The following is a 72,089-nucleotide window of genomic DNA, read 5'->3' on the forward strand; positions in this document are numbered from 1 at the left end:
TACAAAACGTCAAGCTGCCCATTAGGGTGTTGCAGGCACCCTGACCCTCTCCGATTTTGCTTACCTTTTTTGTGGTACAGTACGGTACTGTGTTTAGATCAGTAGACCACAAATATGAAGTTACATAAATTTTCATCGACATTTACCTCCACCGCCGAGGCCAATTTTAAGCCCACTTTTTTTAATTTTTCATGTTTTGCCACTAGATGGCAGTGTATAAGTTTTTCAATTTTGGAGCCTTGGAGGTATAATATTTAAAAGATGCCCTATGATGTTCAGAATTGTTAAAAAAAATTGGAGAAACGAGATAAGTACGTATATCCAAAAATATTCAAGTTTTGTCACTGATTTTTTACACAATACTGCCCCTAGTGGTGAAAAGAAAAATTAAAATATCTTATAAACCACTCATTTTAGTCTATTGTTATAGAACTTGCCTGCACCCCCCATTTTCGTGGGTAAGGAATTTAATTTTTTTGCAAAATATTACCACTAGAGGCAGAGGGTGGTATTTATAATTTTGAACTATTTTTCTGTAAAAAGGAAAAAAGTCAATATTGTTGAATTTCTTAAGCTGTGCTATCTGAAGAATATAATTTCATGACTTATGCACAACAAAATTTATTCAATTGTAAAGAAACTGCATGCATGCATGCACTATACCAATAAATCCAAACAGGTAATGTGAGTTTCCACAAAGGTGCATCTTCATTGTGTTGATAAACGATGTTTTCTAAGATTTGGTATCTTCCTTCAATCCTTCTCCACCACTTTAATATAGTTTTTGCATATTTTTTCCTGTTTTGCTATCTGAAGAAAGTCGGATACCCATTTTACCCCTCTCTCTGCTGAATCATTGCAGACAGCGGCGCAACTAGAAAAAATCAAAGGGGGTCAACAACGAGAGAGAAAACTAACAATTATTATTTTGTAGAACTGGATATATCACAGTTAGATTGTTAGAATATTAGCCTAGTGTAAATTGACAGCGCAATGATCCAATTCTGTGACGTGCGAAGCGACCTTTTTCGCTCTGTCTGCGCTTGCTACTCACTCTCAAAAAAGGTTTCCAACGCTTTCGAAAGTAGGTAGCAAATTGTTTGCTCTCCAGGCCCACATTTTAGAAAGTAGTCCACACAAGCTTAGGGCCTGGATACACGTCAAGTTTGACAAGATTGTAAAGAAAATTTAATTGCCGTCTTTTTGATACTAAAATTATAAAATTGGTTTAAGAATGTGTGAAGTTGCGACCATACGAAGATTACAAATCAGACTAGCCTAAAGCCAGCTGCAGTTTCGTTTTGTGCGTTAATAAGGTTGCATCCTAAGTAGGGATGCCCAAAGAAGAATTTCAGATCCTTAAGATTCGAATCCATTCAGAATCGAATCTAAAAACCCCTTTTTTATCGGGTAATTGGCTTCAGAAATAATACGGAGAAAGGAAAAAAAATACATATATAAAAAAAAATGGAAAAAATGCTCCGCCGATCCGCAAAACGCCTGCAAGTCACGTGTGTCGTCACTGTCGTGCATGCCAATCTGTTTCTGCATGTGATTAAACAGAGGTCCCTTATGTGTGTGTGCGCGCGTGTGTTATTTTGAGAGAACAAAGGCAAGAAGAAGAAAACGATTGAACTTGAGAATGAGAACTTGTTAAAATGATGGCTTTGTAAAGCTTCTTTTTCATGCCGTTTCATGCTTTGTAAAGCTTCTTTTTCATGCCGTTGTAAGCGTAAAGCTGAACCGGTTTCCCGCACTTCAAGTTTTACTACCCTGGAAAGTCAGCCATTTTGTTTTTATGACATCATATTGCGTGAATAAATGACGGTCTGTTAATATTTTGTATTGCGATTTATGCGACTTGAGCGTGAAACAAGTTTGGTATGCATGGAACGTAGCTTGAACTGACACACGTTAAGTAGTACGTAAGTCTCAGTCTAGTTAGTCGTTTCTCTTCTTGAAGTTGCAAATCTTAAAGGGGGCTGTCATGCCGACTAGACAGCCCCCCTAGTTGCGCCCCTGATTGCAGACTCTGAGTGCACTTATGATACCATTAGCAGAAGCATAGCCATCATCAACCATTTCTCACTCTTTCGGGTGTTTGGCAAGAAAAGTTGTTGAAATGTTCAAAAGTTCAAAAATCATTTTGCTGTTGGCATTTGCATAGGAGCACAATGACAATGAGTTATCATTAAAAATGTCTGGCAGCTCTGGCTTTCCGTATCCATTACTAAACCTGTTTGTAAGGTGCCATCGAAACTTGCATTTAATTTTAAACACAGCAGAGTTCTAGCCAAGGCTTCCTTTTCAGGGTCTGCTACTATTCGGTGAGTCCGATTCGGTGAGTCCGATTTGGTGAGTCTGATTCGGTGAGTTCCTTAACCCCTAACCCTAAAACGGCAATGATAATTAGGCTACAGTACCCAATAATATAAAAAAAAATTGAAAAAATCCCCGTTAAGAGATTGGACTCACCAAATCGGACTCACCGAAATGGGCCATTCCGTCCTTTTCATCCATGTAGTGACTTGTTTGTCCCATAGAGCTAAGGGGATCAGCTCCCCAGTTACATACCATGTGTGCTTACCTAAAGCTTTTAAAGTAGCAACACTGATACTTTTGTCCACTGCAGCATAGCTTTTGATGTTACTTACCGGTACCAGTTGCAAATCTCGGTAACTGGCCCTGCGTCAAAAGCCTCTACAAGTATGCAAAACTACCATGAATAATCTATCAAGGCTTTGTCAGTCTGAGGATAAAGCTTCAAGACCAACCGACCAGAAAAAGTTTCACGTACAAGCGCAAGTGGAGAAAAAAGCTTAAAATACAAATACGAGTAGAGAAATGTTGGCTTGTGAAAACTGGCGACTAATCATAGCCTATCGGCACAGTGGTTTTGGAGGCTATTTAATGACTTCTCGGCGGCCATGCTTAGAGGCCTAAACTGTAGCCTTCATAGTTGGGAATTAATTCAAAAGCAAAAAGAACTTTTGTCTTATTTTGATGCAATTTTTGTTACTTTGGTGCCACTACAAAATGTAAAGGATTTTTTTTCGACAAAATGAAGTTTGTTGTGAATTCCCTGTGGCTACTCCTGAACTTCAATATTTTTTACGACAAAGAGGCTTGACCATACTTGCCCTAGGTGTCAATCCATGCCAATAAAATAGAATTTTGAATAACTTAAATTATCAATTGCTGCATCTTGATGATAGAAAAAAATCTTGAAAAGTATAAACTCCAAATTCAGCAAGGAAATGTCATTGTGCCTTTTTTCCTCATTTTCTTTTGTGCCAATATTTCCTGTGTCGTTTTTACATGTGCCATTTTTTCTGTTAACCAAACTTTTGACCTATAGACTTCTGATTCGGCTGAGCAAAGTTGAAACAATTGGTGACTGGTTGCTGGTGTAGTTATTTATAAAACAGGAAGATTTTTATTGTTTGAAATAGACTAGCCTATTTGATTTTTCAGAATATGAAATCACTTGACGTAGACTAGATATTTTGTATCAAAGAGAAATATTTTAATTATATATATATATACATTTTTTAACTGAGACAGTCCTATTTTGCACATATACATAAACTTTTAGTTTTTTAACAGGTTTGATCTAGTTTTGTATATACACTTTAAGCTCTTAATCTTGTTTAAATCATCATCCTACTGTTAGCACCAATGTCTGGTAATGGAAGTCAAGTAGTTTTTCTCGTCCACCCAAATCTTAAAACATCAACAGAAAACACAAAGAATTTTCAAAATGTAGTTTTCAGTTCTGTGGCCAGGGTGCTCACCTATTTTAACAACAATGTCTCAAACAATTTGAAGTGGGATTTAAAGAAAGGAGACTTAGCCAAGTCTGAAAATAATTTAAAATGGGGGCACAAGTTTACAAACAAAACCAACATCAGGATCCACTCAGCTTGCAATTTCAAACATCTTGATATCAGAAACCTTAAAATGTTTCAAGAAGAAATGCACAGAACCGATGAAAATAAAGAAAGTGCTGAATGGAATTCTCATATATTAGTGCAGAGTTTGATGACAATAATGCATGATTTTCAATGGGAGCAGCATGAAATCACTTCTCCTGTTAAACAAAGACGAAAACGAACCATACGCAGTGAAGCATCAATAAAATGCCGGTCTACTTCGGTCAAAGCTTTCTCACAACAAAATTGCAACCAGAATTACGTTTTTGTTGTGGGTCCTTTGCCAAGATCTCAGGAAGAATTGAGTGGATATTTTGAATGGAAAGTTCAGACAACTGATGAAGTGGAAAGCATTTTGATGCCAAAACATTTAGAACAACATTTCAAACATAAACATGGGATTAAATTATTTTGGCTGGACACCGAGAAAGCTTTTGGGGAGGTGATCATAGTTTTTAAAATGAAAAGTATATGCAATGTCTTCCAAATTTTTTAAATTTTCACCACATATTGCACTGAAAATGTTGTAATTGTATGAATAAATGCTGTTGTGTTAACAGCTTCACAAGGACTCCTAATCAAGCTGCTAAATCTTGCAGTAATTCTTTGCTCTGCTTGGCTTATGTGCTTGGCATTGAGCACTTTTTGTGGTATTAATAGTATTTATGATTATTGATTAATTAAAAAATTTAACTATATATAATAACTGCTGTGCTGTGTGTATGTAAATCGTTAAATTTATTTTTATATTCAGAGGGAAAATAACGATGGATTAAAGTTGATGGAGAGTTTCATGAAGTCTAACCATGGCTGTGTCATTCCTGTTTCTTTAATGGGGATTAATCTGAGTGATGACAACAAATCAAATTCATTTATTGAAAGTCACAAAAGTATGTAATTTTACAAAGTTTTTATACTTGTGTTGCTGAATGCTATAAGTTTTTTTTTCAATTTTTGTGTGATTATGAAGAACAATTATGTCATTTTTATGTTTGACATCTCTCTTTATATATATATACATGATGTTTTATGTAGACAATTGAAGACCTCAGTTGGTAAAAATTTTGAGTTCATGCTAAACTTGTATGTTTTTTTTTTGTCACAGCATCTTCCTTTCGAAAAGTTTGTTTTGTATATTATTGTATATATATATATAAATGAAATTGTCATTTTGCTGAATTTCTGGAGTAAGCTTAACGAGGGCTGCGATTTCTGTCTTTTTCGGTGACGAAGTCACTCGACACGCGTCATCACTATTCGACAAACGCCGTGTCTTGCGAAAAAAAAAAGGAAAAAAAACTAAGAGAGGACTAAACGTCGTCAGGTCGAGGAACAATTGCGCCAGGTACTTCAAAGCAAGGTCTAAAAGCGACTGCTTCACACGAGAAACTCCCGAGGCGTCAGCGCCGCCATTTTGAACACTGCGGGAAAATGCTTTGATCGAAGTTCCAACGCCTGGCATCAAACATTTCGCAACACACGTTTCACGCTATTCGACACAACGGGTTTCTTTTATAGATGAAATAACCTAGGCTACGTTGAGTTGTCAACGTCTATGCCAGTTTGTATTTTGCCGTTGGAGCCAATTAACAATATTGCTCTGGTAAAATGACTGTTGGATACTTGCTATGAAGGTTTTTCTCATGTAGAAAACAGCCTAGTTTCCGACCAGATGTTCAGAAATACAGATGAAAAAAGCCGCTATTTTTTTGGAAAGGAGTAGAGATGTAAAAAAACGTTTTTTTTTTGTTTTAAAAAAAAACGAGCTCGTTTTTTTTGTTTTTTATCGTTTTTTTGTTTTTTATTCGTTTTTTTGTTTTTTATTCGTTTTTTTGTTTTTTTTACCTATTTTGACATTAAATGTCACAATATGCAGCAATTAGGGTAAACTCATTGCAATAGCGTCTCTTTCAACAAAGAAACAGTCTAATAACTCGTATATGTATACATATATAACTTATTTCAAATCAGACTATTATGTCTGGTATATATATATTGTTTCATTGCAATTTTGTAATCTCAAGTCTTACCACACGAGCCATAAAAATTTCTCATCGTCTCAAATAGTAGTAACAGTGTCCTATGGTTGGCACATCTAAAGTATTGGCTGTAATTTGGTTCAGCCAGTTGTTAAATGCAGTACCACACTCGTGTACAGCTTCGAAGCCACCTGGCATTTTGGTTAATTGGACTAGGTGGTCAGTGTCCTGTTTCTCTGCTTCACAAAGGCACTTTTGACCAGCACATCACACCTTTTCCAGTACAACGTCAAGAGTTGTTCCAGTTGATGTGCATTTGGTGCAAACTTGATGAAAACCACACAAGCGGTTCTCGAGTTATAAGTGAAATAACCTTAGCCACTAGGTGGCCTCATAGATAAGGAGCAATAGAAAAACGGCAATGTCTCAAGAACCGCTCAACATATTTGGATATTATAATTTTTAGCTCTACCCCCATGTTTTCTGGGTGGGCTATCTGTTTATGAACATTAAAACAAGTTTTGGCTAAGTATACTTGTTGAGATAAAAAGAAATTAACCTTTTGTCGTAACGCACCGATAAAACCATGATGCGTAACTTTAAAAAATAAATTATTGGTTAGAGGAAAGATTGATGAAAAGTTCGACAAAAGCAGTGTAGTGCTAAAGTCCCAAGTTTTAGCCCAAATCACATTTAAATGTAGTGAAAGATGGAAACATTTTGATGTTTTTTATTTTCCCTGAAGAGGTTCAATACTCCTTTGTGATGTCATAGTCATGTTTGTTTTCCCTTATTCACACCATTGTGCTGTCATAGACATGTTTAAAAGAAGTATGGTTGCACTTAATCCATCCAATTCGAACTAGTTTGCAGGACTTTGAGACTTTAGCACTTTCTGTTTTTGCCAAACTTTTCGTCAATCTTTCCTCTATCCCAGGGGTGTGCAACGTGCGGCCCGCGAAGAAAAATTGTGCGGCCCGCGCAACGTGTTTATAATTTAATTTAGTCTAGTACGTGCGAACAATTCATTGTAGAGTGGATTATTGTACATTTCGCACCTTCTATTAACCATTTTAGAAATCTCCCACCGGCCACCGCTAGGCGCTAATCCGATTATATTTAATTATTTGGAACGTCAGTAGATCAGAGGCACAGAATTGCACAGAGAATAGCTCAAACTTTGAAACTGTATTCTGGCGGTAATTTTGTGAAGCAGTGTTTCATCGATGTCGCAGAAGAAATGTGCCCTAAAATGTAGAGTGAGTTCGAGAAAATAAGTCTGTCACGGTGGATGATAGCGAGGCGTATCGATGACCTTGTTTGTGATATTTGTGACACTCTCAGGGATAAGGTAAAGAACTTTGTTCCATGGAGTTTTGCGATCGATGAAAGTATGGACCAGAAGGACACAACACAGTTGGCCATATTTGTAGAACGAGTGGACAAAAACATGAACGAAACGGAAGAGCTTCTGTCACTACAGTCAATGAAGGACACGACAACTGGGGCTGACATCTTTACTGAAGTAACTGATGCTTTTGACAAGTTCGAACTGGACTTGTCCAGCTTATGCGGAATTGCAACTGACGGTGCTCGATCCATGTCCGGAACTGGCATTGGATTCAAAAGTCTCTTGAAGTCTGCCTTGAGGGGAGAGAAAAATCGATGATGACATAGCAATTTTTCATTTTATCATTCACCAGCAAAACCTGTGCACAAAATCTTTGAAGTTCAAATACGTCTTGATCCGGGTTATTAAGGCAGTAAATTTCATTCCAGCACGAGGGCTCAACCATCGTCAGTTTCAAAAGTTTCTGGATGATCTCAATAAGGCACACAGGCTAAAGATCTACTGTAGGCTACTTTTCGAGGTGCGTTGATTAAGCAAGGGCTGCATGTTGCGACGATATTACGAACTGCGGAAAGAAGTCGTGAATTTTGACTTAAAGGACACCCAATAACTGAAATGGAAGACAAAAATTGGATATGCGATCTAGCTTTCTTGGTTGATATAACTACGCACCTGAATGATCTCAATACAGGATTGCAGCGAAAAAATCAGTATGCGAATAAAATGAATGGTCACATTAAAGGCTTTATGAACAAATTACAACTTTAGAAAGCCTACATACAGACAGGACATCTTTTCCACTTTCCAACGTTGAAAGACAATGGATGCATCTTGAGAAGAAAACTGAATTTGCAGACCAACTTGAAAAATTATTATATGGGCTATGATTTTTTGGCTCGTTTCAAGGACTTCAAATCTGATGAACATTTGTTTGATATAATTATTCTCTTCGCCATTTAACACAGACGACATTAACAAAGCACCAGCTGATATCCAACTTGAACTGATTGATCTTTAAGAGAAAATGGGTTTGAAAGCAAAGTATTTAGAAATGAATCTTGGTGATTTTTACCGAAAACATCTCAACCAAGATGACTTTCCGCATTTGAAAAAGTTCATGACTTCAAAAACGGCTCAACGTATTTGTGCGAAGAATTTTTTTTCTAAAATGGGCGTCGCAAAATCTCAACATTGATTGGTTCTGACAGACGAACACTTGGAAAATGGACTTCAAATTGCGAGCACTTCCATTAAAGTAAATTGAAAAAAAGCCAGCTGCAATTTTTCACTGAACTCGTTTAAAGACGGTGTGACAATAAATTTGAATAGCAGTTTTCTTCAGAAATGCATTTATGCGTGTTAACTTATTATTTTTGGAAGGAGATAACCCCTAATAATGCCATAAGAATAACATGAATATATAACAAAAAAAAAAACTTTTGTTCCTGCAACTACTAGAAAACATATGTTAAATAAACATGAGGCCCGCGGTTTCATCCAGATATTTATATCTGGCCCTGCTGTAATAAAGGTTGCACACCCCTGCTCTACCCAATAAAAAAAAATTTAAAGTTATGCATCATGTTTTTTTTGGTGCATAACGACAAGAGGTCAATTTCTTATCTCAAAAAGTAGTTGGCTTAGTTCCCAAATAAAATAAGTTTTCATCTTTGATGTTTGTTTTGTATTTTTATCCTGCATTGCGGGAATATGGGTAAAACTTTATATTTGTCAGGAAAAGTATTATGAAGCATTTATTCACTATGTGCACACTGAGCAGTGCTGAAAAACTCCACTTTAAAGGGAAAATTTCTGCATTCAGGGTTGGTAGTTACTAGCAATAGTCAACATGGGTGGTGGGCATTTGAAAGGAACATTAAACCTTTTCTGACAAATGCACTTACTTTTGACAGCTAAAAATATCAGTGATAAGATCTCTTGCATTATGTCACAAATGATCTGCAAGAAGCATCAATGACAAAGTGTCTATACTGTCTAAGACCTTACAAGTTACAACACACGAAAAGAATACTTCTGTTTCAACATTTATAAAGCATATATATACATCGTTGTTAAGCTATCAGTTAAAAAACATGTTTAAACAAGCAATAGCTTGCATTAGTAAATTACCACAAACAAGGTAATGTGTGTTCTGAATACTGCCATCTTGTTTTTGCTAAAATTTCGTCAACTCATTGAGTGTGTACAAGAATAACCAGTCCTGGTATAGTCCTACTAACATCGTAGGCTAACTTCCATAAAAGCTTTGGTAGAGAGTTTGCTTTGTTGAACCATAGAGAAATAGAAAAAACCATAGAGAACCTTTCTCTTCCATAAAAGAAAAAAGAAATTAACACATCTACATTATGTCATGTATCAAATTGCATTAATTCAATGTTTGTCAGGTCTACTGCCACAAACATGCCTGAGAATGAAGAAGAAAGCGAAACAACATAGGACTATGCAAAAAACATAGGCTATGCTGCTGCCAAGCACAAACACTTAGGAATTTTAGCACAACCAGAAAACCATTTTTACTAGTTTAACGTTTTTCAAGAGCACTGTAATGAAACTAAACTGCAAATTGTAAAAAATTTGCAACTTTTCCAGAAAAATATGAAAAAAAACAAAAAACGGTTCGTTTTTTTGGCATTTACAACTCTAAAAAGGAGTTCTCTTTCAGAACATTTTGAATACTGCGGGAAAATGCTTTGATTGAAGTTCTAACGCCTGTCATCAAACATTTCGCCATACACGTTTTGTGCTATTCGACACAACGGGTTTCTTTTATAGATAAAATAACCGAAGTAGGCTACTTTTAGTTGTCAACGTGTTTGCAAGTTTGTATTTATGTCTGACTTTTGCACTTGTTGTTCCAAGATTGCAGAAATGTTTTGCAATGTGAATAAAGAATAGTAGACAGATAAACACGGTTGCAACTCGACTTTCTTCCACTAAAAGAGTTTCTGTGATTACGTAATGGGCGATTTTGCACATTCACAAAAGCACACAACCCAGCTAGCAAAACTCGTCGTTTTTACATTGATTCAACGTCTACAGACGTTGAATTACAATGCATGACATGTATAAACAAGTTTGCTGGCTGGAAAGTCTGGACATCTGCAGGAAATTTGTCTCGCACCAGGCGAGATGCCATCCTTTGAAAGATTTAACAATGATGGATTTATGTAGCCAGTGCATGATGACGAAAACAAATTTAAGATTTCCTTTCCGTTATATAACTTAAAGCAGGTGATTGATACAAGAGAAAATAATCGCAGAAGCACACAATAAAAGAACACAATAAAGCTTACCGTATTTATTACGCAAGTTTTTTACATCAAGAAAATAGCCTAGTTTCCGACCAGATGTTCAGAATCAGAAACACAGATAAGAAAGGTCGCTATATATAAGAGTTCGCTTCTAGAAGAATAGTAGGTAGTCACTGGGAGTAGACAAGGCAAAGTAATAGGCAAGTTGTAAGAACAGCATAGCTTTGCCCAACTACAGATAGGATAGTCTTCAGTTAGTCAGTATCCTATAATGACTAAAAAACGAAAGAATCCTCCGACAACACGGATGGCAAAAGCTTCGGTCGGTCTTACCGAGAAGCGGTTAAGATTCAGCAAACAGCCAGTGAAGTGCGGGATCTGTTCGAAGGAGCTATCGAGAGAAGCATTGCCACGTCACTTTGGAACTTATCATTCAGGTAAACTTCCGGCTGATAGCGTTTAGTAGCCTAACGTCGCAAAGCACTCTCAATTTTGAACATCTTTAATTTAATAGTGGTAAGCAAAAGCATGCTTAATAAAATGCGCCTACTACGTTTTCACTTTTCTACAATAAAATTTTATAGATAAACCCGTTCAAGTGTATAAGGAACAACACATCGATACATTCTTTTCTCGACGAGACAGTGATAACGTTTCTGAGTTTGCCCAAGCACAACCAATAAGCAGTTCAAGTTCGGTCGGTGAGCTTCCATCTGCAAATATAAGGTCAGGCCCTGGCGATAGCACGGCTTCACTAGATGTTCAAGCTCATCAGGAATCAGGCAGCGAATCAGGAATCAGAAACCACCATATTGCAACTCTGCCTTCGCTGGACAGGACATGTCATGCAAATGGACCCAATGAGGCTTCCTCGAATAATGACTTATGGTGAACAAGAGACAGGGAAAAGACCCTCTGGAAGACCAAAAATGAGATACAAAGATCAGCTGAAAGTCTCCCTCAGCCATGCAAACATTGATCTGGATTCATGGGAACAACTTGCTAGTGGCAGATTACTCTGGAGAAAAATAACTAGGGAAGGCACGGAAATTTTCGAAAAAAAAAAAACAGGATACAAAAAGCCCAACAAAAACGAAACACTAGAAAAGAAAAGCTAAAACTACCACGTCCCCCACCCTCCATACAATATGGCTTTTGCCCACGTCATTTCCATCATAGACTGGGCCTCCAAAGCCACATACCATCCGAAGCCAAATTTGATTTGAAGACGAAACCAATGCTCGGACACGAGCTAAATGCCGACGACGATAGCCAAAGGGCTTTTTATTTTTGCGATCTTCAGTTTTGCGTTTACAACAGTTCTCTTCCCCGAGCAAAACAATAATATACACGTCCGGCAGGTACACAACTTAGCGCTTGATACTCCTTTGCAATCACTCAATCAGCGTGTGATTAAAAACTTAAGTAAGTGACTCTGACGTACATCCACACAACTTGTGCGGTAATTCGCGGCAAACGCTTTATCTGACTCTTGTGACGTCATATTACTATTTGACAAACAAACGCAGAATTTTTGGTCGTTCGACAACAAAGAAAAAATCGCAGCCCTGAGCTTAACTTTTCAAAGCAACTAGCAGGCTGTCTAATTGGAAGGATTTTAGCTTGTCTGGAGTCAGCCAGGTATACATCGAAGAGTCGGATATTTTTTCTGTCGATTCCACAAGACTTTGAGGCGGAAAGATTTCGGTTGGTCAGTTATAAACCGAGCAGTTGGAGTGATATATTTTTCGTCCAACTCCACAGCCCTGGCTAGCAGTTATTTCAAATTATTATGTAAGAATAGTGACATTGTAACTTGTAATGCACTTGCTGGTATTTCATACCTAAAGGAATATAAGACAACTTATATTTTACTGTCCTGAAAAGTTCTGCAATTGCCTTCTATGTTTCCAGCTTTTGTGGAGACTTCAAAAGAAAATGAATCCCACAGTAGTATGAAGGATTCTTGTCCATCTCACACCATTGACATGCGGGAGAGATTAAATGATACTGTTGGTTCTGATGCTGTGTTTGAAGATGATATCAGCATTCCTGAACTGAGTACTACTTGTGATAACGCCTCATGTCCATTTCCAGCCACTATGGTCATGAATTATTTTCGCAATAAAGGTTCGTCACTTGTGAGCAGCAGCAATTTGTTTCCTGGTGAGATAACACTGCCTCAAGCTTTTAGTGCTGGAAACGTCAAAAAAGTTATTTCTGTGAAAATTCAAGAACTGAAAAGTCCAGGTATTCTACACGGACACCTGTCTGCAACAGCAGAAGCACTTTCGAATACTCCTGGTCTCGAAAACACCACTATCCAAAATCTTACAAATTGGTTGAATAATCATGATAAGTGCATTCCAACTGCCGATTCTTCAAAACTGTCTGGAAGTTCATCTCTGTCTAGCAGTGTTAATGCAATAACCGAAGCTACTGATGAACAGGACTCATCTGGCGAGCTACAAAATAACTTAATTCAATTAAAAGTCCTTGGAGAAATTTCACAGTCTGATCTTTCCCATACTCATTTAAATGACCCTAGCTTGTGTATTGCTGAAGAAGACTCTATTGGATTCATGGATTTATTTTCTTACCTTCGCAAAAGTAACAGTGTACTTCTCATGGAAAGAAAGTGTAAATTTTGTGATGATTCAACATCCACATTTTCGTCTTGTGTTTTATTTCATCACTATGGGACTTTTCAGCCACTAAGTGACAAATGTGGATCTCTTTCATGGCAAAGGTATTCGTCTTTTATTTATTTTAAAACACAATAAAGCCGTATAATAAACATAAGTTAAGGTGTTAGTTTTTGTGAGTTTCACTCTGTTTGAGTAAAATCTAGAATGATTTGTAGATTGTTGAGTTTTGACGTAACATTCTAGAAAGTACATTTGTGTGTAGCTACTGATGTGTGAAAAAATATGGGGCTAGTTATTTGGTTCTGCTACTATTCGGTGAGTTCCTAACCTCTAACCCCTAACCCTAAAACGGCAATGATAATTAGGCTACGGTACCCGATAATTTAAAAAAAAAAATTAAAAAAACACCAAATATGGATTGGACTCACCGAATCGGACTCACCGAAACGGGCTATTCCATAGTTATTTAGACTGAAAAACATAAGAATAACACTTGTTATATTACACATTTATTGTCTAAATGTTATATTTATGTTGTTAAAGTGATAAAAACAAGCGAAGCATCATAAGATTACTTGGAGTTTGTCATGATGGGAAAAAGTCTAAAAACAAAGAAATTCGAAGTTTTGTGGAGCACACCGTTTCCAACTATCTCGACGAAGGATTTTGTCAAAATGAGAAAACTAGCGTACCGTCTATCACTACAGGTTTGTTCATGGCGTTTGTTTATTATAGGTTTTGTGGTGTATCACACAAATCCCTCATGTTCCTGAGCTAGACTTACGATGACCATTTATTTTGCTATGACATTTTAAGTTTAATTCTAAATTATTAAAAATTAAAGTCCTCAACCAGTAAAACATTACACAGTGTTGTGTAGTGTTATGCTAGGTCTACTAAGTCGGCTATGTTGTAAAATTGGTACCCGGTCATTTGGTCGACAGGACGTTTGGTCGACAGACATTTGGTCGACAGGACGTTTGGTCGACAGGACGTTAGGTCGACAGAACGATTTATTTTAGGGTTAGGGTTAGTTAACTAACCATAACCCAAATCTAACCCTGACTCTAACCCTAACCCTAAAATAAATCGTTCTGTCGACCTAACGTCCTGTCGACCAAACGTCCTGTCGACCAAACGTCCTGTCGACCAAATGTCTGTCGACCAAACGACCGTGCACCGTAAAATTGTGGCGACGATACAGCATGGCAATTGGCTAGATTGTTGGGTTGTATGTAGTTTATGATACCTACAATCCTACACTTGAGATAGCAGATTTGGTACATCGGTCTTTTGGGGTCCCCGTCTTTTAGGCGCAGACAGTTAGGTGCCCGTCAAATAGGCGCGCACACTGTGGCGTCAGGATATTTAGGTGCTGAGCACTGTGGCGCCTGTTCATTTAGGTGCTATTCCTTGTAAAGTCTGCGAATTGTATCAGCTCAGCTTTGGCAAAACCTAGTCAGGGTTTTGACGGGAAACTAAGTGACTCTTCACTCAAGCCTACCACCTGCTTGAATATAAGCTACGGTATACTTTTTTCTGATGTAGTGTAGTTATTATTTGACTTATACAGTATAACTAAAAGTGAACTCAGTCATGTTCGGAAATAACAGCTGACTAACAGCAAATAAATGCCGAACACGCGCATTAAAAAAACAATATTTTTCTGTTCAATGCCGGTTTAAGCAGATTCACTCACTGAAGCCATGACATATTTTTCTGTTCAATACAACATTTTGTGTAAAAAGCATTGCCGGATAAAGCAGCTTCACTCACTGAAGCCATGACTAACAACAAATAAATGCACGCGCATTAACAAAACAACATATTTTTCTGTTCAATATAACATTTTGTGTGAAAAGCATTGCCCTACCTGCCAAGCTCATACAATCTGCAGACTTTACTAGGAATAGCACCTAAATGAACGGGCGCCACAGTGCTCCGCACCTAAATATGCAGACGCCACAGTGTGCGCGCCTATTTGACCGGCGCCTAAAAGACTTGCTCCCATCTTTTGGCTCATGCCAAAGACTTTCTGTCCTTTGAACTATTTTATTTAAGATAGGTAGGGAAAATACCAAATAGATTTACGTATTATTCTTGTGTTCATACATAAAAAAATTTAATAGCAAAGATATGAATAAAAGTTTATTTCTTTTTTGCATATCTGTTAAAGTACGGTAATAAAAAACTGGTAATTTTTTATCTATTTCTAGATCATCCTAAAAACTTCCAGTCCTGTATGCTTGAACCATGGTACAATGCTGCCTCTCCATCTGCTGAGTTTCAAAAGTTTTGCCATAGAGTTAACAGGTAGGCCTAATAGAGTAAAAGTACCAACCATTGGTTAACGTAAAAATTGTAGCATAGGGCTCTGCTAATTGTACGCAAATGATTGTATTGTGACGCTTATTTTTATGTTAAGTTTGATACATTTGTGCATTGTTCGTTAAAATTTTGTTGGCACTTTTTAGTTAAAAGGTAAAAAGTTGAAATATTCTATTTAAATAAATTGTTGAAAGTAATTTCTTTCTGTTGAAACAACATTTAACAAATCTTACTTTAATACACAAATTAAGGATTTATTTTTGCATGTTGCGCATTAAGACCAGGCCTTAAAACTCGTGTTTTTTTCCGGCAGCCATCGTGGCCTACCGAGAGCTCCTTCTCGGCGGCCAAATCTGCGTGCTTGGAGGCCAAAATACAAATAACGACAGCACAAGTAAATAGAATTAAACTTGCAACAATGCCAAAATGATCACTTAGTGTTGCTGAAGTCTGGGCGACGTCCTGCTATAGAATCGTTGTACCACGCAATAACTGCTTTATCGGGACTGTAATCCGGTATTGCGGAACCAACTAACGACACTAAATTGTTTCAACTGCATACCACTTTTCATAAAACTTGGTCATTTACGAGTATACCGTTATGATGTCACCATTGAGGGTGTGAAGTCACTAACCCACAACGGAAACATTTCTCAACTCTGAAGACACGTGTTTTCCTCTTGGATGTCAACTAACCCACCCAGACAACAAAATCCATCATTTTTACATTGATTTTACGTTTGCAGTTGTTAAATCAGGGTAAAAATGACGAGTCTTGTTGTCTGGGTAGTTCTCCTTTTTAATAACGATTCAATGTCCGACAACATTGAATCGACATAAAAACGACAATATTGGCAGCCGATGTAAATTAGCACTTCGGATTAACACTTTGTTAAAATAAACGTGACTTGGGTGATCACAGCTGGATATTTTCCATCATCATCATCATAATCCATCGTCGGTTTGTTCCCCACTAGTGGGGGTGGCCGATTGTTTCCGCGCAGCAATTGTTTTTATCCCTTTTCTCCATTTCACCCTGTCCCTTGCATCTTCCTCCTTCAGTCCGACTTTTTTAAATTCATCCTTCACTTGTTGTTTTCACGTTCTTCTTGGACTACCGCGTTTCCTCTTCCCATCCACCTTTAGATCTAGTGCCTTTCTAAGAAAACTTCCTTCTTCCCTCCTTATCACATGTCCATACCATCTTACTCCATTTGCTCTTGCCATTTGGTCTATGGTCTCTCTCATCTCTAGCATATCCAACAATTCTTCAGTCCTTTTTTCCCTTCTCGTTTTCACCCCACACATTGCTCTCACCATTGACCTTTCCGTTCTTCTCAGGATTGCCAGTTCACTCTCTCTCAATACCCATGTCTCGCTACCATATAGCATTGCAGGCCGCACACAGCTCCGATATACTTTTCCTTTCATCCTTAGTGAAAATTTTCTGCTATACAACATTTCCCCACATTCCCTGAACTTTGCCCAGCCCAATCTTGCCCTTGTTGTCACCGCTGCTTCACATCCACCACTTCCATCTATCCGATCACCCAGATAACAGAAGTCTGTCACTGTTTCGATGCCATGGCAGAACTCATCATCATGGCCTTCCACTTCATTCCTTCCTTTACTGCATTTCCCACAAACAAAACACTTCGCCAATCTTGTTGCGGCTCTCTTGACATTACCACATCTTGCATGTACCCACTTTCCACATTCCTTGCATTGCATTGAATTTCTCATCACTCTCTTGCCACATATTCCACAGGGATCTACTTTGCTCTCAACAACTGTTCCTTCTGCTCCACTCACCATCACTTTTGTTTTTTCAAGATTCACCTTCATACCCTTGGTTTCAAATGCTTCTTTCCATTTCTCAAACTTTCTCTCCAGTCCCTCCATACTATTACTTGTCAAGACCAGGTCGTCTGCATACAAAATTTCACTCAATAAGCCCTCCCTCACTCCTTCAGTTACAACGTCAACCACAATAGCAAATATTCATGCAATTGCAATTGCAAATGTTTCCGCATAATACAACAGTGGTGATTATGACGCGGTGACCTAATTCTGCGTCACTCTTTGATAATACATATTTTCGACAGTTAATCCACGATCATTCTATTGCGAAATTAAATAATTAGCTAGAAGAAACCGGCGGCCGAATTGGCCGACTGAGGAGGTAGCACCGGCGGTCATTCAAGCACTACTTAACGGCCATGGCCGCCGGCTGCTTTAAGGCTTGAAGGCAATAAACTCTCACATTCACAAACCTTTGTCTCCCACTGTGGTTGCCCAGTAAGGTTGTTAAGATTAATATTGTAAATACACATATATTTCCTTTAGCGGAAGAAACAACCCCACAGAGCAATTAACAAACGAACTGCAATTCAGAGACTCAATAATGTCTGAGTTGCAAAGATTATACAAAACAGAAAGTTCCCCTCTCACATATCATGAGGTATTGTATGTTTTTAGATTTTCTTTTGTATGTACAAATGAAACGTAAAATTTGCATTATTGCATATTAAATTCTCTATAGTTTAACCCTTCAATTGTTGACGTATTTACCAACGATAGAGCATTCGTTGTATGAATACATCATGCTAAAAACAATAATGACATTCGTTTTGATTTGTTTTATAACTTAGTTTATATTTTGTAAAGGATGTTTCACACTTGCCACAATGTCAGAAGGAAAAGCAAATCTCAGGTGAGTTTTGACATTTTATTCAATAATAATTGTGATTTTTTCCACTATTGACTTTTTGCTTCATCGTTAATTTACGTTGTGTTATTGTAAGAGTAATGTATCACAAACAGGTTTTACGAGCTGGGAGGAAGTGGAGAACTTTATTCGTCTTGAAAGAGAAAATTGCCTTGAAGAGTTTCCCGCTGACATAGAACATGCGAAGCAAACAGCTTGCATTATTATCACCACCGTTTTTTCTTATTTTAAAGAAAGAAACGGTCATCTAGGTAAGTACATTTTCTGCCCACTGCATACATGCACATTGGAGTGCATCATTTTCCCCTCACTTTGGAAAATCTACTTGTGCCATTGAGAAATGGTGACAATTCCAGGTCAGATTCAACCAAAAAAAATATGGGAGCCACCGAACTTAACCTGCCAAATTGAATTTCCACATGGAAATGATGCACCCCAGTGTAGATTATGGAAAACCAAGTTGCTAAGATTCAAATTCAAACCACAATTGAGTGACCTAAAGGTAGAGTGGCCCAAGTCAACTTGGACCGAAAATGAGTTTTTGCTTCCATAGAAACAACAAAAGATGCGAAATTTTTTTGGGAAAATTGGGAAATTCTATCGTTAGAAAAAAATATGACCCAAGTAAACTTGGTTCATCACTGAAAAAAATTACAAATCCAACAGCGGCTCAAGTCTACTTGGTTTGTATTTGTTATCAAAATTAACTAATATTATTAGTGGCCCACGTTTACTTGGCGTGAAGAAAATTACAAAAGCAATAACAGCTCAACATCTGTAATAGCAGTATAGGGGAGACCGGGGTATTACGAACCACGGGGTATTATGAACCAGGCCATTTTCTGGAAAACTGTTGGAAATCCTAAGATCTCATTTGCATATTTTAGTCACAAGATCACCATGCTTTTTTTGGTACCATCACTTTTGGTCAGTACTTCTTTGTTCTCAATAGAACTGGAAAAATGTAGTTTTAGAGGTCAAAAGTAAATTCAGTTTTCCATTTTGGTAGGCCTGGCATGCTTAGTACAGGGACTCTAGAAATCTAGATTTTTATTCAGGGATAGGTTATATGTATACTGAGGCAAACTGATTTTAAGCTTTATGTTGATTTCGTTTTGTAAGGCAATAGCTTGAATAAGAACACTCTAACCGGGGTATTATGAACCAGATGGTTTCTACCGCAAACATGAAAATTCACTTTCAAAAAGCCCCCATCTGGTGATGTGAAATATGTAGAAACTAGCCAAATCAAGCAGGTTCTCCCTTATCCCACCTACACAGAGCAGACAACCAGAACATTTGGCTCAATCCGATTTGAATGCCACATCAACACTGAACATGAAGTTAACTGATTAAGTAAACCGAACATTAACCTATGTGGGTAAGTGAACTGTTGTGATTTCATAATCTGCATGTCTTTGAAAAATGTAAAAATAAATTTTGTGTGCTAGCTTTCTTTACCAGTGTTTGGTCATGAGTTTTTTGTCTGAATCCATTGCTAAGTTTTTGCATGCAAACCACACAACCATTGTTGTTAGGAGACCAGTTGTGTAGATTACTATGCAAGTGAAGACTTGCTGACTGCATTGGAACCTCAACTTCAGCTTTTCCTATTCAAATAATGCAAATAGTCAGACCTGAAAGGCAAAACGTTCCTAAAAATCTTCTTAACCCCACTCTACTAATTTCCGGGTTGATAATCACTGCTTTGAAGCATTTTATGGAAAGTTGTTTATATTGGTGCATAATGCCCCGGCAAGGTTCATAATACCCCAGGCCATTTTTTCATGAAAAACTGTAATAATTCAAATTTTGGAGAAGTTAGTGAATTGTGCTTGTGATATGTTATAGATAATGTTAAAGACTGTGCAACCTGAAAATTTCATAACTCTACATCAATTAGGGTGCAAATGAGAGCATCCCGAATTTTTGTGGTTCATATTGCCCCGGTCTCCCCTACTCTTTCACAATTTAGTAAATTTAGTTGGTATGGTAATAATGACACTTGTCGGAAACCCAGGGGTTCCCAACCTGGGGGCCAGGGCCCCCTAGTGGGTCATGAGCCTTTTTTAAGGGGGCTATGATGGAAAAATTTAAAAAATAATAATTTGCTTAATTTATCATCTCTAAATCCATTCCAACACTATATAACAAAAGAAATAAATTAAAAGCAAACTCTTGAAGCTGCAAGAAAAAACGGCAACCCCATTGAGCTTTGAGAAAGATAGTTTAACCACATTTTGGGCAAAACTAAGAAAGTCGTACCCTAAGCTGAATGAAATTGTCATGACATTGCTGTTGCCTTTCCCATCAACATATCGTTGTGAATGTGGGTTTTCAACAATGTTACTTTTGAGACAAAGCAGCGCAGTGTCTTGGATATTCAATATGACACGCGGCTTGCTCTTTTCACCACCAAACCAGCAATTTAGACATTGTCAAAGCAAAAACAAGTTCAACCATCACATTACTGTACGGTATATGTATTAACTAATTAATGTACTATAATGTTTATTGTGTGCTGTATTTATATCATTTTATCGTTCTATCTACCGGTTATTGTATAAACAAGTTTTTTTTAATTAAAATGACGTTTCTTAATTTTTTCAAAAAGTTGAAAAAAATAGGGGGGCCATTGATTTTGCTAAATTTTTAAAGGGGGCCACGGTGTAAAAAAGGCTGGGAACCCCTGCTGTAGACAGTTTCTGCTAATTAGAACCTAAGCATAGTTGTACTGTATATGAAGGAAAGGGAAAGATCTCAACTGGACAACTGCTGAGTGTTATTAAAGACCACGTAGCCTACTCTTGAAGATGATACTACAGTCATTGATGATGCGGTCTGTTCCTCGGCACCACATTCACAGGAGGGAGAAGAAGCCATTCCCCATTAGTGCATGGTTGAGCTGAAAATCCCGACGCCCGTAGAAAGACAGTTCAGGCGCACCCATGCCTGTCTTTGTATTGTCAGGCCAATGGGGCGTGCGTCGGCGTCGGAAATGAACAAATGGAGTCTGGTAGTAGGCCTACTTGACTTCCATTAAGAGTTCCATTCATGGTCCACCCAAGTAGCCGCAGAGATGTTTTCTTCATCAGCTTCGTTGATGAAAAGTTGGGCGGCTGGCACAAATGAGTGTCTTGATTTCAGCTGACTGGGGTGCTCATTTGAGAGAGCAGAGATCTTGTGGTGGAGAAGATGGTTAGGCTCCCGTGCCCGTCGACTGAGTGGCTTCTTCACGACGAAGCTCAGCAGGTTGGATGCTAGCAACAATGGGGAGATTGTCCAATGGTGTGGGGCGCAGGCATCCGGTCACTGTGCGCAGGGCGCTGTTTATGGCAGTGAGCACTGCGGCACCAAACAGGTGCACAGTACTCTGCTGAAGAGTAGACAAGGACTAAGGTTGCTATAGGCAAAGTGTCAGCCCTCGCCCCCCTGCTGGAGCCTGCCAGGCGCTTAGTAGCGCAGCGCGGGATGTGAGTTTCTTGCGCAGTGACACCAAATGGTGGCGGTATGTGAGCGATCTGTCTAGTGTCACCCCAAGGTACTTTGGTTCAGGGCAGAAGGACAGAGATTTTCCATTGTTCTGGACATGTAGCTCACGATCAGCTTCCCGATTGTGTAGGTGGAAAGCTGCTGCCACAGTTTTGCTTTCGCTGAGTTACAGTCGCCAGTTTTAGAGATAAGCTGAGAGGGTTTGCATGTCCTGGCTCAAGGTGTCTTTTAGATTTCCCACGACTTTGTGGAGTGGAGAATTGCCAGGTCGTCCGCATTAGCGTATTTTTGCGGAGACCGTGGTTGGCAGGTCGTGGGTGTGGAATGTGGATGTTGAAAAGACGTGAAGCCAGGACCGATCACTGTGGGACGCCGTTTTTCCGGCGTCTCAGTCTGCTTCTCGTGAGTTGCCGGTGGTGAGGGTGAAGCTTCGATTCATGACAAGTTCCATAATCATACGAACCATATGTCGGTTATGAAGCAGGCGAAGCAGCTTGCAAGTAAGGCTGCGATGCCATACGGTGTCATAGGCAGCTGTGAGATCTAGCAAGACAGCACCGGCCTTCTTTTTTGCCTCAAAGCAGTCATCGATGTCTTGGGTCAAGAGTGTAACCTGATCTACGGCGGAGTTTCCGTGCCGAAACCCAGCTTGCTTTTTTGGAAGGAGCGGGTTGATGATTGAGTTTAAATCATAGATCAGCCAGACTTTTTGAATGGAACACAGAGGAAGGATATCGGACGATAACTCCTTGGGTCCTCTGGTGTCTTGTGAGGCTTAGGGATCGCAACTACTAAACCTCTTCTGCAGATTTTTGGGATTATGAGGTGGTGTGCTAAGAAAACTTTTGCTCAATGAGAATCTGGAACAAGTATTTGGAAGGTGATTCGGGAATGTAACTAGAGACTGATTTATAGTAAAAGTTTTCCAATTTAGCGCAGGATTCGTGTTGAACTTTCAACAAGCTAAGGCAGTGCATGTCGTAGCATACATAAAGCAATATGATTGACAAAATATCATCATCAGTCAACATGCATTAACATAAAATGTTATGAGTGTATAAATTCCATAACATTAACAAAATAAAACTTAATTCCCATCTCTCTGTTGGTTCTTTATTCGCATTATACAATAGCTGATACCAACAGCCCATACTGAAATTTAATGTGGTTATTATCTGGTTACAGGGCAAGGGAAGTTTTTATCGGGTTTATCCTTGAACCGCTGGAATATTGCTTTCCATTTTCACTCCATACCGAGTTTTAAATATTGCCATTTACACTTGCATTGAAAACTTTAGAGTGAATCGTCATTCGTCAATGAGCATATGTCTTTACTTTTAGCACTACTGAGGATACCAATAGAAAAGCGGAAACATGCAAATATTTATAAGCCGATGTACCGGTAGATCAATTTAATATACACCAGCCATATATTTATTTCAGCAATGTACGGAAGCATGTACTTGTTGTATACGCGATTGCAATGAAAGTTACAACATTTTATTTCGGTACACAACATCTGGGCGATATCCTCTCGGGCGAGACCATGTGGGCGACGGTCGAAGTGGGCGACGGGAGCGAAAGTTTAGCCGTTCGGAACAGTATAAGTGTGTCGGCCTATGTGGGCGACCGTAGCGAAAGTTTGGCCGTTCGGAACGGTGGTGACCTATATAATTTATTTAGTTGCTTTGCAGCGTCACGGTTTATCATGAAGCTTAATAGAAAATCCTCAGAAAAGAGCCAAACGAAGACCTCCCAAGAGGAATGGCCAAAAAGTGGTTGACGTCAGTTATGAACGCTCTCAAACCGTTATCGAAACTTGTCAGCCGCAATACCGATGCTGATGGTGCATTCTGTTGAAACATTTTTTGGTATAAGCGACAGGCAGCAGAATCATCCAGCAACCACTGCAAAGTTCTGATTCCGTGTGACTTCAAGTCTTAAAATGTAATGAACGTGGGCACTTAAAATAAAGTCATTTACTGCAGTAATAGCTACTGATTTGCGTGTGGTTAGTACAACAAGCTGTGCTCTGCTACTGAACGTCAACTGATATTTTTTAATCCGAATGCTCTAGACGCTGCGTAGGCGCATCAGCAGTTTACAGAACACATTGTGACTGACAGTCATTACATTTGAAGACTTGAAGTCACACGGAATCAGAACTTCGCAGTGGTTGCCGGAGGATTCTGCTGCCTGTCGCTTATACCAAAAAATGTTTCAACATAATGCACCATCAGCATCGGTATTGCGACTGACAAGTTTCGATAACGGTTAGGGAGCGTTCATAACTGACGTCAACCACTTTTTGGCCATTCCTCTTGGGAGGTCTTCGTTTGGCTCTTTTCTGAGGATTTTCTATTAAGCTTCATGATAAACCGTGACGCTGCAAAGCAACTAAATAAATTATATAGGTCACCACCGTTCCGAACGGCCAAACTTTCGCTACGGTCGCCCACATGGGCCGTCGCCCACTTGAGTCGTCGCCACATGGTCCCGCCCAAGAGGGTTTTGCCCAGATGTCGTGTACCGTTTTATTTATGGTCTGTGGTTGCTTATTGAGTTTTGTTGATGTCATGAGTTAGATTAGAATGCTGAACCTTGAAGTAAAAACGTTTTTACGGAAATTTTTAGTACCAGTTGCTTGCCAAACGATTCATTATATTAAGCATAAGTCAAATTTATCCTGCCCCAATCCAAAAACATGCGTTGCAATTATCCACTAGATAAAATTTCACTAAAACATGCATTCATTTTGGTTTTTTTTTTATTCAATTTTTTTTAGATGGGTCACTTTACTGTTGGGAAATTATGAATTTTTGCAAAACCAAGTAAACTTGGGTCACTTTTTTTCGCTAAAAAAGCAAACAGTAGAGTGACCCAAGTATAAAAAAAGCAAATAAAAAAAACGTGACGTCATATGACCACACGATTTTCCGAAAAAATTTTTGTAGTCATATGAATTATTCCCTGTACTTCACTGGATAGATTCAACTTCACCTTCATAGTAAAAAAAGTGCCTAACTTTGAAGTCGATTTACTCAAAATGAAGATTTTCGACTTGGGCCACTCTACCTTTAGGTCACTCAATTTTGCTTTGATAGAATTGAAACTAAAATCTGAGTCCCTGACATTTAGGCGGAGTTAGTCAGACGCTCTCACTACGGCGCTGAGCGATTAAGGCGTTATTCGGCCCAGGAAAAGTGCATTTTATTTAGTAGTTGTGACAGCATGTTACAGACGGCAACGGTCGCTGGTTGGATATTTTGGGTTTGGTATCGGTGTCTTTATTATGCATCGCATCATCCTTACCATTGATGCAATACTTTTCTGGCCATGCTCAGTAGCGTGTGTTCTATTTTTCAATTCATCAGTAATAGTCAAGTTTATCAACATTGCCTTTGTTGTGTATTGTTGACATATTTGGTTAAATTAGTAAAGTGTTATTACAATTAAAGCCGTGGCTAACGTAGAAGAATTGAAACAGCTATGTTAGCTGGCGTGCAATTACTGCAATGGCAACGTCTTTAATGTTAGATTTCCGTGATTTTTTATCAGATTTTCCCAAGTTGGTAGAAGAAATAGAAGAAAGGTTGAATAAAAGCGTCTTTGTATCAGCCTCTCACTTTCGAACTGAGGACATGAAGCCGCAACGAAAATGTTCAGAGTGAGTAACGCTGTAACGTTAGCTTTGTTATATCTCCAAGTTTGCAAATCAATTCTTATCAGAAGTGGCCACATGTTGATTGAAGTACCACGATCATAAATTGCACTTTTTTTCGTCCAGGTGCATGCTTCAAGTATTCTTGCGTTTGGAGTGGTTCTGCTGTAAAGGGAAGTTTTCCGACGATATTCTTGAGCACACTCACCTAGAAGTGGAAGACATGGTGCAGCTACTTCGCACGATATCACTTTCAAACAGCGTTGAAAAAATGAGAGAGCTTCTACAGAGAGACGTTACAGATGTGTAAGTCACCCACAAGAAAGAACATTTTGAGGTAATTTGAAAAGGCATTTTTACTTAATAAAACTGCTTTTATTTATGCTTTCAAGATATGCATCGAAATGTGGAAAATTTCTCAGTGATGTCCACAATGACATGATGCTGTCTCTTCCCGAAGCTTTACAAGAGTTTTCTGATCCTGGAGCAGATGAGAGCTTTTTATCACCTCTTTCTTCACATTGTGATCAACCTCTAAGCACTGGACCCTTCTCCGTTGTCAGTTCTGCCGGCAGCAAAGGATCAAACGACTCTAGGTCCAATGGCAGGTACAGCAGGACGACTTTTGTTCAATTTTCTTTCTTGCAGAACTATGTAGTGTTCGAAATAGTTTTGATTATTTTCTAATTTAACTAATCGAAAATTGGATGAGTTGACCTCGTCCTCTGATGATAGTTTCAAGCTTTTTTTTAACCACAACGATATTTTTTTTGCATATTCTGGTTTAAAGGTGCACTGCAACGAAAATATATAGCTTTTGTATTCATAGATCTTCATGAGAAAAAGCGATTTGTAACAATAAAAATTTTTTTGGGTTTGTCATTAGCTCAAAAATCTAATAAAAGGGATATTGATTTAAAGGATTCTGATTGGTCAAAATCTTTGATGACGTAGTTGGTTGTTCAGGCAGAATTCAGAACCACTAGTTTACATACAAATAAACTATAAACAAGTGGGCTACATATACAAAGAACAATTTTATACTTGAGTTTTACGCGTTGAGATGGTTTTTTGTATGGCTCCCGGTTGTAGTAACGGAAGAAACGTGAAAGGGGTACAATTTCATCGTTTACCTCTGAATAATCAAGACAAGCTTTAGAAATGGATCTCTGCGATGAAACTCAAAAACCCACCAGTCAACAAGTACTGCCGTATGTGCAGCGACCATTTTCTGGCCGGAAGTGGCTATGCTTACGGTGCCGTAGATATAGCCGTTTCATGCCTTTTTTAATCTTTACGTCACTTTCACTGCGTATGCGCGCTGTTGCTGCGCATTTTTCTTCCACCTTCTCTTCAAAGTAAAAAACAAACAAATGAAAAAAAGTGCATATATAACTTCTAAATTTAACTGTTTTGGCTAAGTGAATCGGTGGCGCGTGCGATCTTTGTCTGGCTCATATTACCAAGGATATGAGTTCGATACCCTAGGACAGGGGTTCTTAAACTGGGGTCCATGGACCTCCAAGGGGTACGCGGACTAGTTTTAGGGGGTCCATGAAGGCCCAATGTAAATCTTAGTGTAGGCTATAATTTCAAAAATGAAATAAATCTTTCAAAAGAAAAAAGATTAAGCTCAAACAACTATCCTACCAGACCTATCAAACACGAAGCCACAATTTCATGTTCTTGTTGAAGACAAACAGCAGCATTCTTCACAATAATAAAATTTGTTCAAAGATATTGAAAAACAATCTGCATTCGCTATTTCCTAAATTTAATAAAACATAAAATAAATTTTGTTACCAATTCATTTTAATTTTATTGCGTTATGTCCAATTCATGCTGATCAAAAAAGTTTCTTGGACTCGGCCACAAAGGGGGTCCACGCAAACCAAAATTTTTTTTAAGGGGTCCGCGTTAAAAAAAGTTTAAGAACCCCTGCCCTAGGAGGTGTTTTTCGTTTAAAGTAAATTCTAACCCGAAGTGACTCAATCGTTAGACTGCGCATTTTTGTGGCCGTATTTAGTTTGCTTTTATTTCTGACCATCACAACGAAAAACCAGTATATGACAAACATAGCAGAGGTCAAGAAAAAGGTAGAAGCGACAAAACGCGGACGTTATAGCGTGCATGATACCAAAGCAGGACAATCGGTTTAAAATATGGCATGGTCGCAACACCTTAATAAATTTTTATAAATTTAGAATTTTTTTAAAGAAAAAAACTCACTAGCCTTTTTTTCTCTTTTTCTAAATTTATAAAATTAAAATTTTTATCTGGCTTCTGGCAACATTCATTTTCCATCATTGTTGGCATGATGGCACAATTTCCACACCTACACCATTTCAAATTCTCCATCCGACTGCTGTCGGAGCTGGCACTGTCGTAGCTCGAATCCGAATCACAGTCATCTCTGTCAAGGCGCTGTTTTTTTGGTTCAAACAAAAATCCTTTTTTGAATTCAAACATCTTTAATGATTACGACTTGTGCAGCGCTTCCAGTGTTATTGTATGAAGCTACCAACTGAGTGAACAACCAACTACGTCATAAGGCACATAGCGCCATCCGGTGGCTTATTTTCATTTTGCTATATTTGCCAAACAAAAAAGTTATTCAAAAAAATTTTTCAAAAAAGATAATACTTAAACACCAAAGAATCAACAAAAAAATTTTCATTTTTCATTTCAGGTCCCCTTTAAAGTCTGGTTTTTAATCAACATGTCCACCACTTGACCAAAACAATGTATGTTTTTTTTGTGGCCTGGTCAGTGCGGGCTGGTTGATACTATTCCTCATTGAGGGTGAGCTAAATAGGAAGTAGTAAGCCAGTTTTAATCCGGCGACGTCCCCATTACCGAGGGTGGCCGGATCCACTTCCACGTGCTGCAATCGTCTTCATACCTTGCCTCCGCATTGACCTGTAGGAAGCAGCTTGTTGAAGTAGACTCTCATCAGTTATAGCATAGGCTGGGCATTGTTGTTTCTGCACACAACTAACTTCAGCTTTCTTTTTGCTTCCTTGAAGACAACGACGTCTTCACAGAGCAGCTCAAATTAAGCCAATCGTTACTCGCCAGATCGTCGTGCATAAAAGTGACAAAGGGCCGGACTCGAATAAACGAAAAAGGTAAATGTAGAGTTGTGTGTGGTCCTTGACTATCAAGTATTTTTTTAAGCGAACAGTATTTGATAATGCATGACCGTCTCTAGTGATTTTAATAGGTCGTCATGGATGTAATAATTGTAAACAAATAAGTCACTTAGAAAATTTCTATGCATTTCACGTTAGGTATGCGATGGTGCTGTTAAATCTTGTGCACACTTCATCGTTTGGGTTGTGCTTTCAGGCGGCATATTGCTGACCCTGTGAAACAACGTCTTTTTGGGTCTGTTGGTTCGAATGACTACGGTTCGAAAACTCTGCATAATCCTTCCTCTGATGGTGGTCACGATGGTGAGAAAAAGACACAGGAACATGGTAACGGCATGCTTGGAAAATGCAGGATTTTATCATTTTAGTATAATAAATCCGTTCTGTTTTTGTTTTACCATCTTGATTTCAATTTTTTCAATCTAGACGATTATATTAGAGTGAGTGAGTCCTTCTTTGCCTAAATTATCGAAAATTCTCAGTGACAGAAGATGTGGTCCGCGTCCGTCGGGACCTGTTCGCCACACCATCAAAACCTCGCAGAAAGTCATTGTCGATCCACTCTAAAAGCACCAGCTCTGAAAAAAAGCGACAAGCGTTGAAGAATGAGAAAGCCAGTGAGTAGATCATTGACTGATTGCGTGTTATGATCAATAAATCATACATTTTAGTGTTAGAATGTCGAAAGCAGCCCCCACTGTTTTCAAATCATTCATGATAAACTGGCCAATTAGTCCAGTCAAAATAGGGTTTGACCCACCACTAATTGCAAATGTTTCGACCCATACATTTTCTGAAAGCTTACATCATACAGAATAATATACTAAAAATCTGCCACGAAAAATTTAGTGGAACCCCCTTTTTAGGGGTAAAAACAAAATGGCCGCCATGTGTCGTAAAAATCTTCATTTTTCCATATTTTTTCACCTAATTCGTATAATTTAGGTCTGTAAAAGAGCTCATTCTATATTTCTGGTACAGGAATCCAAAAACAGACATTGGAAAGTTGCAATATGAGACAAAAACGTGTCTTTAAAATTTATAACAATTTAAAAATAAAATGGCCTCCATAAACAAGTCCCAAAAATCTTTAATTTTTTCATATCTTTTCATCTAATTTAGTTCTGCAAAAGACCTATGTTAATAACTCATTGTAAATCCAACATAAACCCTTAAAAAGTTTGCTAGTTTGATCATATTCATGTTTCTTCAACTTGCAAATCAATATTTCACAAACATTACCGCTTGTGTTAAGACGTAACTATCGTGATAATTTCGCTGCTTTGCCTGAAAAATTTAGTTCTGCAACAGACCTCATTCTCTATATCTGATGATCTGGGAAAGACTGTATATCCTTCTTGCAAGTGTGTTGGATTTTATTGATATCTCTACATTATGAATGAATGTGTTTTTTGCTCGAATTCTATACTGGAATGTGATGCAGCTGTGACTTTGACAGCGAAAGGTGATGGACGACAAGTGGCTCCTCGTGTCCCATCCTGTAAGTAACATCTGCACCCAAGCAGATGCCAAACGTAACTTGTCAACCAAGAGCCTCCATCCGGACGGCGCAGCTGCATGGGGCAATGGACAAGTTCAGACGCCCCACCATTCTGCAGCTCAACATAGAAGGCTACACAACAAGCAAGATCAAAGTTGTGGAGCAGCTTGCCCATACCAACCGGGCACTCGTCATCCTCCTCCAAGAGACCCACTGCACCTCTGCAGATAGGCTAGCTATTCCTAACTACACGCTAGCCGGGTCTACCTTAAGCAGGAAGCACGGCATCGCCACGTTTGTTCATGAGAGCCTGAAGTGGACCTTTGTCGACCAATCTCCAATTTATGCTGAGATTGAGTGGGTGTGCATTTGCACCTCAGACTACAACATCGTCAACATCTACAAGCCCCCACCCTCGCGAATGTTGCCACCATCCCTTCCAAAGTTCCCCTCCCCCAGTCTCTACGCTGGCGATTTCAACTGCCAGCACATCGACTGGGGCTACAGCAACACAAGCAGCGACGGAGAATTGCTGGCTGACTGGGCCTCTGCAAACCATCTTGCCCTCCTATTCAACCCAAAGGAACCAGCCAATTTCCACTCCGGCCGCTGGGGAACAGGGACAAACCCTGACTTGGCCTTCGCGAGTGTCGACAGCTCTCTTCCAGACAGACGTGTGCTTGAGAAGTTCCCGCGGTCCCATCACCGGCCGTCCCTCATCATCGCTCCAAAACTTGTGGCTCCTGTCCCGAGTTCACCGGTAAAGCGATGGAACTTCAAAAAAGTCGATTGGAATCAATACAGCCTCCTGACCAATGAGTCTGCTGCAAAAGTTACCATCACCTGAAACATGCAACACAGACGAGGCATACCAGGACTTCTGCAATGCCATAATAACTGCGGCAAAGGCCACAATACCACGTGGCCATCGAACCAGCTATACACCATGCTGAGACTCTGAGTGTGAAACTCTCTATCGCTCATACCTAGGCGCCACAAGTGGTGCTGCTTCTAACACCGCCGCCACCAGACTACTTGAGCGGCTGGACACAAAGAAGCTTGAGCGATGGAACGAAGCTTTCCAAACCATTGAGTTCTGACACTCAAGCCGCAAAGCATGGAGCATCATCAACAACCTCACTGGGCGCTCAGCAAACTCTCCTCGTCAGTGCCCCGTTTCTGCTAATTCCATCGCTTCCCAGATAGTAATCCCGCAAGGCATCCCGCCTTGTTGCCAAGGAAGTATCTGCCCTTTGGCGAGTGGAAACACCGCAAGAGGAAGCAATCTCTGGAGACTTCACCCCAGTGGAATTCGCCACCGCCCTCCGCCTAGTGAAACCACACAAGTCTCCAGGGCCGGATAAGATCTGCCCTGAGCTTCTGCTCCATGCCGGCCATGCCCTAAAGTCCTGGTTACGTAGATTCCTCTCTTCCTGCCTGCACCACCTCACAATCCCAAAAATCTGGAGAAGAGCTTTACTAGTTGCGATGACTAAGCCTCACAAGCCACCAGAGGACCCAAGGAGTTATCGTCCGATATCCCTCCTCTGTGTTCCTTTCAAGATCCTCGAAAGACTGATCTACGCACGCGTCAACCCAATCATCGACCCGCTCCTTCCAAACGAGCAAGCTGGGTTTCGGCGCGGAAAATCCACCGTAGATCAGGTCACACTCTCAACTCAAGACATCGAGGATTGCTTTGAGGCAAAAAAGAAGGCCGGCGCTGTCTTTCTAGATCTTACAGCTGCCTATGACACCGTATGGCATCGCGGCCTTACTTGCAAGCTGCTTCGGCTGCTTCCTAACCGACATATGGTTCATATGATTATGGAACTTGTCAGGAATCGAAGCTTCACCCTCACTACCGGTAGCTTACGGCGAAGTAGATTGAGACGCCTGAAAAACGGCGTCCCACAGGGATCGGTCCTGGCTCCACTTCTTTTCAACATCTACACCCACGGCCTGCCAACTGCGGTCTCCGCAAAATATGCTTATGCGGACGACCTGGCAATTCTCCACTCCACAAAGTCGTGGAAAAATCTAAAAGACACCTTGAGCCAGGACATGAAAACTCTCTCAGCCTATCTCCAGAACTGGCGACTGAAACTCAGCGAAACCAAAACTGTGGCAGCAGCTTTCCACTTCCATAATCGGGAAGCTGATCGTGAGCTACACGTCCAGAACAACGGAAAATCTCTGTCCTTCTTCCCCGAACCAAGATATCTTGGGGTGACACTGGACAGATCGCTTACATACCGCCACCATTTGGTGTCACTGCGCAAGAAACTCACATCACGCGCTGCGCTACTCAAGCGCCTGGCAGGCTCTAGCTGGGGGGCGAGGGCTGACACTTTGCGTATAGCAGCCTTAGCCCTTGTCTACTCTTCAGCAGAGTACTGTGCACCTGTTTGGTGCCACAGTGCTCACTGCCATAAACAGCGCCCTGCGCACCGTGACCGGATGCCTGCGTTCCACACCATTGGACAATCTCCCCATTCTCGCTGGCATCCAACCCGTTGAGCTTCGTCGCGAAGAAGCCACTCTGTCCCTCGTACCAAGACAGGCATGGGTGCACCTCAATCGTCTCCGTACGGGCGTCGGGCTTTTCCGCTCAACCATGCACCGATGGGGAATGGCCTCTTCCTCCTCCTGTGAATGTGGTGCCGAGGAACAGACCGCAGACCACATCATCAATGACTGCTCCATCTTCAAGCCACCTAACGGAGTAGAAAGTCTGCGTGTCATGGATGATGAAGCCAAAGACTGGCTGCTCTCTAGTAGCCTTCCAGTGTAGTCGGGAACATCGTGAATCTGGGGTGGTAAAAGGATAGACCCTCGGCCCCAGACGCTCACACGACGACGACGAGCGAAAGGTGTTGACGGAATTGTGAAAGCAAGTGCACATAGAGGAGAAAATCTGAACATTGTTGCTGGTCAGTCTGTCATGGGTCATGTTCAAATTCGTCATTAGGCCTAATGGAAGACATTGACTCTGATGATGATGCCTTGGTTTGAACTATTAATTGTTTGATAAAATTAGCCCTTTTACAGAACTAAATTGTGCGAATTAGGTTAAACGATAAGGAAAAACGAAGATTTTTGAGACTCATGGCGGCCATTTTATTTTTTAATTTTGTTATAAAATTTTATTAAGACAAATTTTTATCTCATTATTCAACTTTCCAGTGTCTGTTTATAAATTCCTTGTACCAGAAATATAGAACGAGCTCTTTTACAGAACTAAATTACATGAATTAGGTGAAAAGAAACGTTAAAATGAAGATTTTTGGGACACATGGCGGCCATTTTGTTTTTACCCCCAAAAAGGAGTGTTCCACTAAATTTTTCGCAGCAGATTTTTAGTATGTTATTCTGTATGCTGTAAGCTTTCAGAAAATGTATGGGTCAAAACATTTGCAATTAGTGGTGGGTCAAGCCCTATTTTGAGCCGGATTGACTGGACTAAATATCTGATTTGCTTTGTTCTCTTTTCCCCAAGCTACTGTACTTCAGTCTCTATAACAACTTACTTTATCATTTGTGATTGATTTTCATAGCCTTAGATCGTCTTTGTATTTGATGAAGTAGTTTGTGAGAGTAATCAATTTTGTTCTGCAGACAAGTCAAGCTCTAGAAGAAGCCACTCCGTGATTGACACGCCCTCTGCTAAGCAACGGATGACTGCCTTGGCCCGGCAGAGGCTTAGGCAGAGGAGGAGCTGGGAAGCTTTAAAGGAGGGGAAATTAAGCGCAACTGTTGTAGAGGAATCTCCTATAAAATCAACGGAAGATACCGCCAAAGATGGTGCTCCTGCGAGCGTGGAAGTCGCGGTGAAAAGGCAAGTCTCTCTCGAACCTTAAAAACCATTGGAAATGGTTCAGAAATAGTTCTTTGACTATGTGGTTAAAATTAAGATTATAGCGTGAGATTATATACTTGTAGGCGGTTTTATAACCTGATATACCTTGGAAATAAACTAATAAGCCATTCTTTGGTCATTTTTTATTATGTCTTTTTGACTTTTTATTCTATGAAAAAGTAGATTTTATCGAATAGCATGTTGCATTTGCCCGGTTACAATATTTTTAGCGTATAAAAGTTATATTTCGTCTTACATCTATTGAGGCAACGAAGAAAGAAAACTAAACCACCCTATTATTATTATTATCTGGCTATCACCTGCAATTAGGAAGCTGTTCTTTGATTGTTTAATTGTTGCCACAGGAGTCCCCGCCACGCCATCATGTTGACGCGTCGTCACTCTTTCTATCGCGATGGAGCTGACGGGAAATGTCGCACGGTGACTCGGGCGCAAGTTATCCAGCAACACAAGGAAGCTGTGCCACCGACACCGCGTGTCGCTCAATCCTCGTTCAAATCAGAGGATAAGAACAACCCTGCTTTGTTTTCTCCCAAGAGCTTATTGTTTTCAAACAGAAGCAGCAGCAACGAAAACCTTGCAAAGCCTGAAAAGGCGTCACCTCACGAGTTCCCTGTTAATATCGGTCGTACCAGAAGACGATTAAAACTGGTCAGTGAAGCTTTGCCTTCGTCTAAGTCAATCCCGTTGATGAAAACCAACACACAATCGAGCAATCAAGTTCAAGTTTCAGCAACTCCACATGGCAGTAGTGGGGAGGTAATGTCTTGCCCTCCGAAAGATATTTCCAAACCTGACAAGGCCGATGATATACCGTTTCAATTGTATCGTGATGCTTCACCACAGGTGGCACCTGTCAGCACCGCTCAAAGTTTTCAAACGAAACGCAACAAACCACCCCCTCCACCAAAGCTGACGAAGCATAAAATCCACCCACCAATATTTTCGTCTCTACCATCGTCTCCCCCTCAATTAACCATAAATACCACTGTCGCAGTGAGGCGATCCCCCAGAATAGCTGGTTTGGTATCTGCGACAACCCCTTTAAAATCTCCACCCAGTTTGAAAAAGATAGGACCATTAGACCAGTACGTCATCCGCACTCCAACTTCGGAAAAGCAGCCGAAACATTTCCGAACTTCTCCGATTGCGGCGGTAAAGAGAAAGCCATCTCCTATTGGCGATCACATCCAACGGTGGCCAAGGAAAAAGCGGCTGTCAGACACATCTCCGCGTTTAAAAACAAAAAGACGGAAAACAGTGTCTTTTGAATGCAAAACGCCGTCAGTTTCATCAGAACATGAAAGTCCTGATAACGGTTCTTTTAATGTCTCGGAAAAAGATTCTTTGTTGACGGACGAGCTTTCACCTGGGATCGAGGTTGGCCAGTTGCTTAAAGATATAAAGAAATCTCAAAAGAAGCGAAAAGGAAAACTGACGACTACCTTAAAAAGCTCTTCAAAAGAACTTCTTGATGAAATGGGAGTGTATCCTATTACTGAAAAAAACGGATCTCCCCCTTTCCGCCGATGGACATCTCCGAGAAAAAAGCCGAAGGGAAAACTATTTCACGCTCGAGTTGGTTCGCCGTCCTCTTCACGTCACGTGCCAATGATAATGTTGTTTAAGGATTCAGATTAAAAACCTCATCTTTCTCCACGTACTGCCATATCTTCTATTCTTGCAATGGTCCTTGAGATTCTGTGATAATCTTGTTTTTTGCATCTGCTTAAAATAATATACGAAAATTTTTGATTAATAGTCCAGGCCCTTAGGGGGATATTTAGGCTAATCGTGTTACACGTTGTTTTTTTGCACATTTTTGCAGTTGGCCAACCCAACTTTGATTTTAGTGGGTGCCGTAACTTTTTGGATCACGTGATCACCCCAAATCGGAGATTATAAACGGAATAGCAATATCTGCAAAGTAGTCTGATATTAGTAACTCTTGCATTTCCAAATGCGTATTTTTAGTTTCCGACATAGGCTGCGCCCGACTGATCATGTGCATCTACCCAAGTACCCAACCAGCACATATATTGTGTACCATGCACAGTTGCACACTGCACAGGTGATTAACTGATTATCCTGCAACTACAAAGTCACTTACACCTAAACCAATATCAAAAGTTCTTGTTTCAAGAAACCATTAATTAGAGACATCTTATTCGTGCTTATTGTTTATGCATCCTTGCAGATTTTAAAAGTTTTAATAAATATATTGCTGTGATAAACTTTTTGCTGTAAGATTTGTTCATGCAATGCATGTAACGTTAACTTCATCCCTCTATTCAGATTGGTTTTGCTCGGTTGCTGATTCTGGCAGCGAGGCAATACATGTACTCAAGACAGCAAAAAATGTAGAAGAGTTAAAACTAGAAACGCTAAGTATGTCGTATTCTTGACTGAATATAGGTTACATACACGCAGAGTTAGGCGTCCGCTACTTTGAAAGTAGCGCGCGACCGCTGCTTCTTTCGCTACTTTTGTCTTAACTTGAACTGACACAGGAGAAGCACTTTATGACGTTGAAAACTAATTATATCATTTGTTAACACTGCCATTTCAAAGTCGTTATAGAAAACACGCTCTCGGTGAAATTTTTTGTTACGCATCTTTTGAAAACATGAACGTTTTAAAATGTGAGTCTCTGAGTCCTGCTTGCTTTAGCTTCTGCAGGTGGTTTCTAACGGAGAAAAATGTCTCCACCGCAGCACTGGAAGGAATAGCGAATAGTGTTGTTATATTTAACGTTATAAATTGTCACTAGGAAAGCTCAAGGACTTGCTTCTGTTTAAAAAAAGGCCACAATGGACTTTTTTCCGTACCGACGTTTCATGCGATGGCACCAACACACCAAAACATTCATCCTGGGAGTCGTGACTGGTGTGAGTGTCACCCTTACCGGTATCAACATGGCGTGATAATTCCTGCAATAGTCGAATGACTTATGCCTTGATGTTTTACGCATTAAGTTACCTATTTCCATAAAAAAATCTCCAAAAACGAGTCATCTTTTTCACTTTAAATTGAAAAGTAGCGGAAGTGCGACTGAAAGAAATGTAGCGTTTCTCCGCTACATTGAAAAAAAGTAATGCCGCTACAACAAAAATGTAGCGGTGCTTCTTCTACCAAAAAATTAGCCGGGCTTCTAGAGAAATAGGAAAAATTGATGTGTGGATGAAATCCAATGAACTTTCATTAAATTATAGTAAAACTACTTATATGATCCTCTGCAACAAAAAAAGTGCAGCAGAAAATTTTAGTCTGGCCATCAGTGGCCGATCCATCGAAAGGAAGAAATGTATAAACTATCTAGGTGTAACTTTGGATGAGCGATTGACATGGGGTAGTCATATTATTAATCTTAGAAAGCAGCTTGCAAAGGTCTGCGGCATAGCATTTAAGCTGAGATACATTGCCCCTTTAACAATATTACAAACTTTATATTATGCTTTGTTTCCATCCAAGATCCAATACTCGATTTTAAATTGGGGAAGAGCAAACTTTACATTGCTTGCTCCACTACAAGTGTTACAAAACAAGTTCATTCAATCCTGCTTATTTTTGCCGAGGTCAACAAATACAACTGTTCTTTATCACCAATTTAATGTGCTCAGAATTGTCCATATTATTAAATTAGAAACTGCAAAATTTATGTACAAATATGTGCACAAAATGCTGCCCCGGGCCTTTGCTGGCTGCTTTATTTTTGTAAACGAAATTCACCATCATAAAACCCGTCAGAACCAAAAGAATGATTTATATTTGCCTTCTACAACGTCAAACTCTGGTAAGAAGATGCTATGTTTTAATGGAGTGAAACTATGGAATCAAGTACCAAAAGAAATAAAAGAAAAGTCTTATAATGTTTTTAAATATAAATGCGTAGGGGGAGGGTGGGGTAAGATGAGCACCTTTTTGCTTAAGTCGCTTTTACAAAAGAACGGTTTGTTTTGGAAAATTTTAATTGGGTGAACTTAAAGCACTAGTGAATCAGCTACATTTTAGATTGAGTTTTATCACCTTGCGATTTTTATATTTTTTTATATTGATACTTATTCGCGTGTTGCTCAACTTACCCCGGCATAAATTGTATGGGGTAAATTGAGCAGTGACCTGGGGTAAGTTGAGCAATTCGATTAAGTTGAAGCATTCCTCTGTCAGTTTGTTTGTATAATTGCGAGGCATTATGCTTCACAACACAACACTGTTTTTTTATCCAATACGAACCTTAAAAGACACAAATTCAACAGTTCAAACATTAAATAAGCTAAGGCTATTTCTATTGGGGTAAGTTGAGCAACTGCTCCAACATACAGTACTTCAACTAGCATTGCACACTTTACCCCATCCTGATTTTTGTGACAAAATTACAAATATTTAAAAAACTACAAGACTAACCAACCTGAACGTTTTATTGAATATCCTCACACTTTATGCTTACCAATACAAAAAAACAGATTTGATTTACATAGTGTAACAATAAAGTTATTCAGTTTTTGGCAAAAAAATAAAAGTTTCGAATTTTCGACATAAGCAATATAATCTGATATAATTGCGTGCCGTTGTAAAATGCAATTCTCAGTGGACATAACAAATACATTGAATGAAGTGGCATTATGAGTGATACATCCAGAATAAAAATAAAAAAATTCCGCCGACCCGTTTTTCCAAAAACAGGGGTTGCTCATCTTACCCCATTGCACACTTTACCCCAGTCTCCCCTATTAAAGAATTTGTACAATGATCACTCGGAGTGGCGGCTGGTGAGTCCTAGAAATGGGGGTGCTGTGGCCGCGAAGGCGAATACAACAGTGGGGGGAGGGGGGTGGTCACAGCGGTAAACCATAATCTCTTCTTGGGAAAATTTTAACATAAAGTTCCCGAATCCGTTCGTCTGTATATAATGACCGAAGAAACACACACTTGAACTTCTTTTCAAACAGTGTATTTCTGTAAAATTAGCCCACGGCTACCGAAAACGAGGGGGTGCAACGCGTACACCACTGAAAACTGTCACTACAGAACAGATTACTTGGATAAAAGACGGAACTTTTGTCCAGCTAGCAAGCACTAAGCCAACAGTTAAATGTGCGGCCAACTTTCAAACAATCATTTTACGAATGACCAGAATAGATATCAATATCTCAAATTCACGTAGAAAGTAACTGTGACGCAATAAATGAAAGACAATTATGAAGTCATTCCAACAGGTGTTTAAAGCTGATGTAATATTTCCTGTTTAAACAGGCCCAAACAGGTCCAAACAGGTCTTATGAACGATGGTGCAATTTTGGCACATTTTCTAACAACTTGCATGACGTAATATTCAGTAGACTTGAACGGTTTTATATGACGTTTGATTTGTACAGAGATTGGCCGTAACAGGGGGTCTCCTTCAGAAAATTACATTTGATTTGGTGCATTCTGAGCATATTTTAGCTCCAAATTGTGATAAATGTTTAATATAAAACTTGGCTTATAAGCTTTGCAAATGTGTAATATTTTGAATGGGACGATCAACAAACATATGTGAATATCACGTTCTTAATGATTAAAAGAGAAAACGCTTGTTTATTTTCATTACCTACTCGACAAAAAATTCTCCCGTGGCCTATGTCACTTTACATTTTGGATGTAGATACGTTGCTTGTTGCATGACATATTAAATTTAAGCAGTTTTTGCCAAGGATGGGAAGTAGACCTATCCTAAGTATCAGTTTTTCTAGTGCCTCCGTATTTGCGTTCTTCTTTAACTAAGACTACCGTAATACTAATCAGCGAAAATGTAAACTACTAATTGGTTCATTGCGTAATATTTAACAATGCGTAATTTCACAACGTGAAGGTGGATTCAAACTGGTGTCACTATTGCCTATTGCGTTGTAAACCACTTTTGACGTCACCACGAAGCCAGACACAGTGGATCGACTTTTCACTCTGCCTTTTTTCCTTTTTTCTCGTTCTGCCGTGTGTGCTGCTCCGAAGACAGCACATCGCTTTGCAATTCGCTTGTACAGCCAATTCAAGAAAACAGGCGGCTCTACGACGTCACAGTCGATGCCTCTACGACGTTATGCTGGTGTGCTGTTTCAAAACAGCACATATTTCCTAGCACGCAGAGTTTCCAAATATAATTTACACTTATAACAGTCAGCAATTCTGTGAACAGAGAACAAAAAATACATTTTGGGCAGAAAAAACGCTAAGATATTTGAGAAACTTTTTGTGAAAACTTTTATGGGAGTGCTGCAGCACCGCAGCACACACTAGCGAGCCGCCCCTGATCACTCCTGAAACGTATCATCCGCTTATTTCTCTAGCCTACACAGTTTTTTCTTATGTTGCCCTGTGTTATTCCATTGTTAATGTATTATGTAAAGTGCTGGTAACGGGGACATCACCGGATAAAAACTGGACTACTACACTACTACTACATTATATATGTGTTAATGTTCTTAATTTTGAGTCTTTTGTTTAAATGTTTGGATGGTAGCTGACTTTGGTGACCTTTTGATCTTTCGCTGCCATCCTTGTTGTGCTAATTATTTGTGTTTTTGCTTTTTGTGTCTTTCTTTTTTTGTGTCAACAAAACAAAAAATAAACTGAACTGAACTTCTGCGCACATCTGCATGCATAGGCTACTGATTGCAAAATATTAAAAAAAAAAACGGCCTTCCCAACGTGTGAACCTATAATTATGACTAGGGCAAGTTTTTATTGATCTAAAAGTCAAAAAGAATGACTTTTAAATTTAGTGAAATTGGTTTTATTGACCTAACGAAAAATTAACTAAATGAACGATTGTTTCTTGTATTTTATATTTAAAATAAGGCTGCTTAAACGAAAAAAATGTAAATCAACGAAAAAGCATTGAAGTCCTCAACAAAGTGTAAGCCTATAGACTATAGATAGATTATAACTCTGTGGAAAATCAGCTATCTGGCAACTCTGTGCCTATTATTTTTGCAAAATGTAAACTGTCTTGGAAAATTGGACTGGGTTTTTGGCTGGCCTTGGCAAGATTTAGAAACTGTAAATCTGTTCTGAGAAACTAGACCTTGTTGAATACCTTACCTATCATAGTTTAGGAGATTTTCTTCAAAATTTTTAATTCAGTGATCTAAAACTCAGTCAATGGGCTAAAAATGGCTGGTTCGTTTTTGACTCTTTCTTCTTGGACTGGCGAAGCCTTGATAAGTTATTCCTGGTAGTTTTGCACAGTGGTGCCACTCCTCTAAATCTACTGTTTTTGGGTTGCATCTAGTGTTTTTTTTTGCTATCTAGTGTTTTTTTAGCGATTTAGCGTTATGTTGGTGTGCATAAGTTTGGACAGTGTTCAAAGTAGCCCACCTATTTTTTGTTTGGCTGCATCAATGTGTATGTAGTGCTTTTCAAAGTGGACAGCGAGTTTTTTGTCTGGTTACACACCCAATGATGACCAAATTTGAGATATTTAGCATAAATACTTAAAAAAATACACACAAATAACTGTGAAATGTGTTCAAAGTAGACTAAAGTAGGTAGCGTAACCTACCTCATGGTAGGCTTACATTTTGTTGGCTTACATTAGTCGCTTATATTTCGGCTGTGGATTATAATGGTAGAAGATGAGGCACCAGTTTACACTTGTTTATTACAAATACAATATAGCCTACAGTACCATATAGCCCAGCCATGATATAGCCTTGAATCAAAGAGTGTACTGGTACTCTTAATATCGTACACTGCCAAATGACAAGTTGATGAGTGCGGAGTTCTTAGACTACACTACGGTACCTCAAAGATTGTGAGTAATATTGTGTTTTTGACAATATATTTGCAAAGGCCAAATTTGGAGGAAAATTTGAAAACTTAGGGCAAATTTTGTTTGCCCCCCCAAAATGTTTTACTCTCCTACGGCTATGACTTCAGGGCTCTCACTTTCAAGGAAATTCAGTTATATTTTGAAATTTTAAGGACTTTTAACACTCACTAACGTCATTGGCTGTCATTTTTGTACATTATGCATGTAAATGATCGTATATATATTTATGATACTAGTGTTTTTTTTGTGAATCTAGTGTTTTTTTCAGTCAAATCTAGTACTTTTTCATGACAAGAGAGTGGCAACATTGGTTTCGCATGTCAAGTCAATTTATTTTGTTTTAACAGCGCCATATAGTTCAAATCAGTTTATTTTTTATTTTGTTGGCGAAAAAGAAAGACAAAAAAGCAAAAACACAATAAACACAAATAATTCGCACAACAAGGATGGCAGCGAAAGACCAAAAGGTCACCATTAATATACAGTATTAATAAACAATCAGAGTAAATGTAATTGTCAAAACAATGAATTGTACAACTGTTGATTAGATTATGGCGCAATCAGGATGGCAGCGAAAGACCGTAAGCAGTCATCTAGTCAGCCACCACCCCATCACAGTAAATCTAACTATACACACATTCATACACCGGAATGGCCCGTTTCGGTGAGTCCGATCTTTTAACGGGGGATTTTTTCAATTTTTTTTTTTAATTATTTGGTGCCGTAGCTTAATTATCATTGCCGTTTTAGGGTTAGGGGTTTGGAGTTAGGGTTAGAGGTTAGGAACTCACCGAATCAGACTCACCGAATCGGACTCACCAAATCGGACTCACCGAATAGTAGCAGACCCTTCATACACAGTTACACACTAGTGTGCAGAGGCAGGCACACTACTTTATTGAATAAAAAGGGTTCGCCACTGAGATTGAAAAACACCTGCTGTTGGTTTGAATCTCCATTCTCAGACTGAGTAAGCCGAGGATGAAGATTCAAACCAGCTACCAAGAATTAACCAACGACCAATAAGTGATTGTGTGCTACTGTATAACAGGCTACAGCACTTGCGAAAGTTTTTCTGAAACAACGGAAAAAACGTAAATACCACCAGTCCACCACCGAATTGCAACAATTATTATGTAAAACATACAAAAACAGGACAATTTGATACTAACTGTAGAGAACAAAGATTATGAAGTACGATATGATGATATACTGTAAAGGTAAGTTATCCTTTGTATTCAGCACTTAAGGTACGCAGTACGCATATTAGGGTGGAGTGAAAAAAGCTTTTTGTTCAAATCGAAAAAAACGGGGTTCTTAAATCTCGACAAATGACCTAAAACTTCATTAAAAATTGACTTTAGGGGGTTGCCCCCATTTTCCAGCCAGCAACCCCCCAATTTCTGCGCGCAAGGGGGTAAAATTTTCCATCTCGGCAACCACTGGTCGTAGAGTCATGATATATAGCTCAAAAGCTGCCAAAACATCATGTTTCTATCTGTCCTAAGAAGAAAGTTTTCTCTATTGTGAACACAAAACGAGTTATAGCCAAAAAACAATAAAACTACTAATTTTTTTCAAATTTGGCGTTATACACTACAGCTTGCAACATACAGTGCAGTTATTTACTCTCAATAAGCTAATGTGTTATTAATAAGTTAATGTTTTTATTTTTAACAGATTCGTTTGATCACTTTGCATTTTAACCCTTAGAAGGTTGGGTTCCTGGAATCTTGCTCAGTTTGAGGGGAGGCTGTCGATTCTTCTTATGCTTTGGGAATGATATCTCTGTTATTTTTTAAGGCACGGTTTCAAAATTTGGGATTCACTTTGTAAAATTATTCACGCTGAGCATATATATCCGAAAATTAAAACTATGTGAATTTTAGAACTGCTCATATACGTTGAAATGTTGAGGTGACTTATGACTTTGCGATTAAAGCAATTGTAGCTTGAGTGTACACATGATTTTTTGGTAGAGTAATGAAAACATGCATTGCAATGTTGTGATTAAATTTTTTTTACATACAGCCAATTCCCTTCACGCTGTGAAACAGTTAGGATTAACGAGACATCCTTGGGCCAAATTAATTACTTTATCCAGTTGATGGGAAAATTTTGAACAATAGAATATGAACTATTTCAGAGGATGTGCTGAGAAATGTCTTATATCTCTCAATTTATAACCTTTATTCGCTCAAAATTTCAGCTCAAGAGAGGTGAATAAAAGTTAGGAAAAGTCAAGAAATCTCGTAGTCGCAGCCTCAGTGGTTTTAGAGATACAACTGTTGATACAAAAAAGTTGAATTGACAGCCTCCCCCCAACCTTCACAGGGTTAAATAAGTCGTTTTAATTAAATTGACATACCTATTCAATTTTTTTTGTGATTATTGTGCCATCAGAAGGCCTGAATTGTCATTTTAAAAACAGAGTCTTTTAGGATTAGCAAAGCTCACACTTGAAATATTTCAACTGAAGAATTACAAATCAACAAAATTATGAAAAAACGTAAGTTTGGGAGCGACTGGGAAATGAGTTTACCACTCTTTGAGTCTCCAGCCACCCAAATATATGTCAAACACAATCTGCCTCCAGCCGTAATCAAACTCGTGCTTTGGCGCTGCAGTATTGAAAACCACGAGCAGTTCCGCTCGGCCATGTCGCTAACATGTCACACCAGGCAAAGCAACTTTTTTTTGCAAAATGAATATGAGTTCTTTGAAGTTCATCACCAAACACTTGTGATATTTTTGCACTGCTGCAATTAACATTATGCTTAATGTGAGTGCTTCATTGTGATGTTTTGAACCGATGTTAAAAGGACTGTGTTGTGAATATTTTTGTATTATGGGCCCAATCTTTGGTATTATCAGTGTGTTACTATATCTTGTGCAACATAACAGATTTTCTTATGACAGATCACAATTTGTCAGAAAAAATGCTGAATTTTAACAAAAATGTGTGTATATATATTTTGTTTTTTTGGCTATAACTAGTTTTGTATTGTAAATAGAGCAAACTTTCTTCTTAGGACAGATAGAAACATGATGTTTTGGCAGCTTTTGAGCTATATATCATGACTCTACGACCAGTGGTTGCCGAGATGGGCAATTTTACCCCCTTGCGCGCAGAAATTGGGGAGTTGCTGGCTGGAAAATGGGGGCAACCCCCTAAAGTCAATTTTTAATGAAGTTTTAGGTTATTTGTCTGAATTTAAGAACCCCGTTTTTTTCGATTTAAACAAAACTTTTTTCACTTCACCCTAATGTATATTCATGTAACAGTTGGTTTTTGACATTTTTTTTAAAGCAATGGAACAGTAAATCTTTTATATCGTGTGAAATTTCACTCCACAATTGCACACACAAGAAATGGAGTGTTTTTTTGCCAAAGTTTGTTTCATACCTGGGAAAAAAATCTGGTTTTAGCCTTATGTCTTGTATCATGTTGATGTATGTCGTCTAGTTTAACAAAGTAGCCAGAGAAACATGTTGGCAAAAAATTATTTTCGTACTTGAACATGAACTGTGTATATGCCAGGTTTGCAAGGTCACTCACTTTGGATGCAACCTAGTTCGTACCCTGAAAAGATCAAGAGAAAATTTTTTAAAAAGCCGAAGTCGCTGATTGCAGTTTCCGCAAACATTTAAAAATTTTCCCTCTGAAAAGATTGCAGGATCATCGAAAACTCTCAGGATCATTACCGGAAATTTTAAAATGTTTGCGAAACTCCGATCTCAACCCAAACCCTTTTAAAATGTTTTCGGAAACTGCAATCAGCGACTTCGGCAAACTCTTAAGATCATTACCGGAAATTTTAAAATGTTTGCGGAAACTACGGAAACTGCAATCAGCGACCTATGCTTTGTTCTATTTTTTTCTCTCGATCTTTTCAGTTTGTTTGTGGAAACTCCAATCAGCGACTTCGACTTTTTTGAATTTTTCTCTCCATCTTTTCCTAACCCTAACCCTTTTAAAATGTTTGCAGAAACTACGATCAGCGACTTTGGCTTTTTTATTTTTTTCTCTTGATCTTTTCTTAACCCTAACCCTTTAAAAATGTTTGCGGAAACTGCGATCAGCGACTTCGGCAAACTCTTAAGATCATTACCGGAAATTTTAAACTGTTTGCGGAAACTGCAGAAAAACGAAAACTGCAATCAGCGACTTCGGCTTTGTTCTATTTTTTTCTATCGATTTTTTCAGTTTGTTTGTGTGCGGAAACTCCGAACAGCAATTTCGGCTTTTTGAATTTTTTCTCTCGATCTTTTCAGGGTACGAACTGTTCAGGGTATGAACTAGGTTGCACCCACTCACTTTCAATACCTGAAATTTGCTGTACATGTAGGTCGTCGAGGTTTTCCTGTCACCATAAAAAAATCGCATACGGTACTTGTAGAAGTTTTTATCACAGGGGCCTATAGAGATTGACAAAATGAAGTTTTCCAATTGTTGAAGTGTTCTTGCCAGGGAATTATTCCATCCATGATTGATAGCATTAAGTGTCGCTAAATGAAGAGCAGTCTTTCGAAAGTGTTGCTCAAGCATACACCCTGAGAGCGGTCCCACAAATTAAAAACAAAAAGCCTTAATTATGATTAATAAAAAGCCTTCTTTTGGGCCCTAAATAATCCGTACAACAACGTTGTATTTTCCATGAAAACAGTTATGTGGATTTTATTTTAAAGCTACAGCCCTTTAATCATGTTATATATTGTACATTGTACCGTATCATAAAATTACTTCTATATACCGGTACTGTGAAAAGTTTAATGACAAGATACGTTGTAGGCCTACTATGTCGAATTTATGTTTAATGTTGGAAGTTTTTATATAATTTAACGTGGAAAGTAACCGCTCACACATCTTTGACCTATCTTTAAAATAATGTGTGTTTTATTTTTTCTTACCTTCAACCGCACTGCAGTATATATTATAACTTTGTAAATTTTATTTTGTATGTTATTCATCGCTCTGAGGATGTGCATTGTTTTGGTGCGCGAAACGTCAGTAAAACAGTAAATCAACCTGTTTATTGTTGCTTTTACATTCACTTTCATCAGATGAACAATGCAACTAGTGCTAGAAGTCCTGATGAACAGTTGAACACCCAAGCTTTCCAGTATTCGGTTTTAGTTGTACCATTTTCTTAATGCTACCACCTTCATACGTCATCTACATGTTGGTATATTAAAGCATGCGCGACTTTACGTTTCACACTTGGCGCTATGGTTGCGCAAAAAGATACGGAACCTGAGTACATTATTGAGGTCATTGTCTTGCTTTAGTAAACAAGGCAATATAGCCTCAGAGGCTATATTCACAATGTGACAGTAAATATAGCCTCAGCCAAAAACAAAATAATTCTCATTTTTCAAGAATTGATTTTTAAGTTTGACATAAAATTGAATAAATTATTTTGCTAGTTATGAGTAATTATAGTAAAAATGATGGTACTGCAAAAAAGCGATTTTGGAAACGCAACTCGTCTAAAAGTCCTGGAAGGTATGATGCCATTTTATATGACCCTTCTGATGATCCGTTAAAGGTGAAACAGGCTGTTAAAGATTTAGATAGTAATAACTATATTTGATTTATATATGATGCTCTTGGCTTACGCCGATTGAGCACTTTACTGGGGGCACCTTGCTATGCATTGCGCAAAGCTCACTACTTGCAGTTTGAGCACCTTGGCAAGGTTGGCAGTACAGTAGTACTATTTTTGGTGCTTACGTACCACAAATAGGAAAATGTCACATGGAGGTATATCCTTCATGGCCATTTCAGTGTAAACACTGCACTGACGAGACCGGAAGGTCGAACGTAGAAACGGTCACAAATATGCATATTTGTGACCACTTTTTCAAGGACCTCTGAATATTGTATTTGTTACCTTAAACAGTTATTCTTTTTATTAGAAATATATTTTCATAAGTACTCTTAAGCATGCAATAATTTGGCAGCACTGTTGTGTTGTGTGCACTAAAATTACAAGTGCGCATTTTGTGATTGCTGTTTTAATTCAAAAATGCATCCAAACACCACTATTTTTCTGGCGGAATGTTTCTGCACAATTTGTCTGATGGAACAATATGTAAAAAAACGCATAGTAAATAATACAATGACAGCAACAACATGCAGACCCTGATGAAAGCACTTCTAGTTGACATGTTTATTTTTATGCCGCTTGAAAGTCAGGACACCACTTTCGATTTTTTTTTATTATAAAAAATAGCATCTTTCTAAAATCATAATTTAAAACCAAAAAACAAGTCACAATGTTAGCGTAAAAAGATTTCAACTTACCCAAGTTATGATAACATTATTGATAAATAAACTGTTAAATGTTTTTCTCAAAATATATACAAATTTGTGAAGTGAACACAATTATGTTGATGGTCGCAAATGCGACCAATAACCTTATTTTTTGCCATAGCGTGGTTACTGGTTAAGTTTTTTTGACACAAACCAACGTACAGGAACTAGGTGAAAAATAACTAGGGATTGTCCCTAAAAATATCAAATGCTTTTCTATTGTTAAAGCCTTTGCAACATATGAAAGCTTAAACAATAGAATAATCTCAAGTCAAAGCATGGTCAAGTGCAAAAAACACAGTTTTTAATTTTCCTGGCAAAAAAAGAATTGAAAACGATACACTGGATTTTCAGGTGTTTCGTGAGACCGCGACCCCTGTGAAGGTTGCAAACCCTGGTTGAAAAGCCCTGATCTAGGGCATGTAACATCAATGGAGCTTTTTTAGTACCACAAATACCACCCATTCTTTGACTTTAAGACAGATTCAAACCGTAACGATCTTTATACACAGGCCATGACAACATGCGGCTTAAAATTTGACTGAAGGCCATGCTGTTGGTAGCCAAAATCGCTAGTTGATAGTTTAAGTATTAATTAATAAATATAGTCTTTGTGTATTTTTTTGTCTGATTGAGACTTACTTAACTGTGCTATTGTTACCATTCAAATAATGGAGTAGATTTTGGCACTTTTGCTGGAAATTCAAAAAACGTCTGAGTGACACTGCTACATAATTGAGAAAAATTTGTCATTTTTTAATGTAATAAGAGTTTTGCAGTGTTTTGAGATTCAGTGGTTACACTTTAGCACTTTGAATTCTCAAAACTATCATTTTAAAAAAATATATAAAGTAAATTAAGCTTAGATTTCAAAATCAAAATTACATCGGCCTTCAGTCAGGTCTCCAGTTTGCACGCTGTCAAGGCCTGTGTATATTGATTGCTTCAAACCAACCACATTTTTGCAAAGCTAGGAGCATTTCTTTCAGTGCTCCAGTAACCACTTCACATCTCTTGGATCATTCTACAGTTATAATAGACGATCAGGATCTTGATTTAGTCACATTATCAAAACAGTCCTAAAACTTGTCTTTTTGCATTTAAAAACTAGGCATTTATGAATTTTTTAATTTTTTCAAAACAGATTTAAAACCTAATATTAAAATGAAGAGATATTAAAACGAAATTTTCACATATATATACAGTATTTGCTTGTTGTTAGAATCAAATCATGAGAATCTTTGTTTTTTTATTTCAGCTCCATATCATCACCAAAAGGTATGAATATTGAACTGTCTCAGAATACTTCTCGTCAAAAATTGACATTCAAAGAATTTGAAGATCGCACGGAAGATGCATGGGATGCAGGAGATGATGATCTTCTGAGAACTGCACTTGCCAAGGTCGACTTTGGCGTTAGTTCTGACCAGGTAATGATGTTTTGTTATAAAAACTGTTGTTTTTAAAAAATGGTGAATTTTCTCTACCGATATAATACTGTTTCTAGTAAACATATGATACAAATGCAACAAGGAAAAGAAGAGAAAATTCACCTTTTGAAAACTTGACTGTTTTCATCTTCAATGTTATTGAATTTCGTTTTAAGAAACTGAGTATGAGTATCTAGAGATACTATTAATGAAATCTACTATCTATACTAAAGTATCTAGAGATACTAACTACTACTTTAGGCCGCTTAGCTCCCGGCGCCCATCACGGCCATGACCGCTGAGACATTACCATGCACGTCTTGCCAGGCCGAACGTTCATTCAGCATACTTAGACGGATCAAGACGTATTTGAGGTCAACAATAACCCAAACCAGACTAAACCACGTGTGTGTGCTCAACGTACACAAAGAAAAAGTCGATCGCCTCGACAGAGAAAAGCTGATCGCAGAATTTATTGCGAAAACATCAGTTCGAAAAAAATACGTTTTGTGGTTGAATTGTTGTATCTTGTGTGTTAGTTTGTTTCGCTGGTTTCAGTTGTTTCATTGGTTGTCATTTGATGTATCGTGTGTCGTAATATTCTGATATAACTGCACCCCCGGTAATTTCTAATACTCTACGCTTATGATTCTGTATATTTGGGATTGTCAGAAGAAGGTATATAGAAAGATGTATCTTTGCTTGATTCACTGTGTGATTGCATCCCAGAGATATGCAGACGTTAAATCAATGTAAGAAACAGTTGTTTTGCTGTACCTGGAGGATTTTTTATTTTGAAATGTTTTATTCACATTGTAGGCTCATGCCGCCGCTCAGACCGTGATCAATCACCATTCACAAACAAGTTCAACATCACAAAACTATCATGCCGAGTCAATTACGACCACTGCGCACAACTCATCCACTTCTGCCGCGACTGCCGTAAGAGCACCTCCTGCCATATCACCCGGTTCGACATCTTCTGCAAAGAAATTCCCAGGTGGTGCGGCACGAACTGTAGACAAATTCTCTACTCAAGATCAGAATGAATTGCTTCAGAACAATCCAACTAAAGAAACAACACATTCAGCAATGACTAACAAACCTCATGAAGTTGTAACCAGTTTAACACAAGAAGAAGCACATGCTGACAACGAGCTTAAACCGGCTAAAACTAAAATAACTCTTCTACCAACAGGTAATGCAGATTGGATTAGTACATAAAGTTAAGTTTGAAGTATCACTTGCATAAACATAATAATATTTTTCTTCAAGAAATTTTTTGGGCATTGATGTTTGTTATTTTCTGTCCGGCTTTTAAAGCGCCAAGAACAACGTATTTCTGTGGTATTGTTCAAGTATTTAATTCGCATTTGTATATGATGATACATAGAAACAAATTTTAAGGTCTGAATTGAGACCTTATTCACTTTTCCGCTCTTTGTAAGCATGTCGTCAAGTAATGACTTGCGTCAATTCACCAGAATTAGATTTATCTGCAATGGACATGCATGTAACCAGCAAAACCAACAAAAGTCATTTGAGCAAGTGTTTTTCTACCGTAAATGCAGTTCTAGAAAGTCTCCTTGCTCACCTCTCTCTGCCTTTGCATCTTCACAGACTTCATCCCAATTAGTAAATCAGTCATTGTTAACATGGATTCTACGTCTGCAGACGTGGAATCGATGTAAAAATGAATGATTTGCTGACTGGAATGATGCTTTCAGATCCAGATAGAGCCGGATCCGCTCCAAGAGCTCAAACCATAAGGATGCCTACGCAATCTACTGACCGTCACAAAGAGAAGTCGCGAATCGAAAAGTTCAAGCAATTAATCGACTCTGAATCAACAGATTTGGGTACGCAAATAGCAACACGGCCTGCACATTTATCCAATCCGTTGGTTTTTTACGTCGATTCCACATCTGCAGACTTTGAATCAAAACAATAAAAGTAATTTTTTGGTTAGAAAATGATAGAGCGAATACTGTACTTGATGAGTGTTTTTTTTTTTTAATGTAAGAAAGTTGAACGTTTCTTAATTGTAAGGAAAAATAACTTTTGAAAAAGCGTATAAAACCGTACGAGTTGTTAGTGATACGCTACGAGTAGTTAGATACTTTTGAGTCCATTTTTGAATGCGTAAACAAATCACTTTTTTTAATTGGCTCATTCTTGCTTGCTACTCTGCAATATTAAAATTATTAATGATACTTCTCACGTTTTGTTTTATTTCTCATTGATTACTTGCAGGAGCTCTTCGTGAGCTAAGTTGGCCTGGGATACCGTCCCCTGTACGGGCAGTTACCTGGCAGTTGCTATCAGTGAGTTGTTTCAACATCTATTTGTTGCATGATTAGTTTAATTTTTCATTTCGTAATGCCTTGTCGCCATTGTCCCTTGGACTCATGTGGAGGAAAGTTTATAATTAATTTAACACTCTTTACTATTATTAATGTTGTTATTACTTTGCTGTGTTGTTATCGATGTCATTTGAACTACTGATATATTTAACTTTGCTACGTACACCAGTGCAAATCCCTCACTGCTGTCGAAATGTAAACCATAGTTCTACTCTCACCAACTAAAAAATCTTAATATTCTACGTATATGATACTACTAACAATATCATACAAATAGAACAGAAGTCATATGCGGAAAGCAGAGGCAATTGTAACTTGCACTTGGCTTTAAATAGATTTTATTGTCAGTTGAATTGTATTATATATAAGTGTTATTTTCTGTCTTTTGTAATGCTTACAACGCGTTCTTTAGGGTTATCTACCAGCAAGCAAGGAGCGGAGGGAAAGTACCTTAACGAGGAAAAGAAAGGATTATTTTAAGTTTGTAGAACAATTTTACGAAGAGCGCGACCAACAATTTCAATCCACCTTTCATCAAGTAGGTATTTGTAGGTTTTCTTGCTAAAATAAATCAACAGGCTCATAAAAATACGACAGTAAAAACATGCAGCTGTTTAAATTAGAAGTCTGAAATGTATATAATACTAAGAGGATACCGTAGTACTAGAGGTCATTTCGGGATCTCTTTGTGCTCTAATTACTGCTAACGGAACGAATTGTGTAAATCTTTTTCCACACAACTTTCACCATTTATTCCCTGTTATAAAAACCGTTGTGTTAAATTCTTTGCTAAGTTAAATCCGTTTTAGCATCAAAATCTTAATAGTTTGTCCACATTTATCGTTTGTGATACAACAAACGTTCTGTGCAGCTGCATTGATCAATTAATCTTCAATGTGCTTCAGTGAATATCGTTTCTCTTAATTTTCATGTTAGATTCACATTGACATTCCGAGGACCAACCCTCTAGTTCCATTGTTTCAACAGCCTATTGTTCAAAATGTAAGTGGCCTGTTTTGCGTTGGTAGAATAGTTGTCTTTATTGTGTTTTGCCACCTATTTTCAAAACAAATATAGCTATAAACGAAATTTCGTTTATACCCAGACAGAAAAATGACGGTCTTGCTCTCTGGGATTCATCTTGGTTTGGTGCCAATGGTTTCCCCACAAGGTTGTTGGCAAAGAATTTTGTTCGCATTGTGTGACATGTTGGTTTAGCCAATGAAGTTCGCTTTTCAACCTTTGTTTTGTTTCCATTTCGGTTGAGATCCATAAACTTAAAGGTTTAGTACTTTAGCTGGTAATAGGACAACAAAGCTTATTTTCACACCGCAGACCTCACTATCAATCAATGCAGAATTTCATTCTTTTCCAATCAGCAGCCGACAGGTTATAATGGGCATGTTGTAGTTATTTGTGCGTATAACTTCTTTTCGTATTTTTTTTACACAATTTCTGAAGGGAAGTGCGATTACGACTAAACATTAACACGTCCGTGTGTAATGTGTACTTAGAAAATCATTCTTTATAGAAGTGTATGTAAGTTATGGTTCATTGGACTTCCAATAAAACCTTGACAGCTGCGAGACAAGTATGAACAAAGTGATATTGATTTTCAATAAAGCGTGCTCTTGCCGTTGATTTGAAAGAAGCCCTGTAAAGTGTACAATTTACATACAAGCTGACTTAATAATGAAACATTGATCGTCGACTTTTAGCTGCATTTATTATTGGATTCATCATGTGAAAAAAATTTAGAGACATCTTTTGACCGTCTGAACTCTCAATGCAACGATGGTCTAAAAGCTATCAAGTTGTTTCTGTACTAATTATTGTTGTGCATAGATATTCGAACGGTTGTTGTTCGTCTGGGCAGTTCGCCATCCTGCCAGTGGCTACGTGCAGGGAATCAATGACCTAGTGACGCCCTTCTTCGTTGTCTTTCTCACTGCACAGATAGGTAAGCTCTTCAACAGATGTGGCTGCATGCTCTTGGCGACAGTTAGTTTAGTTGTCTTCTTTCCATAAAGGTAAGGATTCAATTGACAAAAGCAACGGTTGGGAACTATGTGGCATGAATTAGTGGTGCGATACTGATGAGCCTAGCCTCATCTGCGAAACACGTGTCTCGCTGTTAATTCTTGCTACACTCGACTGCCGAGGATTCGAAAAACACATGTTTTTGGGAAAAGTCTTCATGGCTAGTGTGGAGGCTATACCGGTATGGTTAGCGAAACACAATGCTCGCTGTTCTATAGTGAGTAGTCAGGTGGTGCTGACGCCAGGAAGATCACTCCTTTTCAACGGCTCATGTTGAGTTGAACTAAGAGACCATGTGTGTCTAATTTGTGAGTCAGTTCTTCGAAAGACGGTAAATCAATGTAATAAAGGACTGGTTTTCTGGTTTTATTAAGATATCAATAAACGAAAATGTATAATATTCTTTAGCACTCTCATGTACAAAGTCAGTGCCAGTGGTGTTAACAATATTCCGAGCATACAATTTCTGTCTGTTGTCACAACAAACAGTAGCCTACGATCGTGTTGTGCGTTTTGTTACAATAATGCTAACAATTATTATAATAAAAAGAATAGTCGAAGTCTGAAGACTTACATCACCAGCAGATAAAAATCAAAACATCAAGTGCAGCGTGTTGAAACAAGCTGTTTGTTTAATTATTCTGTTATTTTGACCTTGTTTATTATAAAAAGAAGTAAAAGTTTTTCGCACATAGGCGAAGAATGCGATGTGGAGACGTATGAAGTGTCGGCTTTATCGGAATCGACTTTAAAAGACATGGAAGCCGATACTTTCTGGTGCCTGAGCAACCTGCTGGACGGGATACAAGACAACTACACCTTTGCACAACCTGGGGTTCAAACCAAAGTCAACAAGTTGAAAGAATTAACCAAGAGAGTTGACGGTAAAGGCAATCGCATGTAGCTTCACTGGCAAAATGTTTCGTTCTTGTCACCTGCAATTTGAACCAGCCAGAGGTCAATCCTTTTTTACATTGACTCGACGTCCTCAGACGTTGCATTAACCCAAAAAGAGCTGATCTGCTGACTGGGAATAGTTGCGTCATTTTGATGCAACTTCAACGTAGGTACAAACTAACGTGAATCAAGTTAAACGTTTTCCTGAAGCATCAGATTGATCAAAGTATTTGCGTTTTGGTTGCAGCCGAACTCCATTCTCACCTTGAAGTTGGTCAAATTGAATATTTACAGTTTTCTTTCCGTTGGATGAACAACCTTCTAATGAGAGAAATTCCTTTGAGGTAGGACTCACTCAAGCCAGTGACTTAATTTGTATCTATGAGTGCAAAGTTGTCTGCGATGTATTATTGGAATTTAGATGCAAAAGTTCATTTTTTAGTGCTGGTTTAAAACGCATGTGACACATTTTTGCCCGATATTTTTCCCAACTCAAAGACGTTTAATGGTTATTCGCAGTTGTCATTCCTGCCAATGCTGATGAATATTTGTATCTTGCACTACTGCTGGCAAATAATGGCATTTGCACCAGAGCAGCCTACCATTTCTTGATAATTTCATATTCTCCCAGGTGCACCATTCGATTGTGGGATACCTACTTAGCAGAAACCGACGGTTTTTCCGAGTTCCATCTTTACGTTTGTGCAGCCTTCTTAAAGCACTGGCGAAAACAACTGCTTTCAAAAAAAGATTTTCAGGTATCACCTGTTGTATTATTCACAAGGCCAAGATAGGCACACTATCTTTCGCAAAACAAATGCAGTCGTAGTTTTGCATAAAGTAGTTTGATTTTTCCTCACTACCAGCGGTTCAAATTTTCTTTCAACATTTTTGCCTTTGCGTTTCTTAAATATTTATTACTTGCATTTCCAGGACATTATGCTTACTATTCAAAACGTTCCCACTAATGACTGGGCAGAAGAAGAAATTAAATTGTTACTGGCCGAAGCGTTTCGTCTCAAATACACATTTGCCGGTGCTCCAAGTCACTTGCCCAACAAAAGATGATACACAAGAATGCATGGGTGCCATGCAATGAGTAAAAGATAGACACGTGTCCTATGCCAAATATATGTCGTGCTTATTAAGTGGTAAGGTCATGTCTCATGCCCTTCAAATGTTTTTTTCATATTTTGATCAGTTTTTACTCTCATTTCAACGCACATTCACTCGCCGTTTGTTTTAGAAAATTCCTAAGTTTATTCATAAACTTCTATGTACCGAAACATCCCTTATAGTGTCATCTAATCAAGGTTTAGACTCGATATCGTGGAGATGCAAGCCCAAATATACTTCCAAGCCAAATAGCCATGTTCTGTATTAAACCTGTAGCTTAGTTCTATTAAAAGCATGAGCTTAGTAAATCATGAATGTACTCTTATTGAAGTGCGTCTACAAGTCATTTAACAGGCTTTCCTAGGGTGTTTCAAAATTTCACCACTTTTAAATTTTAAAACGAGTACCTTTTTTTCTGATGGAGTTTTGGCCGCTGATTGCGAATCTGGCATTATTTTTTCATTATGACGTCATCTTGAGGGTGCCCCACGCGATTTTTCGCGTTTTTTCAATATCTCGAAAACTACTTGGGCTAGACGTATGGAATTTGTATCAAATGATGCAGAATATACGATTTCCTATCTATACTTACGAGAGTTTAAAGTCGTATCTGCTTCAGAAAAAAAGTAATTTGAGAAAAACACTTTTTTATTGTTTTGATATCCATATCGATAATCTTCGAGCTATATGACAATTACAATTGTGATTTTCGATTTTTTAGATGACATGAGTGAAATATATTTCATTAACATGAAATAAGCATTCCAATGTGTGGATGCCTCGACCATGCCGTTCCATGAAGAAATCGGCCAGGCGCTTATTTATACCAGATTTTTTCCTTGTGTTTAATGCAGTAGTATCTGACATAACTGAATATATTTTACTTAAAGTATCCTCACAAATTTTCTCGGTAACACAGTTAAAAACGGTCTGAGAAATTACCGAAATTCCTTCCAAAAAAGTTTTCACAGCTATAACTTTTTCACACTTGACTCCTGTATCCACAAATTGTCCCAAAAAGATGTACCTGTCCATTTTGTTTATGATTATTCCATCATAGAATAATTGAATTGCTTTAGCATGTTTCAGCTCTTACTCACATTGATTTAAAGCTTCAAGTCGACACTGCTCGCGCTTTCGAAGTACAGTTGTTGGCGAAGCAGAAATATTTTTTTCTCCAATAGTTGATCGCTGCAGATCGGATTGTTGGCGAATCGACACTAAGCCGGTCTGCTTTAACACGGTCACTGGTACTGATCGAAAATGAACGTTTTTTAAGGTAAGCTTTTCCTCCTGCAAGATGCTTGGGAGCAGGTTGGTAATCCAGGTCGAAATAGGTTGACGTGTCCCTAACATTATCACTCGTCTCTGCTTCCAAAAGATCATCATTGCTCTCATTAGAATTTATATTTAAATCGAACTGGCGCGGTCTCAACGAATTGAACAAAACTTTAGAATTGGATAGGCCTCCGTTTATTGTAGCTCTTAATTTACTGGATGTGGGGTTCTCAATATCATCTTCCGCCGTGGTGAGTCGCTTGAGCTTGATTACACTCTGCAGCTTGTGTGTATTAAACAGTGCATCTTTGGATGAAGATAAAATCATTCTTCTAACGGATCTTTGATCTTTCAGAAACATACTTTCTTTTTCTGGAACTCTGTGGTCAAAACTGCAACTACAAATCAGCTTACCTTTATACGTTTGAAATATATCTGGTATTTCACACCGGCACTTGGTTATATCAAAGAGCTGGTCGAGCCAGCCATCGCTGATTGAAATAAGTTTCAATTTCTTGGCACGTTTTCTTGCCACAGCAAACTTGTGAATAAGTTGCTTCAGTTTTGTATGGATACTTCTCAACTCGATAGCAGGCAAGCTGGCTCTTCTCCACAGTTGAACTGTGTCATTCATAACTACATCTTTGATATCATAGAATCCTGAAGTTTTCTTCAAAAATTTAGTGTCTGTATCCATTAAAAGCTGCTGAATATAATGATAGTGCTCTATAACTTCTCTACACATTGGTAATGTATTTCCAAGTAACTTTTTCGAGACTATCAGAGACTTAACCTCAACAGATCTCAACCATGCCATATCCCTGCTTATACTGCATTTAAAACTGACCAACTAAATTCAAATTGGAAATTGTTTTTATCCCTTAAGACCCGTATTGTCAACAAACAATTATCATCGTTCATTTACAAACAATTACCATTGTTATTACCAATTACCGAATTGACGTCACAATGTATTGTCATATAGCTCGAAGATTATAGATATGGAATGGATGTAAAAACAATAAAAAAGTGTTTTTCTCAAATTACTTTTAATCTGAAGCAGATACGACTTTAAACACTCTTAAGTAGAGATAGGAAATTGTATATTCTGCATCATTTGATACAAATTCCATACGTCTAGCCCAAGTAGTTTTCGTGATATTGAAAAAACGCGAAAAATCGCGTGGGGCACCCTCAAGATGACGTCATAATGAAAAAATAATGCCAGATTCGTAATCAGCGGCCAAAACTCCATCAGAAAAAAAGGTACTCGTTTTAAAATTTAAAAGTGGTGAAATTTTGAAACACCCTAGCACTTAGTTCAACGACTCTGCGATGATCGCCTCTTCATTTGGAAGTATGATGAATCTGATTTGCTTGTATCCGTTGCACAGACGCACATGGTTCGAGTGTTGACACAAATGTTCCATCACAGGCTTTTTCCAGACTGCAAATCAGTCGTTTTTTACCTTGATTCAACGTCTGCAGATCAAGGTAAAAAATGACTGATTTGCTGTCTGGGTTGCTTACCATCTGTACAAAATTGTGTTGAGACGGTCAAGGTTACCGGGAGCTATAAAGAATGGTGTTTTGTCTCTGTGGTACTTTCACCTATGTTTCATCTCGTATTTTCTAACAAGCACCTAATAGATTTATTGTCGTTTAATTGTCCATTTGTAATTTGTGCTTTATTGTAAAATGTGCAATATAGCTTAATTGTACGTTTGGCTACAATTTGGTTCGTGTTTTTCTGTCAAAAATTCTGTATTTTTTCTATTCGAAGGCTTCTCTTGTTGCATTTGCGCTTTTGGGGTTGAGGGTGATTGTTTGGAACCTCGGCACCGTGGAACTATTACGTGAAGGTAGAACAATACATTTTGTAGCTTTTCAATTTTGACGGTTTATTAATGGTCCATAATACAAATTTTCATATTGAGACTTTTAGCCACTTCAGTTCTTTATAGGCTTCAAGTGCACTTGTAAAACCAAAGTTGACAGTTTATTTAATCATTGCTTTAATGTCTGACAACATCGAAGTAATGGGTGGTAGACACACATGGAATAAATTAGGCCAGGCCTATTTAGCCTACAGATGTGGGCATCGGTACCGTACGTTAGAAGTTCGGTATTATTTCAAAAGTACCTAGTTACTTTGCCGGTAGCCTAATCGGCAATGTTAGTCTTTAGTGTTTCAACTTTCATCTAAAAACGAAAGAAGCTCACATTTCAGCGGCGCAGCCAAAATATGTTTTCCATTATTAAACGAATGCTTTTGGACGGAAAAAAAAATCTAAATGTGTTAAAAACTATCCCATGTTCTAGCACCAGCACGACACCGGGCAGGTTATGCACCAACACGAAAAAAGATTATTCTATTATTTTTTGACAAATTTTTACCTTTGCTGCCTCTCGGTAAACCACTTTTCACCACGTGGAAGGCAGAAGGGATGTTACAAAAAGCCTGGTAGGCTACATGCAGTTGGTCTAATTAGATTGAGTATCAACTTTTCATGCGGGGTATTTGTTTTTTGTTTGAATCTCACAGCAAAACGAAATGTCTTGTCCACAAAAATCTGTGAGATCAAGCATATTATGAGCAGAGGTGGACAGTAGCGCGTTACTTTTGTAGTACCGCTAATTTTTTGGTAGCGGTATAGCGCCGCTAAGGTACCTGCAGCCAGTGATGGGCATTATCGGCGATAATTTACCGGCGATAAATTTTTATTGCTTATCGTTATCGCTCAATTATTTTTTCAGTTATCGTTATCGCCAAAGGCAATATTTGATTATCGCCGATAAATTTTATTTCGGATCAACACACAAGTGGAAAGACCATGAAAAGTAATATTTTTACAAGCCACCTAGTTAGCCTAATGAAACTAAAGTTGAAACCAGTTCTTCTTCAGTGCCTGAAGTGTGTGTGCACAGGTCGTTGTCAGGGGAGGGGGCACGCCCCCCTGCAGCGACGGCCCTGACAGCACAATAATTTTTAGAGTTGCAAATTGCAATGAAATGCATGCAACAATTCTCTTGTTGTTTTGCTGCAATCGGCAATCGCGAGTGAATTTTCAATTAAAATGTAAGCGCGCAGGCGGGGCACAGCTTCTTAGAAGCGAAAGAAATTGGCAAGTGGTTTGTGAAAGTGTCGCAATATGAGGCCGCTTTCAAGTAGGCTAAGCATTGCAGCAGAAAGAGAACTCTGATTGCTGCATCGTGCATTTTACCGAGAAAAGATGCAAGAACAATACAGTAGGCCTATAGTTCCGTTCTCTCGCCAGAGCGAAAAAGTAGGTAGGGGGGGGGCACTTGCCCAAAGTGAGAGAGCACCAAAATGTTGACCTAATCTGTAGCGCACCCACCATGGGACAAGGGGGCTCAAACCCGCCACCAAAAATGAAGTTTTTGTATGTTCCCCATTTATACTTTTGCTTACAGGTTAGATATGAATAAGACTCAACAATACAACAGGGCTGAGCATTATAACAATATATTTTACATATTTACGAATATAGTTTTAACAGTCCAACGTTTTCGGCTTAACTTAAGCCCTCATGAGGAACCTGAAAATATTTATAAAAATGCAATGAGTTTCAATTTCTTGAAGGTAAAATTACATTAGGAAAAGGCAACTACATAAATAACTACAAAAAAATTTGCACCACAGGGAACGTGATACGGTACATCAAGTAAATGTTGAGGAGAATAGACGCACCTCCACTATCAGAGGATCGGAAGCTCAGGGAGTTTATCAGAGTTTTTGGCATTGAAAATACGATTATTGCTGACTTTGCTGTAGACAGCCTTTTAAGCAGAAAGCAAAATACAAAGTTTGGAATTTTTTATGGTATTTTTATTTGATTTAATTACTTTGCCTACTGCACGTAAGCGGCAGTGTAACTCAATTGATAAAAGCATCCAACTGCCACTGGTATCTGAAGGTATAATTATATGCACGGCAGTTATCTCAATGGTTTGATTCTGAATCAAGAGGTTGAAGATTCGATACCCACTGCTGCTGTTGCGATTCTATTCATGCATAACTTACAGAAAGTTTTGTTCCTTTACAGTATATTATGTTCGATTTTTCGTCATGTTGATGAAAACAGTTCGTGCTGCATGGGATGGGGCAGCGCTAATCAAGAAAAAAAAATTATCGTTATCGGACATTATCGGCGATAATTTTATCGTTTATCGTTATCGCTTAACTTTTTTTTGATTTATCGTTTATCGCTTTAGGAATTTTTCGTTTATCGATTATCGTTATCGCTTAACTGAAAAATGAGTTATCGCGCCCAACACTGCGTGCAGCCAATAAGGCCCGCTAATTTTCAAACCTCAATATTTTTTAAATACGGTACCTACTGCATAGTTTTGAACGAAACTTGGAATACGGATACTTTGGATCTATCTAAACAACATATTTGTGAAACAAGTTTCAAGTAAAAGGAGTTGTGAAATAATAAAAAAATAAAAAAAATCTCAAGCGGGCCTTATTAGATTCATGTATTGTGAATAAGGCCCGGTTTGAATTTGCACCAAAAGTGATAGAAAAGGTGTGATTTTCAAAAAACAACACTACAAAACAACTTCTAATCGACAACACTGGCACAGAACTAATAAGTAAATACACAGAGACAACTAAACTAATGATAAGCTTAGGCCTATTCACTAGCATGTCGGCTACATTTCTTCACGGGTAGAATTCAAAAGCCTGCTGGGTAGGCTACTAGTAGGCTTAATCTTATGATTTTTTTTTTGATTTTTTTCTCTGTCCTACCAATGCAGTTATAAATCATTTGGGCAAAAATGCATCAATTTTTACTATGAGTTTGTAGCGCTCGAGAGCTTTCTCTCTGACGTAACTCGCTTCGCTGGCGTCGAGTCGGATTCTGGAATATTCTCTTCATTTAACAAATACCGCGAGCTGCTGCTCTCGAAATTTAATCTAGCAATCAATTTTGTATTAAGCCTAAACCGTAGGTCCAGTAGCGTAGCCAGGAATTTTAAAAAGGGGGGGTTTTGACGACCCAGTGGCGGGGGATGTGGGGGCCTCCCCCAGAAAATTTTGAAAAATTACTTTGAATTTGGTGCATTCTGAGAGCATTTTCAACAAAAATGTGGGTATGAACATTCCTGTAAAATGGTGCTGTCCGGTGGCATAGCAAAAGGATAAGATCATATTTTCTTCGGCATTTTTCGGAAATAAAGTTAAGTCTCTATGTTTTTTTTTTTGCTAATTACTGGCTGAGATGTTTTGGTATTGACAAAACTCGCTCTTTTAATGCAGTTTTTTAAAGAATTAGGCAATTTTTTTTTTCGACTGAAAGCATCATTCTCAATATCGTGACGTCACACGCGTGCCAAAGGGGGGGGTTGTAACCCCTAAACCCCCCCCCCCCCTTGGCTACGTCACTGCGTAGGCCTATTCTTACTGTACTTCATCGACACGCAGATCTACCGTTGTGCTGCGTTATATGGTCGCGTGTAGAACTTGCAATGCTTGTGGCTGCGCCTTTCCAATCAAAACCAGAGCTCTTTTTAAGAAACTTAAACCATGATTCCCAACGCAAATGCAGTTCTAAAATTCCGAAGTAAAGTGTGCACACTCGAATGGCAAATTCTATTCTTTGAGAATTAAGTTAAATAATGTAGAACGACAGTAGGTGCTGAACTAAGTTTTGATGGTGGAGTTATTAGTCGTTCGGGTGCTTTCATTTTGGTGCTATTGGATTCTGTTCTTCGAAAGTTAAAGGTTGAGTCAATAAACAACGCAGCTGTGAAGGATTCTACTTGTCATCAAGCGCTACCTAGTGAAGTTCAGTCGATAAACATTAAACAAGGCGGTAGTGAAGACGACTTCGTTTCCCGGTCATTCCTCGCCAATTATGCCCAGGAATGTCGCCGTCTCACTGACGGCTGTATGAGCATTGAGCACGCATGCTGACTAGCAGCGTCTGCTACAAGTTTTCAAAATTTGAAATGAAACCATTCTCAGAATTGTTAATTCATCTGATAGCCTATAAATTCAATATGGCAATCCAAGATGGCCGCTAAACCATTAAAATAACATAGTAAATTGACCATAGCTAGGTCATCATATGACCAAAACATGTAGTTTTGGTGTCTATATCTAGGTTTTTATACCCTGTGAAGTCAATGAGACTATTCTCAGAATTGTTGAATTATCTGATAGCCTATAAATTCAATATGGCAAACCAAGATGGCTGCCAAACCATTAAAATAACAGTAAATTGACCATAACTAGGTTATCATATGACCAAAACGTGTAGTTTTGGTGTCTATATCTAGGTTTTTATACCTTGTGAAGTCAATGAGACCATTCTCAGAATTGTTAAATTATCTGATAGCCTATAAATTTAATACTGCAATCCAAGATGGCTGCCAAAACAATTAAAAATGTACAATAACAATGTATTGTTTATTAATAAACCCGGTAAATTTCTATATATATTTGGGTTAATTGAGAGCAGGTATAAAGAGCTCATACGATGTGGTCATGTAAACTCTTGACATAATCAGCGTAAAGAAAGCAAATGGATGAAGTATTACTATTGCTCATCGCTGTCACTCTCGATGTCATCGTCTGTAATTATGTGATTGCTGTATGGACACATGAACCAGTTTGGCATGGTCCACATCCAGCATGGTATGGTATCTCCGGCAACTAAAGTGAGGTGAACACGATTCGCAAATGCAGTGATCATTTTCAGTAGGTTGTCCGGGGCAGCTTTCATGTCCGTCATGATTGGAACCATCTGATTATTGTCTACTTTTCATCCCCAGTCTAGAGCATCCATACCATCGTCAGTAGCCTATCCATCCTGACCATAATCTGGTAGTAAACTCTGAGGCAGTGGAATTTGGTAAAGGATGATGTAGGTGGCAAACGTTCAGGGTGAACAAAGGATTTTGCTGTTTTAATTTTCTTGACCAATGTATTGTATTGCTGTGTTTCTAGGTTACTACTGCCATCGTTGCCAAACATAACGGTCATAGCTTTGTTTCCAAGATCCTTAATGATGTGGTCTGTCTGATTTGGGAGAATAAAGCAATTTGCACATTCTTTGATTATATTGGTTGACTTTTCACTAGTTTCTTGAAAGCGTCTTCTTCCCGATACCAAATATCCTTGACGTTGAATCACAACCGGTGAATGAAGAGGAGCTGCAAGCATAATTATGTCTGGTCCGATGATTGCTTTAAGTTTGTTGATGTCGTGTATCTTGGTTGCGTAAGCCTTTTCGAAGCGGAAGTAGAGGTCTTTAATGTCTGGGTCAGTGTCAGCATAGCGTAGTATCAATATTAAAAGGTCCGTGTCTTCACCAATTAAAGTCGTACTATGTCGATGAGGGCTGTCCATCTGCCGTCTTGACGATGTTAACATCTGCATCACCTGGAGCGTTCATCACATTGCAGCTTCTATTCCTTAGTTGAGCAGAAATTAATCCTTCCTTGTTGGAAGCTCGAGGCAAAAACTGCTCCTTCTTTCCAATGGACTGGGTGTCTACAGTAAAGTGAACAACCGGGTGGACGTTCATGCCGCGTCTTTGATGGGTATTGTCTTTGATAGACGGACCACCATATCAATCAAAGACCACCGTTGCTAAGCGATAATGACGAATGGTAAAATCTGCATACGACTGTGCAATAGACCTATAACTGTCCCCAGTTTCCATGGCACTCGATGCAACAAGAACCCTCCATCAAGGACGTAGTGATCGGTTTTCGAGGCAGATTCTTTCACTACTTCATAATCGGCTGACATCACATTTCTGGCATGTTCTGTGATGGCAGTAGCTATTTGAGGCTTATCTTCTGCAAGAAACAGGGTCTGGATGTTACGTGGCTGTCACAAGTAATACTCGTCTTCCTCTCAACTGGTCTGAGTTTTTGGGAAATGACAGCAACAAAACTGCGTTATATCAACTGGTTCAACAAGCTGTGATAACTTCAGTCGATCCAAACTTGTTTACGATTGTTGTAACATCGTTAGATACAGCTCTTAACAATCAAACATTGGACCTGTCTGAGGTTTCCCCATGTGATCACGAAAAGGCAGACACCCGTATTTTTCTCCATGTGAAACATGGAAAATCCGATGCCATAGTCAAAACAGTAGATACTGATGTGGTAATTATTGCAATTTCGTGTTTTGACAAGTTAGAAATCTGTAAACTAGGGGTTGAATTTGGAGTTGGAGAAAAAACTCGCTTCATTCCAATCCATGATATTGTTTCATCTTCACCTCAATCTCCGATGATTTGCGCTTCTTTACCTTTGTTTTATGCTATCACAATCTGTGATACTGTTTCGTCTTTGGAAAAAAAGGCTTGGGATTGTTGGATGCTTAATCTTACCGTAATGTGTGGCTTATTTAACTCTCTGAATTTCTCAAGCTCACCTAGTTCTATAAGTGACGTACAAAAGTATGTCATAGCTCTTTATGGCAATGGTCCTACTATCACGGATGTAGACGAATGGCGTTATATGATGTTTACCAATGGTTGCACTATTGAAAAGCTGCCACCAACGTCAACTGCTCTGATGCAACATACACGCAGAGCGATACATCAAGCTGAAATACGGAAATCAAGCCTCGTAAATGTTCAGCAACTACCTTCTCCTTTAGCTTGGGGTTGGAAACATAATGATGCAAATCAGCTTGTTCCGTTTTGTCAGTCTACTTGTGGCTCTCGATGTTCCTGTAAGAAAAAATCCATAAAATGCACAAGTCTTTGTTCATGCGAGTACGAAACATGCAATTCGATCACAAAATATCCAATCCTTTCTGATGTTTCATCTTCAATCCACATTGACGTTTCATCTCCAATCCACACTGATCATTCAAGAAATGCTTTTGACTTTCTAAACTCTATCTTGTAACTTGAAAAAACTTGTCGTACACGAATTTTTTTAACATCAAATTACGTATGGTAGGAATTTAACATCGAAAACCGCTAGTTTTTTCATGTTGAATTAACAGTGTTAAGACTCTGACATTGCATCATCTGGGGTCGTGTATTAATTTGATTTGTAGATCATAATTAGGCCTACATATTATTTTAAAGTGGCATGACCAAAAGGGAAATTCACCCCTGGGAGCTGCTCTTCTGGTTATTCCCTTGATGACGTCGTTATTGCGTCATACTGTACTGGAATTATTGTTATTGCTTGCAATTGTAAAATTTTAAGCATTTGCAAAACTTATAATGAGAGTATTTGATCGCTTTTTTCGGAATAAACTTACCTTTGGTTCCTGAATTTGAAGTTGTCTAGTTTTAATAATGTAATGATGACGTCATAAAAGATGTAATCATGACGAAACTACTTTTAGGAATTGTGAAATGGTTTTAGTAACCGGTATTCCAACTAAAACCAACAGCAAACGACCAAAATAGGTTAAAAAAGCAAAAAAATATATGTGATGACGTCACAATGACGTCATCAATCAAATTATTTTGTGTTTATTTTGTCTCACTTATTTGTATATGCTTTTTAAGTTAAAATATACAAAAATCAAATATGTAATTGCACAAAAATGACGTAAAAAGAGCTGAAACGTGATTTCTGGGGAAATCCCCGATTTGGGGGTGATCACGTGACCCAAAAAGTTGCGGCACCCACTAAAATCAAAGTTGGGTTGATCAACTGCAAAAATATGCAAAAAAACAACGTGTAACACGTTTAGCCTAAAGATTCCCCTAAGGGCCTGAACTACTAAACAACAAACAAGAACAAGAAGCAGCTGAAGTAATAGTTGTGAAACTATTACTTACCGGTAAAACTGTACACGAAGAAAGTAGCATCAGCAACCTTTTGAAATTTTTGCTTATTTTCACCTGAGTCAAGGACATTACTCAGTGAGTGAAAGGCTTGTGCAAAAAATTGTATTCAATTTTCAAACCAAAAACGAGATTTCTTGAATCCTGTCTAAGGTGGATCTTTTCTTCCAGTTAATTTGCAGGTAGGTACCAACTACCATAAAGTATTGGACCATGATTAGCACAAGTTTCAAGTTTAGCTTGTGTAGCTTAATTTAAAGCTTCTCCACAAATAACAGACTGTACCAATTTGGATCGTTGGTTCCACTGCCTTAATTTGAGTGATCCACAAATAGGTTTGTAAGCCTAAAATGCACCTTTACATATAAATGGTCAGATACATTAAAGATTAGAGTCTGAAAACCCCTGAAAATGTCTTCCAGTTCCTGACTATGCAATGGATGGATGGATTGTTGGCTGAGTGACCAGTGAGAACGTCTGTGTGACGTTAGAAGGAATGTCGATTTGATACTGCTCTGGAGAACGCAGCTGTGTCTTGGCAAAGACACTTATTAGCAAGCCAAAAATAGGGGAAGCAGGCGAGCAGCTAACTTAAAGATTATGTGTCACTTTGCTGCTTCGTGTTGTCTCTGTACCGTATGTTATCGCAATAGGCACAAAACCATAAAGGCTTGCAGGCCTTAAAACTCGTGTTTTTTTCCGGCAGCCATCGTGGCCTACCGAGAGCTCCTTCTTGGCGGCCAAATCTGTGCGCTTGGAGACCAAAATACAATAACGATAGCACAAGGAAATAGCATTAAACTTGCAACAATGTTAAAATGATCACTTAGCGTTGTTGAAGTCTGGGCGACGTCCTGCAATAGAATCGTTGTACCATGCATTAAATGCTTTATCGGGATTGTAATCCGGTATTGCGGGACCATCTAACGACCCCAAATTGTTTTAACTGCTTGCAGCTCAGTAAATTGTTTCAACTGCATACCGCCTTTCATAAAACCTGACCATTTATTCCGTTATGATGTCACCATTGAGGGTGTGAAGTCACTAACCCACAGCGTTCTCAACTATGAAGACACGTGTTTTACCCACGGATGTCAACTAACCTAGTTCTCCTTTTTAACAACGATTCAATGTCCGACAACATTGAATCGATATAAAAACGACAATATTGCCAGCCGATGTAAATTAGTACTTCGGATTAACACTTCGTTAAAATAAACACCGGGAATTGCAAACAAGACGTACAGCGCTGGTGATCGCAACTGGATATATTCAATACAACAGTAGTGACTATGATGCGCTGACCTAATTCTGCGTCACTCTTTGATACTACATATTTTTGACATTTAATCCACGATCATTCTATTGCAAAATTAAATAATTGACTAGAAGAAACCGGCGGCCAAACTTGGCCGACGGAGGAAGTAGCACAGGCGGTCATTCAAGCACTACTTAGCGACCATAGCTGCGATGGCCGCCGGCTGCTTTAAGACTTTGGCTTGTAGGTTTTAAGTCACCTGTAATTTCACATTTTCTCTTTCTTTTTTTTTCTTAAATGTTACATCTCTTGCTTGACGTTGCCGACCCTTGAAATGCAATCTCTCGTTGTTGTTTTCATAAGTTTATGCCACTCTTCTATTCATTCATCATCATCATCATAATCCATCGTCGGTTTGTTCCCCACTAGTGGGGGTGGCCGATTGTTTCCGCGCAGCAATTGTTTTAATCCCTTTTCTCCATTTCACCCTGTCCCTTGCATCTTCCTCCTTCAGTCCGACTTTTTTAATTCATCCTTCACTTGTTGTTTCATTACAATTTCAAAGTGAAAGTTGATAAAAGTTGTCACCACTGTGAATAGATTTCAAGGCAAGCACCATTTAAACTGACCACACTATAGTCTGACCACACTATACTTAAGTCTATGCGAAATTATGCAAGAGGTACGTCCAGGCGGCCAGCAACGCCTCTCATAATGTTTTTTTTATATTTCTCATACAAAAAAGAAAAAGGAAGAAAAAACTGAAATCGCTGGTGCCGGGTGGCTTAAAACCTACTAGCCACAAAACATGATTATTATTTTCTTTATGGATATTGATGGGTAGGCTACCTAGCCTGAATCTTAACATATATATATATAGGTTAGGACAGTGCTATACTTTTAAAGTAGCCTACCTGTCTGATAATTGTATTCTAAGTAGCTATGTAGTCTATGTGTGTATTGGCAACCATTTTTTTCAAGGACCTCTGAAAATCGTATTTGTTAAACAACTACTCTTTGTTTCATTAGAAAGATATTTTCATACTTTTGAGCGTGTAATAATTTGGTAGTATTGTTGTGTGTTTTATTGAAATTACTATAGCATACTTTGTGATTGCTGTTTAACTAAAAAATGCACCCAAACACCTATCCTCGTTTAGAATGCTACATTATCTGCCATGTTGTGTGAGTGCACGTGAGCATCAAATTGATTGTAATGTATTTACTTTTGATGCCTTATTAAGAAAGAACATGGTTTTGTTTATCCAACACTGTATTATCTCCGATTTTCCGGCTATAGTACCTGCTATGTGATATAATAATGTTTTTGATGAATTCTGACTGTTTTTACAGATCAGACTACGTACTTCAAACATTATCAGCAGGTTCTTTACCTTGATCATTAATATTGGTCATTCTGTCTGGTTTGCTTGTTTTTGTCGTTTTGTGTGGTAGCTATGGACAAAGTTTTGTCTGCATTAAAGTTGGAATAATAATAATAAAGCTGGGTCACCATTATTATCTTAGGTTTACAATACACATGTATTAGATTGATTAAAATTATCATAAAGACATGGGTAACACTGCCCCAAAAAGACCAGTCGATGAACATCAGAATACTGGTGATGCCACTCAAGGAAACACAATTATTGTTGGATCACCAATGGATGATTCTGGTTTTGTTTTTCCTGATCACAATGACTTATTATCAGTGAGTCGCTCTAACAAATATATATTATTATATATATGAAATATAGATATTGAATGCTTTCTTGTATATTTTATATCTTGAACTGAAAATGAATGTAGAAGATAAAAATTGGTTTAGATTTGTAGTTTGAAAAGTCTAATTTTTAAGTTTAGCTATAGTGAGGAAAAGCAGTTACATACAACTAACAGGTTCTATCTTGATGACATGAACTCAAAAAAAGAAACAAAAGGTGTACAAACAATTCACAAGTCACAACTAGAAGTTTTTTTGGATTACGGAATGTTAAGACACCAAGAATTATCTACTAAGGAAACACTAAAGTTTCTACTCTGCATATTTTCGTGGCAACCTGCTTATTCTTGTAGTTCTACTGCTTGGGTTGAAGTTGGTATATGTGTGACTTGTGCGTGATAAGTTATGTGTACAACATGTACAAATTGTACATAAAAAACACATCACTTCAGAAAAACTGACTGGTACAGTTTCCAAAACACAGCATGCATTACAACTGTGTTATATATATTAAAGAAGAACTGTTTATAAATTGTTAAAAAAAATTAAATACCCTACCAGTACCGTACATGTTGCTTCATATTTCTTAAAGATATTTATTTAGGTACAAATGACAAAAGTTAATTTTTGAAGCACAACATCAAGTAATTTTTATTCTTAAGGTTCATAGTGGTTCAGAATAAATCAATCACTGCTTTATTTTTTCTCTCAAAATATCACAACAATACACTGGTCCAGTATAGGCTACATAAAGAAATGAGGAAAAGAAGAAAGTGAAAGGTCTTACGTGGTTACTAAACCAGCTTCTACCTTGTCAGTATTTTACAGAAAATGTTATACACCAATGAAAATTATATTGAAAGTATCAGAGAAAATAGAAAAATGTTGAATACAGTAATGTCACAATCGCAATGTTGTGGTAAATACACGCTTGTGTGGCTTGTAAGTCAATATTTTAATGTTTTGAAGTATATGTGTACTTAAGTTAGGTAGATATAAACTCATATTTGTGTTGATGACAAACTGTCTAATTTTATAGAAAGAAAAAAATGTGATGATATTGCTCAGCTAATTGATATTAGTTTAATAAATGATGTAAGAATTAACTTTACGATTAGTTTAATAAACAGAGTGATAATTTAAATGCAAATTAATTAATTAAACTTGTTTTTTTTATAGGAAGAATTAGAAAATGCCCAAAGTCATACTGGAAATGAAAAAAAGAAAGTTCCTGCCGTTATTCGCTGGAAAGGAGGTGGTAAAGAGGTATATATAATCAAGCAATCATGAAAACTTCTATTCTGAAAGCAATATTTTAAAATTTTCTTGCTTTAGTTTTGGTATATAATTTTTACACAATTTGAATCTGTCAGTTACCAAAAGTGAAACCCTCTTTTAACTTCTGCATCTATTTTTGTGGCATTATTCAAACACTGCAGATACTCAGACTTCAAAAATTCATTAAAAACTATTTAATCTTTTTTTATTATTACAAAGCAGGGTGCTCTGTCATTTCAAGCCTGCACTTAATCTTAGCTCTGTCAATATCATCTACTGTATTCATTGAGCTTTGAAATCCCTAATGCAGTCTGCTTATCAGAAAAAACAGTTTGAGGTTACTTTATTTGAAGGAGTGTAAGCAACACACTCACCTGGTTTTGCTGTGCTTGAGAATCATTACGCCATTGAAGTGTCCCTTTATTGCAATGGTTCCCAATTGGAAGAGTGACTCTAAGTGACGATTTTTCAATTTTTTTTGTGGTTTAACTTGGTGCTTTATGAAGTCAATTCATCTTTATATTTAGTCAAACCCCACATAAATCGTTTAATTTCAGTTTGGGTACCATTGCATTGATCAGGCTTGGGTCATTGTCGTTTGGTCTTGCCATTTTGTGGTTTACGGAGCCTTGTACAATACTTAGCCAGCGAAGTGAACCTTAATAAATTTGTCAGCCACACCAGTCACCAACTTTACTTGTATCTACGCAAGGTTTACATATCCGGTTCGTATGACAACTGGCACACGAAACTCCCTCTGAACCGAAGCCACGACAACTTTGTGGCGATTGTCGATCTCCCAGCAGGCGAGCACGAGTATAAGTTTCTAGTTGACGGTGAATGGAAAGTTGAC

At 38.3% G+C, this 72,089-nt stretch overlaps 3 protein-coding genes across 4 annotated transcripts in view; all 3 read left to right on the plus strand.

The window, feature by feature from the left end:
- The first annotated feature begins 3,632 nt into the window (after nt 1-3,632).
- LOC145775987 (uncharacterized) lies at nt 3,633-36,570 on the plus strand. Its single transcript, XM_082587398.1, has 16 exons — nt 3,633-4,374; nt 4,687-4,822; nt 12,449-13,283; nt 13,726-13,889; nt 15,399-15,495; nt 17,857-17,971; nt 18,178-18,223; nt 18,334-18,489; nt 25,289-25,397; nt 25,518-25,697; nt 25,784-25,999; nt 28,418-28,519; nt 28,740-28,870; nt 29,026-29,160; nt 33,663-33,882; nt 34,269-36,570. The coding sequence occupies exons 1-16, from the start codon at nt 3,679-3,681 to the stop codon at nt 35,563-35,565; spliced, it is 4,635 nt and encodes a 1,544-aa protein (XP_082443524.1). The 5' UTR covers nt 3,633-3,678; the 3' UTR covers nt 35,566-36,570.
- A 10,540-nt stretch (nt 36,571-47,110) lies between these two features.
- On the plus strand, nt 47,111-56,843 carry LOC145775988 (TBC1 domain family member 22B-like). 2 transcript variants are annotated; one of them, XM_082587399.1, is made up of 12 exons: nt 47,111-47,240; nt 49,309-49,480; nt 50,300-50,678; nt 51,208-51,339; nt 51,734-51,804; nt 52,256-52,381; nt 52,780-52,845; nt 53,689-53,803; nt 54,579-54,767; nt 55,028-55,124; nt 55,412-55,538; nt 55,714-56,843. In XM_082587399.1, exons 1-12 carry the CDS (start codon nt 47,164-47,166, stop codon nt 55,846-55,848), a joined length of 1,686 nt encoding a protein of 561 aa, XP_082443525.1. In that variant the 5' UTR covers nt 47,111-47,163; the 3' UTR covers nt 55,849-56,843. The 2 variants fall into 2 exon arrangements, with proteins under 2 accessions (XP_082443525.1, XP_082443526.1); XM_082587400.1 differs by lacking the exon at nt 47,111-47,240 and adding an exon at nt 47,272-47,283.
- A 12,923-nt stretch (nt 56,844-69,766) lies between these two features.
- The window catches only part of LOC145775225 (5'-AMP-activated protein kinase subunit beta-2-like), a 4,480-nt gene continuing 2,157 nt past the window's right edge, over nt 69,767-72,089 (plus strand). Inside the window, exons 1-3 of the mRNA XM_082586480.1 lie at nt 69,767-69,946; nt 71,138-71,224; nt 71,949-72,089. The exon at nt 71,949-72,089 is cut by the window's right edge and continues 9 nt beyond it. Coding sequence (XP_082442606.1) covers nt 69,809-69,946; nt 71,138-71,224; nt 71,949-72,089 — 366 coding nt within the window. The 5' untranslated portion in view covers nt 69,767-69,808. The remainder of the gene's footprint in view (nt 69,947-71,137; nt 71,225-71,948) is intronic.

This window comes from Aplidium turbinatum, chromosome 8, assembly GCF_918807975.1.
Source record: "Aplidium turbinatum chromosome 8, kaAplTurb1.1, whole genome shotgun sequence".
NCBI lineage: Eukaryota > Metazoa > Chordata > Ascidiacea > Aplousobranchia > Polyclinidae > Aplidium > Aplidium turbinatum.

Coding starts and splice junctions, on each gene's coding strand:
- LOC145775987 (XM_082587398.1), top strand. CDS start 3,679: ATGTCTGGTAATGGAAGTCAAGTAGTTTTTCTCGTCCACCCAAATCTT. Junction 4,375..4,686: donor CCGAGAAAGCTTTTGGGGAG/GTGATCATAGTT, acceptor TTTTATATTCAG/AGGGAAAATAACGATGGATT. Junction 15,496..17,856: donor TTTTGCCATAGAGTTAACAG/GTAGGCCTAATA, acceptor TATTTCCTTTAG/CGGAAGAAACAACCCCACAG.
- LOC145775988 (XM_082587399.1), top strand. CDS start 47,164: ATGAGTAATTATAGTAAAAATGATGGTACTGCAAAAAAGCGATTTTGG. Junction 50,679..51,207: donor AATAACTCTTCTACCAACAG/GTAATGCAGATT, acceptor TGATGCTTTCAG/ATCCAGATAGAGCCGGATCC. Junction 52,382..52,779: donor TTCAATCCACCTTTCATCAA/GTAGGTATTTGT, acceptor TTTTCATGTTAG/ATTCACATTGACATTCCGAG.